Here is a 72089-nt window from a genome sequence, read left to right on the forward strand (position 1 = left end):
TGGAGACTCCAGAATTGCTCTGGAAAACTAGTTCTATTGTTTGACTGTCGTCATGATGAACATTGTTTTCCTAATATAGAATCGGAAATTCCCTCTTTGTAAATTGTACTCGTGCCTTTCATCTGTCACTGTGCACATCCTAGAAGAGTTTGGCTATATATTCTCCACATCCTCCCATAAAACTGTTGAAGGCAGCAGTAAGGTACCCTCTGTCTTCTAGAATAAACCTAGTCCTCACAGTTGCTATCTCTACATAATGTACTCCAGATGCCAATCATCTTCGCGACCTTCCATTAGATTTGCTCTGATACATCAATATTTTTGCTTTATGATACTGAAGACGGGTACACAGGATGAGACAAGGCACCTACAGGCACAGGCCCATGCCTAAGTGTGAAATCCTAGGTAGCAAAGGCTGATACATGGTATGTTTCAGTAAGTGAATTGCTATACAAAAGTCACATGTAATGAATTTCTGCACTAGCAACTGGTCCATGTGATCATTTCTTGGGCTTTTAATGGGATGTTTTTTTCCAGATTACATTCTGAGTTACATTTCATGAAGTAAGACACTGCAGTGTTTAACTTCTCAAAAATAAAAGTCGCTTTTTAACAACATAGTCAATGCTGTGGTCCGCAAATCTTCAGTATGAAAGTCAAGAACAAAATGTTTGCATGAACTACATTTAGTGTGTTCACATCATGAACCATTCTTCATTTAACATAGTCTAATAACCACTGATTCAGATATCCGAATTGTCTAGTTAAAGAAAGGATATGATTAGCAGGAAAACCAGAGCCCTTTTCCCATACAGGAGGTTACTGACCTTGTCTTAAAGCTAAGGTATTAAATAACTGTCCAGTAAAGTTCACTATCTTTTTATAACCTGAATTGTTTCAGTGATGATGAAGACTGCTTTCAACTAAACTAAACAACTAAAAAAACCAACGTAAAAAAGTAAGAAACAGAACAGGTGAAACATAATTCCAAGTAAAACTTGTACTATTTTGCTCGTATTTTAGTAAGTTTAAGGCTAAATATCCTTTTTTTTCACTCAAATAATACCACATCTGAGTATAAATTTAAATAATTATTTAGATCTCTTTTCAGTCCCCATACTATCTCTTTCTTTATTCACTGTGTTGGCACAAGTAGTTCCCCAAACAAATCCTTTGGATAGAAGACCTTGTGGTATGCAGCATATCCTTCATTAGTAAATGGGATTTTAAAGCAGCTGAATGGTTTATAAAGTATTTTTACATGCTATAATCATAAATCAGAAATGTGTTTTACCAATTACTCTTGCAATTTGTAATCAGCCTAGTTCTTAAGTTTTTTTTTTCCCAAGCCTACAGGCTATGCTGCATGATTTTCTCTCGGACAATTTACAGAAATTAAATAACTGTAATAATTTTCTTAATGTGTTTTAATATATTATTTCAGGTTCTTGAAGTATCTATCAGGACTCCTTGAAAAACAGTGCTGACATAGCTATTATGGTACTGAATACCCATGAGTCAAAGGTGACAGAGTCCAAATTAGTTCATCGTAATAAAACTCAGCATCTGGAGAGAATCTTATCTGTTTCCAAGGTACCTTCAAATATAACAAATTGGAGGAGAGAAGTATTACAGTACCGTAAATGCATTTCTGCAAAAATGTGCTGGGTATTGGCAATGAAATAGTCTATAACTATTTCTTTCTTTTAAAAGTTTCAATGATTTTTAAATTTTCCCCCTCTGTTGATCTGATTATCAGCAAAAACTGAGCTAGGGCTAAAGGTAAAATGTAATTAAATTAGGAAAATAAATGAATCTGCTGTCTTGGTTAAATTTCTTTGCCTGTTTGCAATTATTTAATCAAAATGTACTGTAAGCAGAATTGTATATCTGGGGATAGGATTAGCTGACATTAAAAGAATGACAGGATCTGAAGACTTTGTAAATTAAATTGTGTGATTCATGCCTTTTCTAAGGATCTGAATGACTTTCAATTGATGCAGCCACTTTATGCTTTCCAATCCTTTTTATGAAATAAATGCAGAAAATACACTGATGACACATTTTTAATAATGTTTCCTACAGCTACCTCTGAAATGCATGCGCCAATCACTTTATTTCTTTAACTGTGTTGCAAACTTCTGAATAGGTTTGGGGGTTGGTTTTTTTCACTCAGTCAGAAACTTGTAAAAGTACCTAAAATGACCTCTCCTCTTCCATGTGGTACTATGCTTTGATGATCTGGGACAATCCTCAGCTATTTGCACTAAAAAATTTTCAGACATAAAAATAAATGTTATTAATTTCATGTTTATTTGATAAGGATGCTTTTATAGGAACAGGAAGGAGGCACTGAAGTTAATCCATGTGTGTTTTTATTAATTGAAATGTAATTTACTTACAGTAGATGAATATATTTGCATTTGTCAGATTTTGTTCTTGTATGTGAGAAATGAACCTTAACTAAGAAAGAGTTCACAAATATGTTTAATCTATTTAATTGGATGTATACACTCACGCACATTTTTCAAAGATAAAGGAGACAGGGAGGTTGTCTGGTTGTGTGAGCAAAATACTGGCCTTTACTGTCAGTCTATGACTTCAAGTGCTGTGAGACCAACAGCCAGTCTCTAGAGCACTGGTGTTCAAGTCACACAAGCACATCAGTCAAATCTGCTCAGAACTAAGCTATTGTGGCAAGGATACTTTGCTATGTTTTTACCTATCTTCAAAATCTCCTTCCAGCAGGGTAAAGCACTGTCAGGATGATCTGAGATGAAGAAAAACAGAAGCAGAATTTGCATTCTGACTCTGATGAAAGTAAATTATTAGTAGCTACAGGGAATGGAATACTTTCTTTCCAAGGAACAGTATATATTTTCTGTTGTACAAACATTCAGTGGCAGGAGGGGAAGGAAAGATTGACACGATGTCTATTAGATAGAAAAGGGGAAAAAAGTTGATACATAATGGCACACCTTACCAAAGATCACAGTCGCACTGTAAGAGCTCAGAACTTCTTTCATGTTCTTTTCATTCCCAGATCTCCCACCCCAAACCCTCCCTACAGGTCAGGATCAGATCCTGTAAGCTCAGGATAAAAATCTTTCAGTTTTAGCATCAAATTCTGCACAGCTTCATGAGAGACAGGATTTTATTAATGATTTATATGGACAGAAAGATATTGAATGAACATATGACAATAATACATTGATTTTGATTTTGTTAAGGACTGTATTTTATATGCCTGATGAAATGTTATGATTAATGTTTGTTTTGTAGTATATTTTTCAGTCCAAATGCAAAGAGCACCTAGGAACAAACTCCCAATTGCTTTATTGTATTGGCTGAAGAAAGCGCAGTGTAATTGCTGAAACTCTAGAAATAAATTAATATGAAGTATATAAAAACAATTGTTGACCAGAAGGATTAATCTCCACTAAACCTGAAGCAAGTATTATTCCCTTTTACAGAAATAAATGTATTCCCTTTTACATAAATAAATGCCTGCAATATATTTCAGATCTGAGTGTGTCTGGCATGATTCATATACTACAATATGCTACCTCAGTTATGGACATGCTGGTTTTATTTTTCTTCTGTTGACCTTGGAATAAGATACTGACAAAAGAAAATAATATTTCCTTTTTACTCAGTTTTAGCTGAGAAATAAGCCCATTTAAGAAGGCAAGTTCCTGTGACTGTGATGCCTCATTGACTGACTGTAACCTTAGGCATATTGCTTCTATCCTCAAGCTCACCTTCCACAAACTGAGTGTACAGGGATAGAATAAGGGGTCTTAAGAGACTAGGGTCTCTTTGCAGAAAGGTAACTGCAAAGAATTAATGCTTTTAATTTCTTTAGACATTTGCACAGATCTGAAAATTTCACTCCTCTGCTCTTCATCTTTGAACAGGGGAACAGAGGTGGAAGTAGGAACTGTTTTCCTTGCTTGCTTATTTCAATCAAAACCACACTGTTCACAGGTTTTAATTTCTTTTAAGTTATAAGATATCAGACATTCCTGTTTTCCCAATGATTGTGAGCCAAAGATTGGTTTTCCCTAACTCTCAGGGTACTATTTCATTAAAGCTTTAAAGCTAAATTAGGTTTACATATAGACTTTACAATGAAGCAAAGTAAGTTAATAGTTTTGAGGATAAAATAATTTGTTTATTCTAGAAAAGCCATTTGGTGTCAGAAGAAAGAAAATTTACAGATGTTTTATCTAGTTTATCAAGTTTCACAGAAGTGGTTTCCTACATTTGCTGTAAAAATTTCATTTAAAAACTGCTGTTTTTTTCTCTTTTCTATTGCTATACAAGTAGCCCTAACAGAGAAACTTTTAACTACAGTGAGGTCAGTCTAAGAGTTAGTTACCTTTAAGGCAATAAACTAGGCCTGCTATATGCCTTGTTTGTTACAATGTATAGAGAAACGTAACAGGCAGCAGACAAGATCACGTCATCTTCCATGCAAACCGAAGCTGTTTAGAACAGCTTCTTTCTCTACAATTTTGACTTTCATATTTTTATCTGCTTCTGATAATTAACAGGTGGATTCTTCCACAAGCATTTGCCCAAGACATTTTATTTTCCAGAAATGGTGATAGAGACCTTGAAACAAAGATATGTTTTAGGTTTTTCTCTCAATCAAGATTTCACACGCTGCGAAAGTGTTACCATGTATAGCAAGACAGAAATGTAAGGAAATGGACATTTAGTCCCACTGACTTCCAGAAGATTCATGGAACATTTATTACACCCTTCTCATGCTGGTAGTTGTGGAAAGTTAGCATAAGACCTTTGGAGAATAACTGTGAGCCCATGACTTCAACACAAAATGATACAAATAAACCTTAGCATTACAGTAAAATTACAGTGGTTTTAGGAAACGGGAGAACAGACAGTATAGACAGCTGTTCTGGATATACTCACAAGATTTGTTTAATACAACTAATCTAGGAATTCTCTTTATGTTTGAGGACAATCACCATAAAGGCAGCTTATAACAAAGGAAGGAAATTAGGGATCTTCAGAGCATAAGATATTGCACCCTTCTTCCCCAATTCCAATTCTTCACCTAGGACGTTTCCAGACTAGATTTGGAAACCATTTGTACTCCCTTCTCGCTTTTGAAAAACGCAGCTTTTCAGCTTAGTCTCAGTCTGAGTTTTCTTTTTGAACTAGTTTCATAAACTACCATGATTAGTTTCTAAGAAAATTTTACTTGAGGTCTACCCTCAGCCATTGCAGCCAGTAAACCACATTAATCCTCTCTCAAGATCTTCTCAGTTTGCACAGTCTGAAATAAAAACACCTTAGATGTCTGTAGCAGTTAAGATTTGTACATGGCTGAGAACATACTGCATATATTTGTGTTTCTTTCCTCCTTTCAGGCAAAACCAGAACTAAGTAAGCATTTAATCAAATTGTATCTTCTCAGAAAAACAAAACAAAACAAAATAGTGTATCGTGAAGAGCTACACATAGCTTATCTATGTGGATCTTACAGTATCAAACGCCTTCCTGAAGTCCAGGTAGACAATACCCACTGCTCTCTTGTTTACTAGGACAGTCATTTCTTCACAGATATTTATCAAGTTGGTAAGCATGGCTTCCTCTTACGGAAGCCATGCTGACTACTTCTGATGACTTTCTGTCCCTAATGTGCTTGACTGGCCTGTAGTTACCTGAGCCCTGCTTCTTGTCCTTTTTGAGAATAGGAGTGATGTTTGCTTTCTGCTAGTCTTCTGGCACTTCTCCCACTTGCCATGATTGATTGAAGACTATTGAGAGTGGCCTATCAATTACATTTGCCAGCTCCCTCAGTACTCATGGGGGCATTCCATCAGGGCCAATGTTAGTTTAAGTGTTGCCTGATCTGATTCTCTTCTACCAGGAAGTATCTTCCAAGCATCATCTTTCTTGTTACACTTCCTCTTGTCTCTGGAACCTGGGACCTCTGAAGGCTGGTCTTGCTAGTAAAGCAGAGGCAGAAAAGATACTCAGTAACTCAGCTTTTTCCATGTTCTGCTTAATGACGTTCCTCATCTGATTGAGCAGTAAGCCCAGATTTTCCCTAGTTCTCCTTTTGTTACCTATGTACTTACCCTTCTTTTTGTCTTTGACATTCCTGGCTGGATACAGTTCCGTCTTCATCATTCCTAACTTAATCTTTGGATGCATGGACAATGTTTCTGTATTCCACTCATGTTATGAATCTTTGCCACTACCCCATGTATTCTTCCTTTTTGTGTCTGAGTTTGGCTAGGAGCTATTTTTTCACCCACACAGGCCTCCTGGCATTTTCGTCTGCCTTCTTATTCATTGGGAAGGAGCTCTCTTGAGCTTGGAGGAGGTGATCCTCGAATATTAAACACTTTTTTTGAGACTCTCTTTCCCTCCAGGGCCTTATCCCACAGTACTCTGCCAAGGTATGAAAGGCATGCTTTCAGAAAGATGCAGCCTTATTGTTGCTAGAGAAAGTAATTTCTATTCTTATTCTATTTCTGTGTGTTACTCATTCGCCTATGAGTAAATATTTGACCAAGGGAAAATTATCACAGAATTGTTCTTCTAGTTTATGTGAAAGAACAGGTTCTCTCTCTTCTTCCTGTGCTGCGCTCTTCCAAGACATCATCTTTGATTGAGTTCAAGTGCCACAGAGACTAGAATCCATTGTACTCAAGAGCATTGCCAAAACTGTGTATTTGACTACTGTAGCAGTCACCTGTGAAATAGAGCTGGGGAGCTGTCAAAAAACAGAACTGCTCATAAAAAAAATCCTTATGTCAGTGGGATAAATCTAATACTCTGAAGCAATATTGAGAATCACCAAAAAATTAAATTCTCTTACAAATATGTTATCAAATACTTTTTTCAGGCTCAGGTGAGGAACAGTGAAAATAAATTTAATCAGTGTAATTGATTACAAATTAAAAGAAAGGCTGCCAAAGTAGAGCAAGCAGCTGCAGTGAATCTGTGAGAAGGAAATGAAATTATGCCTACAGGTTACTATATGCTTCATAAAAGTTATTTATAACACCCATTTTTATTAAAGGCAAACAACAACAGAAAAAGATAGCCTGAATTACCTTCGTAATAAATTCAGATAAAGTTGACTGTGCCAAAAAAGCAGCTTTATTGAGCACATTTACTGCATTTTTGGAGGGTGTGGGGATGTAGGATTTTAATGATTGTGTTCTGTGCTTTGAGAACGTTAGCAAATAAGCTACATTTCCTATAGTTCAGTCATATTGACAGTTATGAGGCTGCAAACTGTACCTTGATGCTGTTAATAATATAAGGTGAATACCAATAGTAATATAAGAATTCATCTTTCAAAATTAGCTGGCAGAGGCAAGTAATTTAGCAAAATTTCCCAAACTTGAATATCTAAATTTCAGCAACTCAAAATTTCCTCTTACATGGAAAAGATGGTTTACCCAGCACCATAAATAATAATTAAAATTCCTTCAAGATACCCAGAAGCTCATTTATCTAAGCTGCCATGCTGACCCCTTGAACACAGGGGTAAATCATGTCCCATTGTAATCTAGTGCTAGTTACATATTATTCTTCAATATTTTAAATAAAAAACTATAAAAGGGAAATAAAAATACAAAAAAGTAAAAGGCATTATAAAAATTATGTTCTTTGAATTTTAAAATAAAATTACCAAGAAAACTAGCCACTCCTTGTGACACTTCAATTCCTAGAACTTATCATAGAATCATAGAATAGTCAGGGTTGAAAAGGAACTTAAGACCATCTAGTTCCAAACCCCCTGCCATGGGCACACACTAAATCATGTTGCCCGAGGCTCTTTACAACCTGCCCTTGAACACCACCAGGGATGGAGCATTCACAGCTTCCCTGGGCAACACATTCCAGAGCCTCACTACCCTCACAGTAAAGAATTTCTTCTTTATATCAAATCTAAACTTCCCCTGTTTAAGTTTCAACCCATTACCCCTTGTCCTGTAACTACAGTCCCTAATGAAGAGTCCCTCCCCGGCATCCTCACAGGACCCCTTCAAAATACTGGGAGGCTGCTGTAAGGTTTCCATGCAGCCTTCTCTTCTCCAGGATGGAGATGACCCAACTTTCTCAGCCTGCCTTCATACAGGAGGTGCTCCAGTCCCCTGATCGTCCTCGCGGCCCTCCTCTAGACTTGTTCCAACAGTTCCATACCCGTTTTATGTTGAGGACACCAGAACTGCACACAATACTTCAAGTGAGGTCTCACGAGAGCAGAGTAGAGGGGCAGGATCACCTCCTTCAACCTGCTGGTCACACTCCTTTTGATGCAGCCCAGGATACGGTTGGCTTTCTGGGTTGCGAGCACACACTGAAGCTGGCTCATGTTCATTTTCTCACTGACCAACACCCCCAAGTCCTTCTCCACAGGGCTGCTCTAAATCTCTTCTCTGCCCAATCTGCAGCTGTCCTGGGACTGTCCCAATTCAGGTGTAGTACCTTGCGCTTGGCTTGGTTGAGCTTCATGAAGTTGACATTGGCCACCTCTCAAAAACGTCAAGGCCTCTCTGGATGGCATCCTTCTCCCTCCAGCGTATCAACCGAAGACACAGCTTGTTGTTTTCAGCAAACTTGCTGAGGGTGCATCAATCTTACTGTCTGATCAGACTCAACATGAACTATAAATTATTTCTATTGGTGCTGTTGTTTTTTTGTTTTGTGTGTTTTTACGATGATCTTAGATCTTAAAAAGGAATTCCATATCTAAAATTTCACACAGTTCCTTAGGTGACTTTTGGGGCACTGTCCCTTTGAGAGGAATGTGGGAGCCGAGGCTCCTTAACCAGTCCCTGAAAAGAATTAAAGTCTCACTAGAGGTCAAAATATACCGGGACACTGTGATAAAGCTGAATCAAACTCAGTGAACCATTTGAATTTAACTAAGAGCTTCCCTATATGAAACACTGAGGACAAACCAGGGTCTGAAATCCTTCCTCTTGCTTACCATGGCCAAAGAGGCTGTGTGACTGCTATTGGACTGGGGCTGAGAAAGCACTATCCTTTTTTCCAAAGAATGCTCTCTCACTTGGCAGGTCTGCCAACATCATAGGGTTGATGTGATTATGCATCCTTGTGGTCAGTGTGCTCTTGTAACTAGCAAGGAACCCAAGATTAGTGTTTTCTGCAGATTATAGAATCTTGTTTTCTACTTGCCAGCAGAGCACCTAAATTGTCAACCTAAAGTACAGTGTGCACATGAACTCTCTCAACCCCTTATGCCACAACCTTGGCCATGGGCAGAAAGGAACTCAAGGCACTGTGGGCCACTAAGAGAGCAAAAGAAAGAATTAATCCACTAGTACCTCCTGAATGAGGAGGCTCCATCACCTCAAAGAGGAATTTCTGAGTGTATTCATTTCAGAAACCTCAGTATCACACACTAAATCAGTCTGAGATGCAGAGAAGAGAAAGGACCTGCATAATGGACTCCAAGACTCAGTTAAGGAGGTGTCTCTGCAGCATGCCCAGTACATCCTGACCAAAGCAAGGGGCTTGCTGTAGACTTGGAGCTGACAACTTTTACAGTACAGCAAACTGGTATGTTGGAATGCAAAGCTGCAACATCCCAGCATGGAGACTGTATGTGAAGCAAGTATTTTTTCTCTCTGGGGTTCCTCTTTCTTGTTCAAGGGGCACACAGTGTTCTACTGTGAGGACAGCATGAGCGGTAGTTTCAGCCTGTCCAGCAGTACCTTCCTTCTACAGTCTAGTAAACCCTTTCTCTTTCTGCGTACTTGTTCCCTGAGAGAAAAAGAAATGGATGTTTCTTTGCAACTCTGAGTTACAAGACTGATTTTCTGGATGACCTTTTTGTGTGATGCTTCTTGGACACTGTTTCAGTATCACCTGACCTAAATATCTTGATTCCTATGGTAAAAATAAAGTCATAATCATCCCTGATTATTTTTCATATTAAAATATATTCCAGTTAATGGTAATGCACCCAGACAGGGAAGGACACTTTATTGGGATTTCTCACAAGACACCAATTTAATTTAATGGTAATAACGATTGCTAAATTGAGGTAAGATTAGCATAAATTCCACCCAATAGGGGTACAGTTAGCTGACACCAAAGGATTGCATGGTGCTCAGTTAAGTATTTAATCAATGCAAATTTCCTAGCTTATGTCAATTGATAAAAATTAAGTATATTAATAACCAAGTATTAACGAGCAAAGTATAGCATTTACAATACAAAATATTCCAGAACACTAAATGAATACCATATTGTTCATAAGGTAGAACCAAATACCACCCCAAATTGTACCATCCCAAGTTATAGGAAGAGAAATACAGGTAAAATAAAAAATGGAGGTTATTACACTGCAGCGATGACAGCATGAGGGTGGAAATGCACAAGTGATTTGCTTATCAGATAACAGAATCACCTGGTTCTGAATGTTGAAGACCTCCACATCGTACAAGCTCTGCAAGGGAAGAAGTTTGAGAACAGTGATCATAGAACCACAACATGGTTTGGGTTGGAAGGGGCCTTTAAAGATCATCTTGTCCAATCCCCCTGCAATAAGCAAGGACATCTTCAACTAGATCAGGTTGCTCAGAGTCTGCTCAACCTAAGCTTGAGCATTTCTACCACCTCTCTGAGCAACCTTTTCCAGCATTTCATTACCCTCACTGTAGAAAATTTCTTCCTTATATCAAGTCTGAATCTACTCTCTTAGAGTTTAAAAACATTAGCTCTTGTATCACTATAGGCCCCTTTAAAAAGTTTCTCCCCATCTTTCTTAAAAGTCCTCTGTAAGGCCATAATAATGTCTCCTCAGAGCATTCTCTTCTCCAGGCTGAACAACCCAGGTGTCTCAGCCTGTCCTCATAGGAAAGGAACAACCAGAGACTTCACAGACTCACTGTGCACCCAAAGAGGTCAGCAGGAAGAGCAGGTTATAACCTAAGTATTCTTTTAGATTTATCCTTTAAGAGGCCTTCTTTTCTTTAGCCTTTAAGAGCTTGTTTTATTATACAAGAGCTACTCAAGAGCCAGCAGGGCCCACATTTAGGGGAATGAAACCAATGAAATAACTATAATGCCTCCTTTTCCTGGATCTGGGCACAGACCCAGACTGGAGCATCTTAGTAGAACACATAAAAAACAGGTTTGCTACTCCAGACAGAACAGTTCAGATCCTTCCGGCCACCAGAAGTTCAGAGGGGAGGGAAGAGATGAGAAAGACCAGAGGATGTTTAAGATTATCTTAGATCTTAAAAAGGAATTCCATATCTTAAATTTCACACAATTCCTTAGGTGACTTTTGGGGCACTGTCCCTCTGAGAGGAATGTGGGAGCCCAGGCTATGTAACCAGTCCCTGAAAAGATTTAAGGTCTCACTAGAGGTCAGAATATACTGGGACACTGTGAGAAAGCTGAATCAAACTCTCTTACAGAGCAAAGTAGTCATGAGAGTCTTGAAAGATCCTCAGCAGAGCTACTACTTCCAGCAGTAGCCACCATAATCAATTGCCTGTTTTGCCTGTGCCTGGAACTAGCATGAGTGTTCAGAAAAATGTGGCTTGCTATTTCTGATACTTCAGCCATTACCTACCTGACCTTCCAGGACTTCAGTATAAAAAAACACCGTCAGCTAAGCACAGCTCATAGATTACTTCACTATTCAGCTTTTCCAGACAACAATTTTATTTTTCCTATGCCTAAAGACAATTTAGTTTGACAGGTGACAAAACCAGAGATATTGAGAAATAGGTTTTATTCCTCTGCAGCGTCAGTTCAGGCTGGCCTGAGGTTGTCTTCAAAGATAGTATGCACATTTTCTATGTGTGATAATTTTGTTAGCTTTCACATAATGAGAATCACACTATACATTGCACCTTTCATAATACAGTTGTATGACAGAATATAATCAGTTATTTCTGTGATGAGGACCTCTGATACTAAATATTTGGCCCAAATATCAACATATAACAAGCACCTGCAAGGTATTCAAAACCAACATTTTATCAGAGGCATTTTTCTTCTTTTTCCTCTCAGACCACTATCAGTGCTGCTGCAGGTATAAATTCATTCTGCTCTACAGACGTTTATACTAAATTCTTCATTGCAGTGACTTTGCTCATCAAAATCTTTAACTTACCTCTTTCCTCTCCTTTCTCTGTTTCCTTTCCCTTGAAGAGACCTTGTGTCATCAAACTGATCTAAAGATCACTTGTCATCAAATTGTTCAAGAATCTGCACCCTTGAAGAAAAATAAAATAAAATCACACCAAGCCCATAATTTGTGGAATATAAAGAGAAAAAATTCAGACTTCTGAAAATTCACCAAAAATGATGCTACATTAGACATTCTGTAGGGATTGATTTTGCTGAGTTTTGTTTAATTTTTAGATTTAAACAATGAACTCCATTGCAGCTAGTACATAATGAATCAGTGTCATCTATAATGACATATGTAGGCTGGCAAAGAGGAATATAGCCAAGTAAGCCCTTTTATTCCTACCCTGTATTGTAAATGCCACTATGTAATTCCTTTGCAGCAGATAGGGAGATCTATCTTTTATTTTCACAGATTGCTAGCTCTTTATTTAAGTTAAGATTATTTTAACAAGATTTATTGATTGTAAGGAAATGAAAGCACTACTTTCTGGTGAAATCTTGTAAACCCCTTTCAGCGATGCAAAATCAGCTTGTGCTTTGTTATGTTAGTCAGGGTTTTGTTAGACATTTCTGTCAAATTGAATACCTTCTGCTATGGAGTAACAACGCCATTTACAGACTTAAATGCTTTCAATTTTCATTATTGCAGTGAATTTCACCACAAATTTAATGTAATACTGTTCTAAATGCATTTTTATAAATTGTTAGATTATGAAGCTGTTGGTTTGCAAAACAATTTAATGCTTGTTCTTCAGCCTTTTTCCAGGGGAAAAAAAAAAAAACTAACACCTCAACATCTTTTTGTCTTTGAAAAAAGACAGACTTGGAACTATAAAGAGATTATGACCCCATAGAAAAGGTTACATTTCATATTAAAATTCTATTCCAGTATCTTCAGTGTAGGTTGCTGTAGAGTGCTCATCACCTAGTTTCTGAGAAAAGTGTTAAGTAAGGTGACAAGTATCTTCAGTGTATTTATTTGTTCTCTTATACTCTTCTTGTGAAGAAGAATTATAAACAGTTTATAAACTTGTTTCTTGGAGAGTTTAAATGTTGTAAACAGCCTTACCTTGCTAGTTGCCTGTTGTAGACAGAGAGGCTAGAAATGCGTTTAAAGTAGGAAGCACGTAACAGTGACCCAGAGCTTCTGGAGCTGTTCTGGCCATCGCCCTGAGATGGACACTGAAAGCACTCTCAGGACAGAAAAGCTGTATATTATTTTTCCATGGAAAACTGTTTTGCATTAGAAAATAACAGCTGCCATGGGTCTTTTGAGCAGAGCATTTCTTAATCCTTTAGTTACTTCTGTCCCCTGCTTTTTGTTCCTAGTAAGCCTCCTAATAAGGAAGAAGACTTGGATTTAATAAGATAATAAACACACACACATAGAGAGAGAAAGGATCAGAAGACTTGTCTGATATCATAGCCATTGTTGTTCAGGAGCTATACTGTTGAGCTCTGTACACACTGGGGTTTCCAACATGCTACTGGCTTCATGACAAGATATACTATACTGCTGCAGTCAGGTTGAAAGGTGACAAAAGCATGAATAACTGAGGCCAGGCCATTGCTAGCTGTATTAAGACAGACTCTTTTAGATAGCCAGGGATGACAAGAAGCATTACTCACATGATGTCAGTGAAGACTCCAGTTTTGCTTCTATGTTAGAAAACTAGATTATTTGAAAATGTGCACCTTCAGCCAAAGAATACTGCACCAGAGGTAAAAACTTAAATTGTTTTCCTTTCCCTACCAATGGAACATTTGTCTTGGTCAGATGTAAGTTCTAAAAATCTGTGCTGTATCTTTGAACTGCCTACTACCTGTCTGCACTGTTATAAATGAATGCCGTGCAGAGTAGGAAGAAATTGTGTAGTACTTGTGAGTCTAGATGCTAGTTGCAGGCACAGGCAAAACAAGCAATTGATTATGGTGGCTACCGGAAGTAGTAGCTCTGCTGAGGATCTTTCAAGGCTCTCATGACTACTTTGCCTCTGTCAGAGATAATCGAAGCTGAAGGAGTGGTGCTGAATATATAGCTCTATGCTGTAACTTTACAGACTGACTTTTGGTGCTGCTGCCTCTAAAAGAAAAGGCAACACGTGAAACTGTAACTACTACCTTGGAAAGGTGGTGTGGATGCTAAATATGATTAGGAACAGAACTGAACTTGATGGGATATAATCCTGCCCCTCTACTCTGCTCTCCTGAGACCTCACTTGGAGTATTGTGCGCAGTTCTGGTGTCCTCAACATAAAAAGGACATGGAACTGTTGGAACAAGTCCAGAGGAGGGCCACGAGGATGATCAGGGGACTGAAGCACCTCCCGTATGAAGACAGGCTGAGGAAGTTGGGTCATCTCCATCCTGGAGAAGAGAAGGCTGGGTGGAGACCTCACAGCAGCCTTCCAGTATCTGAAGGGGGGCTATAGGGATGCTGGGGAGGGACTTTTCATTAGGGACTACAGTGACAGGACAAGGGGTAACGGGTTAAAACCTGAGCAGGGCAAGTTTAGATTGAATATAAGGAAGAAGTTCTTTACTGTAAGGGTGGTGAGGCACTGGAATGGGTTGTCCAGGGAAGCTGTGAATGCTCCATCCCTGGCAGTGTTCAAGGGCAGGTTGTAAAGAGCCTTGGGTGACATGGTTTAGTGTGAGGTGTCCCTGCCCATTGCAGGGGGGGGGTTGTAACTAGATGATTTTAAGGGCCTTTCCAACCCTAAATATTCTATGATTCTGTTCTATGGTTGAGTGGAGGTTTCCTGCTCTTTCTCCCTCTAGAGAATATTTGAATCATTTTAGGTTATTCCTCTGGACCTCCATCATCTCTCTCACATGCAATAGTATTATACAATAAGCAGCAGTTATCTGCTACTAGAATGATGTTCCAGAGGATGAGAGCCTTCAACTGACTACCTACTTAGTGGATGTTACTTAGCAGAGTCATTACAGTGGTGTCTACCATCTAGTATGCTGCATCTAAGACATTTGTTTCAGTTAGACAAGATCAGAATTCAACACTGGTTATGTGCTCTTTTAGCTCATTTGGCATAGTCAGTACCAGCTTACCTATAAAGTATCCCAAGCAAGCTTTTTAAATGTTGGCCAGAACAATGCAAGGGTCATGTCCTTGACAGTCTACTAAAATTTAAGGAGCAATATGTGATGGAATAAACAAACCTATATGTCACCTGTTGTCATTGATCACCAAACTTCCAAATAAACTCATCTCTTCTGGCTATATATTTTTCATCTCTCATGTGACCAAAGTCTCACTATCATTTTCTCATTCTCATCCTTATATTTTTCTGTAAAAAGAAGCACAAGGCTTTTGTGACACAGCTTCTTGATCTTACTTACGTTTGTACCCAGTCAGCTGAATGTAGTGAATACATCTGAACAAACTAAGACTGTATACTTAAGAAGCCTCCACTGAATTTTTAGTTTACATATTGTGATGGTAAATTAAGAGCTTATCTTTAGTCTGTCAATATCCACAATAAGGTTAGTTAAATGTTTGGATTGTGCTGCAGTTACCTCAAACCATTTGTTTTTCACTTCTTTAACTTTGAAATGTTTATGGAATGAAATAGCCTCACTTGTTTTTTGGGTTGGTTTTGTTCAGGGTTGTTTTTTGTTTGTTTGTTTGTTTGTTTTCCCCAAGACAAAATAGTTCTTTTTTTCTCTTTTCCCCTTTCTCTTTGTATCTGAATATGTTGAACAGTTTATGGGTCCATGCTGCCTCTATACCAGGGAAGCACAACTCCGTTACTTGCCAACATCAGTGCCCTCAGCAAATCAGGAAAGGCGCATCACCTAGGGCCTGCCCTAGGCTAATTCTCTTCCTCTTGCCAGCAGAATACATGAAGTAGGCAATAAAGAAAGTCTGTTGTTGGGGCTTTTCTTCACAACCTCTACAGCTGCAACCTATTCTAGCTTATGTTTAGTTCAGCACAAATTTTGGAGCAAAAAAGTTCTCCCAAAATTCTTCCTAGGAATCTGAGTATCACACTCTGAAATCAATCACTAATTGCTAAATAGTCTTCATTATGGTGAGAGCTGCCATGGAGGCACAGCAGATTCACAGCATTGAAGAACAGTTGAGCTTGGAGGGCACCTCTGGAGATCGTCTTTTCCCACCTGTCTGCTCAAAGAATGGTTATCTAGAGGAACTGGCTCAGAGCTTTGCCCAGGTGGATTTAGAGTATCTTCAAGGATGGAGACTGCACATCCTTCAGTATTCAATCACCTCCACAGTAAAAAAAATAAAATACATAAAATGGAGGATTTTTTCTTTCTTTTCTTTGTTTTGTTTTGGTTTTGTGTTTAAATGGAATTTCCTGGGTTTAATTTCATGCTAATTACCTTCTGTGCTTTCACTGGGCACTAGTGAAAAAAGCCTGGCTTCACCTTCTTTACTGCACTTCTCAGCAAGTATTTATGCACATTGATATGACCCCTCTGAGCTTTCTCCAGGTTGAACAATCCCAGCTGTCTCTTAGCCTCTCCTCATACAACAGATGCTCCCAAACCTGGCTCTACAATGGAGCCATACTCTAGTAAATATGTCTGTCTTGTACTGGTGAGCCCTGAACTGAACCCAGCACTCCAGATTCAATTCACCAGTACTGAACAGAGAGGGAAGATGCCCATCTGAATGTGGTGTAACACTCATCTTACTTCAGCCAGGAAGCTGTTATACTTACTTGCCACAGGGTCATATTGCCAGCTCATGGGCAACATTTTTTGTCCAACAAGGCCTCCAGTTCCATTTCTGCCAAGAGGAGAAGAAGGAGCTAAAACTTTAATTCGTCAAGGTAATAAGTAATATTTTCAGAAGGTGCTTTCTTTTGCATCTTTTGGTTTTGAGTAGTAACATATTATATCAAACACTTTATTACCTTCAATAACATAGCCTACAGTGCCTGAATACATTCCCTCTGCTTACTCCAAAACTTTGCCCAGATCATTTTAAGACCTCTTTTAGCAGCAGAGTTACTTCCTTCCCATCCTTACAAGGAAAAGCTCAGGGTCTCTTTCACTGTGAAGTGGCTGCAGGCCTCCAAAGGCACTGTCAAGTCACTTTACATAGATGCAGGCCTGCTTTGCTGAGCCTCCAAAGCACAGTCCCTTTTTAGATACTATATGTCTGGTGGAGACCTCATTTCTGAGAGCTTGAAACCTCAGAGGCTAAGGAACTGTTGCCTACAGTTCATAGCTGCAGCCTCAGGGCCAATAAAGTACAAAAATATCCCAGAAATCTGTGCAAAATATATCATTCCAGATCATACCCTGGAGTCTGCAGAAGCAACCTCACTGTGCTCCTGCAGAGCCCCAAGCCTCCTTGTAGACGTCCTCCATGTGCAGCACAGCTGCAGGCAAAAAAGAATATGAATCTGCTTGGAGACCGAGAATGCTCTGCGCAGTTGGCCAATATTGATGTCCTCCTCAAACTAAAGATAAATTTCTAGTTTCTTATGGGGGTGCTTACACTGGATTAATCTCTTTGCAAACTCAAATTTTGTCCCAGGATGACTGTGTGGAAAATAGCTTTGGGCAGAAAAACATCTATTGGCACAAAAGTTACTCCAAGTACAAGAGCAATAACAAGACTCTAAGGTCATCTGAAGTATTGGCAGTAAATTGTAGGCTAGAATCAGCAGAAAGGAAGGGGAAGGAAAGTGAGAAAGGAAGGTCAATAACTTTTAAGTCATCTAGCTAAATACTGACTACCAGTAACTGTAGCTTCATGTTTGAACACTTTAGGAGACAGTTAAGAAAGATGTTTAAACTTAAGTACAGCATCTTTTTTTCTCTTGTTTCGTGATTTGGAATGAAAAACTCACCCAGGCTTTGCTAAGGGATATTACAAGCAGCTGCCTCCTCCAGCAATATCAGCCCAGCACACTCCCGCCTATGTGATGGAGCCCAGCCCAGTGCTTGGAGACTCAGCCTCAGGCTGAAAGGCACAATTGCTGCTTTCCCATTTTCAGGTTCAACCAACAGTGAGGCCAACCATACATCCCAGATGCACACATGGAAGGGGGACATACACAGACACTGACACAGTCGGTCACACAGATGGCCACAGACAAGGCTCTGCACATGTTGGACAGGTTTGTCTCTGTCTGACTTTGTTTATGATTTCTGTGATCAGACACTGTTAAAGGCAGGGGCATTCTCATTCCACATACCTTTACAGGCTTCCATCTACAGTTGACGGATGAAGAGCTGATAGATGAAGAAAGCATCTGTAGGAGACGATTCATCTGTTCCTCAGGTAAAAGCCTCAGGGACTAATTGCTAGTCTTTTGGGGTGTATATCCTGTTTGTATTGCTTTTTGAAGGGATGGAGATGAGTGGATCACATGCAACATCTAAAGTGAATCCCTCTCCCAGTAAAGGAAGTTTAATTCAGAAAAGCTGTTGAAAGTGGCAAATTATAAGGAAAGTGAGTAAATGGACAGTAGTTATAGTCTTCTATTTATTGGTGCAGAATTTGTTTGTTTGTTGTAGAAACTAAAAGTTGTTCGGGGATTTTCATTCTTGTGTTTATCCTACATACCTATGTTCTTAGGGATGACTAATGAAATAAAAACATACAGTGTCCTTCAATGTCAGTATATCGCAAATTATATTAAAGCACTTAAAAAAACAACAACAAAAAAAATCCAACCCCCCCCAACACACATACACAAAACAACAAACCACACACCCCCAAAGTACATGGAATCAAGTTGCAATTAAAATATATTACAAATAAAAATGTCAGCTCCTCACAAAAATACTTTCAGTAAATATGCTAGGAATGCACACAATCCTGTTATTAATTTTGATGGATAAGCTGTTATAGTTCTGTCAAATATGCATTAAAAATTATGTAAAACCATTCAGTGATATTCTATGACCTGTTTTGTATTCAGAAAGTTCAAGCAAATTATAATGGTACCTTTTGGACTTAAAGACATGGGAGGCACCCAACATATAGTGAGCTTGAAATCTCCTAACAGCTATCCTCCAGAGATTTCATTATTTATCTCATCACGTTTCTTGACAGAACATTTTTCATGTGGGTTTTAAGTCTTCAATCTGCATCTGAGTTTTACTGCATTTTTATTGCTAAGAAGCAAAGGAGAGACTTAATACTGAAACAGAACTTCATTTCAGGTCCAGTGGCATAGCTCTATTGACTTTCTGGAGTCATGTTGCAGTGTGCCTTTAATAAATTCCCACCAGTTTTTGCTGGGTTTATCTCTGACTTTCTTCTGTTACACAGCCTGCCTTTCTTTCCCTACTTTTATCCAAGTCATTGATATAGGTACGGTTATGTCACAAATGATAATGTGATTCAATTTCTCACTCCTTGGATGCCATTAGATAGATCCTGTGTAGCTGCAGACTAAATACAACAAAAATGCTAGTCGTCTAAAACAGCAAATTGTGGCTATTAGACCTGTAGCTGTTCAATGAGGAGCTCCTAAAAAACAAAATTTTCTTCTGTCCTTTCCTTGTTTTATTTTATAGATATCATTTGGATGATGAAGAAGTTCAGCCTATGTGACTGTACAGCTCAGTGTGTATCAGTGTTTTATCTCACTTGCCTTTCACACTCTTTCGGTCTCCGCTTGAGAAAAGAAAAATCATAATAGAATTACTATACAGCTTTAAACAATAACATTCATTTTACAATGAATTTTGTGGATTTTTTTGTTTTGTTTTTTTGTTTGTTTCTGAGTTGGTTTTTTGTTTGCTTTTTTTTTTTTTTTTTTTAAATTAGCACCAGTCTCCTGTATGCAAAAACCTGGACAGGTGTACAACCATGTGCTCTTCAACAATACAGCAACAGTCAAAGCAGGAAATCTCACCTTTTCCAATGAATGAGAAAGAAATTATGTTTAAGGTCATAGATTTGTTCTACTGCACTGAGGGAGTCTGTTAATGATACAATCTTCACATCTTTTCCGTAATGGACTACTGTAAAACACGAAAATTTAGAAGAAAAAACAAAAAGAAAAACAAAAAAACAACAGAAAAAGAGACCAAAAGGAAGGAAAAAAAAAAGAAAAAAAGAAAGAAAAATTAAAAAAAAAATAATCAATCCACTTTGGGTTGGGGGGTTGTTTTATTATTTTCAGTGATGTATGCCACTAATGACACTTACAGAAAAAAAAATCAATTCATTTTATTTGCGGCTTAAAAGAAGTAGTTAAGATGGCACTAGCAGCAATCAGGAGCATATTTTGATCTCAAATGGCTTAATGTGCAAGCAGCTAGATGTATTATAGATTTCATCATGCCTCTCCAAAATATTACAGTTTACAGAAGATATTCCAGTCTAAGCCACTATTTTTCCCTGACAGTCTCCTTACAGCCAACAGGCAAAGCTTAGTCCACCCTGAAGTGTAAATCAGGAATGGCTGATTACCTGTCATAATGAAATCCATTTCTGCTCAAAATCAATTTGCAGCAATACAGAAAAAAAGTAATTTTTGGATAGAATGAAGACCTGGTTCAGTCATTTATCGTTTAGATCAAGACTAACATTTCTAAAGTTGCCGTGTATTTTATTACTAATTCTTATAAAAAAAAACTTTCATTTCTTTATTAAAAATATACATGATATATACATAGGTATATATATACTAAAATGCACACAGATACAATCAGGACTGGCACAATACTTCATAATATATAGGGCTTTGCATATCTATGACTGGAGTGTTGGAATGGAAGGTTACAGGCTCTTTAGAAAAGACAGGCCTGGCAGGCGGAGAGGGGGAGTTGCCCTTTATGTTAGCAATAGGCTGGAGAGTATGGAACTCTGTCTGGGGACAGGTGAGCAGTTTACAGAGAGTTTGTGGGTCAGGGTTAAAGGGAAAACAGCTGTGGGAGACATTACTGTGGGAATCTGTTACAGGCCGCCTGATCAAGGAGAACCTGTGGATGAAGCACGCTACAGACAGATAGGAAAAGGCTCACGCTCGCAGGCCCTTGTTCTCATGGGGGATTTCAACCACCCTGACATCTGTTGGAACGATGGCACTGCACGGCACAAGCAATCCAGGAGGTTCCTCGATTGTGTGGAAGACAACTTCCTTCTCCAAGTAACAGAGGAGCCGACAAGGAGAGGTGCCATGCTTGACCTTGTGCTCACCAACACGGAAGGGCTGGTTGGAAATGTGACGCTTCAGGGCAGCCTTGGATGCAGTGATCACGAGATGGTTGAATTTGAGATCCCCAGGACAGTGAGAAGAGCGTGTAGCAAGCTCACTGCCCTGGACTTCAAAAGAGCAGACTTTGGCCTCTTCAGGAGCCTGCTTAGTAAGGTTCCATGGGATATAGCCCTGGAGGGCAGGGGGGCCCAAGACTGTCGGTTGATATTCAAGGATCACCTGCTGCAAGCTCAGGAGTGCTGCATCCCAACTAGAAGGAAGTGCAGCAGGAGGGCCAGGAGACCGCCTTGGATGGATAAGGAGCTGCTGAGGAAAATTCAAAGGAAAAAAGAGGCATATAGAAAATGGAAACAAGGACAGGCGGCCAGGGTAGAGTACAGGGATGTTGTCTGGGAAGCTAGGGACCAGGTTAGGAAGGCTAAGGCCCAGTTAGAATTAAACCTAGCCAGGGATGTTAAGGATAATAGGAAGGGATTCTACAGGTACACAGCAAACAAAAATCAAACTAGGGAAAACATAGGCCCCCTGAGGAAGCCTTCGGGAGAACTGGCTACACAGGATTTGGAGAAAGCTGAGGTTCTGAATGACTTCTTTGCCTTGGTCTTCACTGGCAAAGGCTCTGACTGCACCACCCAGGTCTTAGAAGGTAGACGCAGGGACTGTGAAAATGAAGACCTTGGGCCCACTGTAGGAGAGGATCTGGTTTGAGACCATCTTAAAAATCTGAAAGCGCATGAGTCCGTGGGACCTGATGGAATACATCCGCGGGTTCTGAAGGACCTGGCGAATGAAGTTGCTAAGCCACTGGCCATCATATTTGAAAAATCATGGCAGTCAGGTGAAGTTCCCGACGACTGGAAAAAGGGAAATATAACCCCCATTTTCAAGAAGGGGAAAATGGAAGACCCGGGGAATTACAGACCAGTCAGTCTCACCTCTGTGCCTGGCAAAATCTTGGAGCAGATTCTCCTGGATGGCATGCTAAGGCACATGAAAAACAACAAGGTGCTTGGTGACAGCCAGCATGGCTTCACTAAGGGGAAATCCTGCCTGACCAATTTGGTGGCCTTCTATGATGGGGCTACAGAATTGATGGACAAGGGTAAAGCAGTTGATGTCATCTACTTGGACTTGTGCAAAGCATTTGACACTGTCCCACACGACATCCTTGTCTCTAAATTGGAGAGATATCAATTTGATGGATGGACCACTCGGTGGATAAAGAACTGGCTGGATGGCCACACACAAAGAGTTGTGGTCAATGGCTTGATGTCCGGCTGGAGACCAGTAACGAGTGGTGTCCCTCAGGGATCAGTGTTGGGACCAGTCTTGTTCAACATCTTCATCGCTGACATGGACAGTGGGATTGAGTGCGCCCTCAGCAAGTTTGCCAATGACACCAAGCTGTGCGGTTCGGTTGATACGCTGGAGGGAAGGGATGCCATCCAGAGGGACCTCAACACGCTTGTGAGGTGGGCTGATGCCAACCTTATGAAGTTCAACCACGATAAGTGCAAGGTCCTACACCTGGGTGGGAGCAATCCCAGGCACAGCTACAGGTTGGGCAGAGAAGAGATTCAGAGCAGCCCTGCGGAGAAGGACCTGGGGGTGCTGGTCGATGAGAAAATGGACATGGGCCAGCAGTGTTTGCTTGCAGCCCAGAAAGCCAACCGTATCCTGGGCTGCATCAAAAGGAGCATGACCGACAGGTCGAAGGAGGTGATCCTGCCCCTCTACTCTGCTCTTGTGAGACCTCACCTGGAATATTGTGTGCAGTTCTGGTGTCCTCAACATAAAAAGGACATGGAACTGTTGGAACAAGTCCAGAGGAGGGCCACGAGGATGATCAGGGGACTGAAGCACCTCCCATATGAAGACAGGCTGAAGAAGTTGGGGCTGTTCAGCGTGGAGAAGAGAAGGCTGCGTGGGGACCTAATAGCAGCCTTCCAGTATCTGAAGGGGGCCTATAAGGATGCTGGGGAGAGACTCTTCGTCAGGGACTGTAGTGACATAACAAGGGGTAATGGGTTAAAACTTAAACAGGGGAAGTTTAGATTGGATATAATGAGGAAATTCTTTCCTGTTAGGGTGGTGCGACACTGGAATGGGTTGCCCAGGGAGGTTGTGAGTGCTCCATCCCTGGCAGTGTTCAAGGCCAGGTTGGATGAAGCCTTGTGTGGGATGGTTTAGTGTGAGGTGTCCCTGCCCATGGGAGGGGGGTTGGAACTAGATGATCTTGAGGTCCTTTCCAACTCTAAATATTCTGTGATTCTATGATTCTATGATTTCTATGAACTACGTATACAGGACTTGCACCAAACCAGATAGCCTTTTGGCCATAGACAAAAGTGCTTTTTCATAGTGTTAACATCAAGATGGAATATTTTAAACCAGGAGCTGTAGCCATCTAAATTAACAAGGGCATCTGCCATCTGCTTCACTGTATGCAAATAGTGAACAGAATTTTGAATTTCTGGCAAGGTACCGGTTTTGAAAGCTTGGGCTACCTGCTGAAAACAGCAGTGAACACCTGGGAATAAGAGCAACTATTCACATATTTCCTCCAGAGCACATGGGTAAAACTGAGTGTACGTGGGTTGCCAGTCTCATCATATAGGTAAGTCACATCCAAATCAAAGCCAAAATATCAGACAGCCTGCCTTGCAAGACACCATGGAACAATTAGTATTCCACTAGCCTTCCACCCAAGACATCAACTTTTCAGACAGCAAAGGTTAAACGCAAACACTTATCTCAGTCTTCCAGGCTCATGTATCCTCTACAAACTGATTTGCCTAGTGATAGCTGTAATTAAATAACTGAAATTCCCATATCCCAAATGCTCTACATAACGTGGTTAAAATATTGTTGAGCCTTTCAATTCTTAGCTGCTCAGAATAACACAATTACGTTTCCAGTGTTCAGCTCATCATATTCTGCTCATTTTCAATGCTGTGAAATGAGGAATTACCAAGACTGGACATGTGACTGTTTCTGTAGAAGAATCTCTAAGATTTAATACCTCCATAGCTTTTACATTTCCATCATGTGACTTACAATATTGGAAAAGCTATGAACCTGAATCTATAATTTATCTAATTTTTATTTTTATTTTTTTGAAGACTGCTTCCAAATCATAGCATAACTTTTCAGAAAACACTTCAAAATAGCCTGATGTGTGTCCTAAACCATATTTTTTTTTTGACATATGTAAGTTTGGCTTTATTAAGATTCACCTTTTTCTAGTCCTTGGTCTAGGAATACAGCTGTAAGGTCATGTTTAATACTCTTATTAAAAGAGCAACTGTCAAGGAAAAATGAAAGATATATTATATTATGCTTCAGCCTATTGTGTTGGTTTTGGTTTTTTTTTTTTTTTCCCTTTCCATCAGATTTCATTAATGTTGAAAAGAAGTCACAATGCAGAGATGAAAAAAAAATAAAATAAGGTCAAAATACTAAGTCATCCCTGTGCAATGTATTTCTCTTTGTCAGCTGAAGGAAATTCAATTTAAAACCAAAAATATGGAGATGAAGGCATATTTCAGAAAACAGTATCCAAAACTTTGCACAAAAGGGGCCTCAACTGCAACAGAAGAAACACCCCATCAATCTTGCATTACCCTTCTGACACAGAGGTAACGTGAGGCTACTAAATGGGCACAGTTCTTATTAATATGCTTAGAAAAGTTTGCAGCACAGGAAGAAAAAAAAAAAAGAATCTGTCAGGATTTTTCTTTTAATCAAGCAAAACTGGTGAGCTATAGTTAAGTATAATTCAACTTCAGCAAACCACAGTTGCTAAACACACAAAGAGCTTGTGGTTCGCAAAGCTATAGCCAGTGGGTGAACCTAACTGATTTAAATATTAGACTTTAATATTTACTGTTGCTACATGTCCTCATGACTTAATTCACGTGAAATTTCAGGTGAAACTTCGGTGACAACTTTCCTTAAATTCATTTAGATAAGTGGATGTATTTCTACTAATATGTTTTGGCTTTGGTTGGCTTTGTACCTGCCTGCAAACAATGCAGACCATTCATCAGCCAGAACTAGTGCTAATATATCTGAAGACTTTGTCAAGCCATCCTCACCTTTAAATTTAAATTCTAGTCCTGTTGCTTTTGAAGTTAACGCATACCAGATACTTTATTTTTTTTTTTTTTTTAAGGAAAAGAAAATCGCTATTAATTTTCTTCTGTTAGTCTAAAACTAAAGATAGCCACAGGAGTTCAAAAAACTATTTCTCAAAACATGTTACTAACTGGGCAAGAAGAGAATACAGAAAAAGGCAATGCTAGCTTATCTTCAAAACATAAGCTACTTAGCTTTAATTCTGCCTACACAGTTTCCTTACCTATAATGGATGCTTTTAGGGAAAATTATATGCTGTGTGTTACGCTTAAGAGCTGTCTCTAAACTGTTACTTCACTTGCTTTTTCAGCATCATTAAAAACACGTCAAAATATCCTCAAATTGATAGTGATAGCACTGCTTAACTAACATCTACAGTTGTTACTTTCTTCTGTCATTTATTGATTTAATGAGTTTCCATGAATTTTTGCACATTTATTGGGTGCAGGAGCTCCATCTTCATGGTATTTTATTACTGTCTTCTAAAGCAACAGCAATATGAAAAATGAGAACTGTTAGTCAAATTTCTTGGGAAACAATCACAAAAAAAATCAAGTTATCCAGTTAAAAAAAAAAAAATCTAGGTCTTCAATCAGCAAATCACAGCAAATTATTATGAAAAACTGTATTTGTTCCATGCTTCAGAAGAGACAGGCTGAACTGTACATGCTGTTTAGAAGTTGGTTTGTGCACACATATATATAGAGAGACACCAAAGGTAAACTAGGATTTTCCCCAAGAATGTTTCTTTATTTATTTATTCTGAGCTCATTGGGATCTCTGTTTTCTGCAGTATTTTTTCCTCACATCTCTTTTGCTTTTTTTTTCTCTTCTATCCCTTCCCTCAGAGCTCAAATTTCTAGGAATCAAAACCCAAAGATACTATCTTCAGAAAGCAGTAAAAAAAGAAGTGTGAGTGATCATAACAAAACTAGCTGTGTACACAAGCGAAAAGACATTAGGTACGTAAGTGGATCTCAAAAGGAATGAGTTGTTAGATTATTTATTGTTTTATAGGGTATGTGCATTCAAACTTGAATGCCCTAGGAATGTTTTAGCAAATAACCCTTAACAAAGTGAAAATAAATCCCCTGCTTAATATTTAGCCATTGCATGTTAAAAAATCCAACAGGTAAAAAAAAATAGAAAAGAAAGAAAAGTCTACTCTGCTCAGTTGGGTGTCTACTCAGTGGAGTACTTCAAGAAATGCTGTTTCCTCTTGCAATGTCAAGTACTGCTCTGCAGATATGGATAATATTAAAAAAGCTGGCTTATTAATTACATTAAATTTCAGATTTGAAGCAAACTTATGTGGTGATGGAGCTATCTTTAGTTCCAGTCTTCTTACTTAGGTTTGAGATTGCTGTTGCTTGCTGTTCATGGGACAGAAGGAGGTTGACATTGTTTTCTGAGGACAATGTTCAGATTAAATTCTCAAAAAACTGAAATGAGGCTATGTAAATGCATTTCTTAATAAGATTTGGATCCATATTATAAATATTTGTACTGCTTAATAACATCTTTAGTGTAGCTGGTGTTTGACACCTCTTGATCAATTGAAAATATCTAGAATGCTTATTTCAAATTGACCAAGTGCACTTACATCAGCAGTTTGATCCTTATTGCATAGATACATATGGTACATATTTAAGAATATGAGTAATAAACGGCTTCATGATAATAACTTAAATGTGATGACTGAAAAGAAAAAAGTGCAACATCAAAAAGTTCCCTGTCTGGAGAGCTGTCTCTTTTTCTTAAGACAACCATCAGTATGACTTCAAGAATATAAGTAAATAGTAGAAATAACATCCCATGCAGGATGAATGCTGAGCTTTAAAAGAAACTCACTAAAGAATACAAATCAAACCATCTTTTTACATTCTCCTAAAGGAGGCAAAAAAACCCCAAACGCAAACCACAAAACAGCATCAGTATTTCCTTCTACCAGTAATACTTCAGGAACTACCCAAGGTGTGACTGAAAGCTACGTACCAGTTTCTTAGACTTCGCAAATTTTGATTGAAAGCAAGCAAGCAAGCATGCGTGAAAGCAAGCAAGAAAAGAACTGTCAGTTACCCGCCTCCCTGCCTATTTCAGAAGACAGTAATATAATAGCATAGAAATAAATCAAACATCCCAACAATGAGTTTCAAGAATTATTGACACATCTTTATTCATTACTGCAAAGCATACCAAGAAAGGACAATTAGATTGTATCAGCTTCAAATGTTTTGAACACAGATATACCTCCCTACCAGCAGAGGTGATAATATCAGGACCTGATCGCAGTATCTGGTAGTGTTTAGCTGTTTACCAAATTGTCTTAATGTATGAATCCTGTTTAATTACTTTCTGTAGTAACAGTCAACAATAGTGGGAAATCTCCAAGACAGCAGATTTTGATGCTGACCATTCATCATTGATTTATGCATTTAATTTTGATCAAATTTATACTGCCTGTATTTCCTCTGGGATTAAAAGTTACATACATGCACTTCTGTAAAGCCCAATTACACACTCAGAATCTCCGTGAATCCCATTGGAAGCAACTCAACACCACATGACATATCCACAAAATTAACGTGGCTACTGTCCTACGTGTCCATTGTTTATGACTGCAGCTTAGAAAATACCATCTTGGAAGGTAGTTATCTAAATTTAGTTGTCTAAAACAGTGAAATGAATCCAATCCTTTGGTTTCATGTTAGTTGCCTAAACATATGTGCCCAGTGCCATTGGTTCATCTCTGATGCACCAAGCCATGGGAAATATTCTCATATTAATGACACACAGGACGCAGAGCTACTGGAATGGCAGATGGGTGGAAATGCCTCACATCTAGAGTGGCACTGCACACCTACATTTACAGAACTGAATCCGGTTTCTCTACATCAAGGAAGATCAAAGGAATTGAACAGCTTCTGCACACAGAAATGTTAGTGAGGTTCAAATACCTTCAAGTTACACATTCAACAGTGATAGAATAAAGGTGAAGAAGCAGCTAATACTTACTGGTTTTCATCATATGAAGAGCAGAGCATATGCTGCTGAAATTCCAGGCAGAAACCTTAAGACCAACAAAATGTAATGCTTCCTACATGATATAAAGTGAAATTGTGGAACTCTTGCTACAAAATCTGTGGATACTAGAATTTTAAGTGAAGCTTTAAAGTATTTAGAATAATTCTGAAGGAAAAAATTGGGTGTAAATTCCAGCTGAGGAAGTGCCTGAACAACAGATTGCCAGAAGCTATAAAATTGCCTTATTATTGTACTCTTTTCCTAAATAACAATCAGTCATTGTCAGACATATGCTTTACGGCTAGGTGAACCCAACAGAACAATTGTTATAAACTTGTATAAATACAGTAGAAGTTGGCAAAAGGAAAAATGTTGCAAAGCACTGAATAACAACAACAAAACCTCATTATTTTTATGTAATTTCAGCTCTTATTTTTCTGAAAAGAAAGAAAATCAAAAGGTATCTTTAGTAAGCAATCAGGTGTGTCCCTTAAGTCCAAACAAATGAAATTTATAAGCCTTACTGAGAAAATAATAGAAGCTATTATGTGTGTATGTGTGTGCACATACCTGTGTGTGACAAAAATGTGGGTACAAAGAAAAAGCTTTATGCAACTTTTATACCTTTTATTTCAGTTTTCAGTAATACGTTTTTGAAGAATATGGTTCGGATGGTTTTAGTACATTATTTCTGGAAAATCCCATTTGCCGTTGTTCAGTTTTTCCTTTAATATTTTACCAGGTATTGACTAAGCATGGCAATATTAAATGGGTTTGCTCCTTCATCAAAAGACCAGTGCTTCTTAGAATTACTCAGTTTATGAAACCGAACAGCAAAGATTTGTGCTACTGAAATGTTAAGTTCTTTCAGAGCAGAGCTTGCAGGTACTTCACTAAAAATTAAATCATTTTACAAGCTTTTATGTATCAGGATAGAGATAAATATATCCATAACGCTATGAGAAAAAAACAAAAAAAAAAGGAATATTCTTTAACCTTTACAAGATGGAAGAAACGACAATAGACTTTTCAGCTATTCAGGTACAGAATTTAGTTCAGAGTGGGGCACCATTGTCCAGTTCCTTGCTCCCAGGATTATTTCTACCTTTTAAACAAGGGCTATTTAATATAGTGAATTTGCAAGGTTCAAAGCTCAGGATGATCTTTTCTGTGGCAAATAATATGTTCACTCAATTGCTGCCTTTTCTGGTGTCTTTTAAACTCCACATATTTTGCACTCTTTCTTGAAAAATAATCTATCTTCAACAACAGGAGTTTACAACTACTCCCAACAAGAGACACATGCAGATAGACTCACTTCAGTGCCATATCCTCCCCGTCTAAGCAGACACTAAATTAAGACTGCTGAATCTTAGGTGTTCCCATAGTACTCATAAACGATCAAGTTCGTTTTCCTGTGTCTAATATATAAAACAGTTTATTTGTTTGGATCTCACATGGGTTTAGGGGAGATTATCCTTTAACAAATTTATCTTCATAGAAGAAAATGTTTTACTTTACTCACTATCTGCAGAAGGCTTGGAAGTAATGGTGAGTACAACCTCTCCACTCTATTTTTAGCCCTTTCAGGAACCAAATTACATTTTTCTTTTTCTTTGGATTAATTACAAAATTCAAGTTATTATTCTTTTAAGGTCCTTTCCAACCCTTGGGATTCTATTACCTGGGTAAACCTCTGCCAGGGCAAATGATGTGAGGTAGTTTATCAGCAAACCTGTTGTGCCCCAACATTACATTAAAAAACACTGCAAATTTCTACTGATTTATTTGAAAATCTGTCTCCTGGTGGTTTATTTTTCAGTAACCTAAGATCTGCCTGTTTATGTAAAATTCTATTTGGTTTAATACACAAAATCCGTAAATCCATTTTGAACTGAAATGCCCATATTGTAATGTCTAAGTACCTGTTCTACATTCATAAACAAATTAACATCTGACTTCTGCTAATTACACAGGTCCAAGAAGATCTAACAAATTCAGTATGTATTGAGATATCTTCCCTAAACAACTGCCATCAACACAGCTAATGATTACAAATTAAGTACTTTCAAAGAATACAAAGAATAAATTAAAAAAATCCCCAACCAAACAAAAAACAAACACACCCCCCACCCCAACAAAATCCCAAAACAAACCCTAGCAGATAAACAAGTTTTACAATACATGCATATGTGATTTATTTAAAGACATTTGATTTGGAGGGAACGTCTTTTTGTGTGCCATTGAACTGCCTTTCTGTCTTTGGAAAACCTTGAAAACCTTGCCACATTTTAATGCCATTTAAAAAGTACACTTCTTACATTTTGTAAAAATTATTCTGCTATTTTTTCCTAAAATGTGACATAATTTTATGTCAGTGAGATGCCAAAGGAAGGCATTCTTACAGTGTTTTAACTCATGCGTGCTCCTTTACATTTCTTAAAGTAAATTAAATACTGTTTAAGATCAGAAGGAAATAATTTTCTTTTGTTGTCACGTGCTGTAAACTTGTAAATGAAACTCAGGCAGTCTGGATGAAATTTTAGGCTTTTCTCCAATGTATTTGCAAATCCATAAGAAAGATACATTTCCATTCTGCATACTCTCGTGGTAATTATGTATGCCACTGAATACAGACAGATGCCATGGTTGCTTACTAAACAGGCACTGCAGTGTTGACAGACCTCACTCTGCTGGTTTCAAAGTCAATATACCTTCTAAAACTCAGATAAATGAAATGGAATATGTCTCTACTGCAGAACATGGGAGCAATTTCCAGAGTTGCAACTGCGTAGGAAGGAAAGACTGAAGTGCACACACATCATCCGTCTCCTCACTCTTTACACCAGTGAAATGACACATGAGGTTATCAGTTCAGAGTTACTCGAGTGTAGATAGCTAGTCTTCCACATGAAGAAACCTAGTGGAAACCCTCCGTTTACCACAAAGGAAAGTTAGAGTCCTCAGGCCATCATTAGACTTTCTAAGAATCTCAGCAGTTTTGTGCACCTCAGTTACATGTCTATAGATATGAAACTGACATTGCAATATGGCTGAGCAAAGTCATACTCATCTTGTACTCCAAAATGATCTTGGTAAACAAATAAGAGGGATCTCCATTAGTTGTTTATCTGCCATATCCGGTATTCATCCTCTTAATCAGCCTACAGAGGATAACTAGGTGCAGAATGGAGTTGTATCTGGCCATGGCTTTTAAGAAGAAGAGGTAGAACTAAAATTCAAAAATTTACAGTGCAGAAGCTTAAACCAAGGCCAAAAGGGTACACACACAAAGCAATTTATCTTAGATATTTTAAACACCTTTCAATATATGTTTGAAGTTTTAATTGACTCAAGTTCTACTGTATGATAGGACTGCCAAGGATATGAGTTCACCTACTTTCTACAAGTAATGAGTAAGAAACACTCTTATTTTAAAGGAAATACGGAGAAAAAAGTGCACAACTCTATAATCTCACAATCACTAATGTGTTTCTCTGTGTATCAGAAGACCTGAATATTTCATTTTGGATCAGCAGAAAATGTTTTGCTTGAAACAACCCAAAGGATTGCATTTCATTTTCCTGTTATATAACTCTTTAAATGTTGGTTTCCCATTTAGTAAATAGAAAGCTATTTAAAATATCAAAAGCTAAAAAAATTTAATCTTGGATCTATTTTTCCCTTTTAGTTTTGATGTTGTTTTTTTTCTGTCTTCACTTACATTCACAAATGCTTTTGTTTTGGTTTTTGGTGTTTTGTAGGTTTTTTTAAATTCCTTTATATTGGATGTATTGTTTCTTATAAAAGTGCTCAGCTATAATTCAGATCCATATCACTCTATATTATTTTAAATATTTTAATCAGACAGAAACTATTAAAAGACAGTGTTTCTTATTAAAAATGGTCCATTTTGTTTATAAAAAATAATGGATATTAAACCGCCAAATACATTGAACAAGGAAGTTCTGATTCTCAGTCTGGTAGTTAAGCCCGTGGGAGAGAGAGCTCATTTCCACAGAGCTATTTACATGTTTTATTTGAAAGAGTTAGTTAAAATTGCTAAGAAGTTCTTGGCACTGTGGCAACATTTACACTACAAAAAACATGTACTGCAGGGAATCATCCTTGGCCCCCAGCTGAAGGAACAAGAAGTTGGCTCCCTGTGTAGAGGACTAGGCACATTCTATTACATACCTGGCTGTTCTGTCTAGTCCCTATGTCATCTTGGCCAAAGTTATTGTTGCATTATGTGTTTTGCCATTCAAAATGCTTGATAATTGGAGAGCTGTGTTGAAGCTCACTAGAGAGGTTGTTTTGCAGGAGGAAAATTGCTGATATACAGAATGAGATGTGGCATGCAACTTAGAACAGTGTTTAAAACTGTTTTCTGAGCAGTCTGGTGGACAGTATATGGAAGATAGATATCAGAGGGCACCATGCCTGGTACCTTTCATTTGTATTACCTATAAGAAGCGATCTTGGAGTAAGCTGTCTCAAAACAATCACATCTTGGTTTGTTCAAATCTAAAGAGAGCTTGGAAACTCACATTCACAAAATTTGGGGGAGCAAGGACTTGGGGAATTAAGGCTAAGTTATTTGGAAGGAGAAAGGAGATGCCCAGAAAATTAATAGATCTAGCCCTGCCTTTTTCCTGAGAGTTTCAAACAAAATAGTGAAAACACCAACCCTTGTATTTGCTATCTAACCCTACACATTAAGACAGCCTTGTTTTCCAGGTCAGAATCAAGAATTAGTTCTTGCAACAGTGAGCATAACTCTGCAATTTTTGGTGGGTTCATTTGAATGGTACAAAGCAGCACTTGCATAGTAGCAGCATATGAAGGTCTGCTGATAAACAGCAAGACAGGGACTCCATACGCTGTAGACGCCAAAAATTCAAGCATAACAGAAACTGAGCAGAATCATCTTCTTTCCAGAAGGAGCACTTAGCCCTGCCTTTAGAGTACTGAAACTACCTTTGTGATTGAGACACAGAGAATTCTGCTGTGTCCCCAGAAAGACATTAAGGCTTGGTTCTCAAAACTGTTTAAGTGCCTCCCTTAATTCAAAGGGCATTAGACACCTAAGACAAATTTTACAATGTGATGCAAATACTTAAGCTGTGTATTCGGCAGCGTGGGCTCCTCTAGCAATGTGTATACTTACTATCATCTGTTGAGTCCTTGGGACTGCTAGCACTGACTTCATTAGGAAGTCTATCAACATTAAGTATGTTCTATATACTCATACTGCATATAAATAAAATATTTGATGTACATACCCCAAAAGAAAATGTCGTAACTGTTGCTCAGCATTGCCTAACTTTTGGCAACACTTTCAGCCAAAAGATATATCTCTACAGGCTGAAATCTTCTGAAGTAGGGGAAAAAAAAAAGTAATTACTGTAGAATGAAAAGAGGATTTCCGACTGCCAGCTTGCCAATAGGAACAAAATATGCATCAGCATCCAAGCTCTCCTCAGTGATTTATTTAATCAACTGATTGAAAAAGCATAAAGCTGACAAAGACAGATAATTGATCCTATAGTTCACAGTTCATAATTCCATGCTCTCCCCCTGGCCTCCCTTGTACAATAGCTCATGAGTATAGTTCTGCAAGGTATTGCTCAGGGTATTATAAGTCCAGGCTTTTGGCATGAGTTTAAATTTGCTTCTGTAGTTGTCCTGAATCAAAGTAAGTAACTGCACTTAAATGTACTAACGCAGGTAATGTACTACCTAATTTGTTTTCTGAAAATCTCATCAGTCTATTAAAATGAACAAGTCACCTTGTAATTGGGATGAAATGACAGCACTAAGAATATCAACATGGAGCCTAAGGCTTGTGTGTCATTTGCAACTGTGGTTTTATGTACTTCTTTATTAAAATGTATCTGGTATTCTATACCCCAGGCTCCCCTTAAAGTGTATGGTTAGTTCTAGGGCTTGTATCTTCTCATTGTAATTCCCAAAGTAAGTTAGACAATGCAAACCAGAAGAAATGCAGGATAATTATCTAGCATGCTTCAAGAGGAGTTCCAGTATTCAGTTGCAGAAACTGCTTCTAATTGCTTAAATTTCCTTTACTATTGTCATGATCAGTTAGCATGCATCTCATAGAAAACAATTTGTGAAGGCTGAGATGAACAAAGATTTAGGATCAATGCTGAAATTTCTATTTAAGACAAACTAGAAAACTTAAAAAAGAAATCGTTTAAAAACATGACCTAACTCTCCTCAAAGGTTGCTTCTTATTTTGGCTATGGCTTGGCTTGTTTTGGATACTGTTGCCTCTGAACTATGTATTTTATAGCTTGGTTGTTGGTTTGCTTGTTAGTTTGGTTTGTTTGTTTTTTACATCAGCTTTTGAAACAACATGAGTTTGTAGTTAGATGAAGTGTTTTGGTGGTATAGATGTCAAAACCCAAAATAACATGAGAGAACGTCAGTCAAAGGGGAAAGCAGTTGTTAGGTATAACTAGAAATATTTAGAATGGAGTAAAGAAGTTCTCATGGCCTGTCCTCTTAAACTGTCATTTTCAGCTCTGCAAAAATCTGTGGAGACTTACACGCTTAGCCAATCTAAAAAGCAACTGAAATCTAGCCAATGGAAAATACAGTTCTTTCTCTCTCTTCTCCAAGAATGATTCTAAAGTGAGTATTAGCTGGGGAAAGCAGTTATCATCATAAAGGAAACTCAGGTGCTGTTGACTCAGCATTAGTGACTGAGTTTTTATATATGTCGTATTGCCAAGTCATGTTTCAACAATGGGAAATTGGTTTGGATGCGATCCAGAACATTCAGGAAAATGTCAGAAGGGAAGGAGCCTGATAGTTTGGAAGCACTTGATTAGAAATGACACAAGACTTTTGCACTGTCATCTAAAGCTTACTAAAAGGCAGATGAATGAGCCCATGATGAGATGGTATTAGAAAGATGAAGATGAGATGATGTTAGAAAGAGGAAGAAAAATGACATTTGGGGGTTTTAGGACAACTTAAAATACCTCCACAACAACAACAAAAAAACATACCTGGTGCAGTTATTTTTATTTTCCTGAGAGAAAAATACAGCGTCAGCACAATACAGACAGAACCCAGGATGAAGAAAAGGATTCTTCATTTGGGGTATAAAAAGAAAACTATAAACAATGCTTTACATTGTGTCCCTGGGACATAGAGCTTTTCTTCATCATTAGCCACTTAAGAAGACTAAAGCAGATCAAACGACTTACTTGCTTTTCTTTTTATAACTTTTTTGTTGCTCTGCCTAATGAATCCCCAATCAGCCCTACAAGATGTTCCCTGAGCCTTTCCAAATGACTTTATTGCCAAGGTGACAAAACAATTCTTCTCCATGGAGCTGACTTATTGTCAGAGCAATCACATTTGAGTGATAAATTTTAAGCCAGTAATACTACTGTTAGCCCTGGATCAGACCTCCTTACAAATTTTAATTAAGGTTCAGGCTAAACTACTGCAGTGATTGTTTTTGCAGTGAAAACAGAGCTCGCAATTTTCAGGCAGAAACAGAACACATACTCTCAAAAATGAAATCCACACACTGTGCAGACAATGTCCTTAAAGTGTTACACTGAGTAAAAGCACAGTATTAAGGTGAGAGGTTTATTTTCTGTCACTGTTTCAGTGCAAGTTCTTGGGCAAATGCTATGTTGGAGAAGAAACACATGAGAAGATTATGGCTACCAGCTGAGAATGGAGCAATATAAAAAACACAGGATTGATATTTTCTAATGGAAACTGAGTTTCCATTCCAATAGACACTGCATTATTTGTGCTAATGCACTGATGATTCTTCAGCAACTTCAGAATGAAGATAGAGTGAAATGCTGAGCACACAGTCCTGCTAATAAGCTTAGGGACAAGACATGAATATAAGTATCATTAATGTTCACTATTCATTTTGGTCAAGTAATAGGGGATAATGACTGAGCAACTAGGCTCCCAGGGGGTCTCTTCCTCTCTCCACTGCCAGAAAGCATAGGGAGCACTTTGGGAAGATGCCTAGGGTAGTTGAGGAGCAGGAAAAAATTCCACAGCATCTTTTTATATGAAAGCATAGGCTACATTTGCTAATGTATTTCAGTCTAAAATGTCCTGGAAGGCATGGCTTGAATTTGGGTCATGTTTCTTGTGAAAAAGCTATACTCCCTGATTTTTCCACTATTTTTGCAATGAATCTTCCACTTCACTTCTCTTATAAAGATCCAATAGTTCTACTATCCCTTTCCCAAAACAAACATCCTTTGGCTTCGGTTCTACCCTTCTGTCATGGTTTAATCTCAGCCAGCAACTAAGCCCCATGCAGCCACTCAGTCTCTTCTCCCCGGCAAAATGGGGGAGAGAAGCAGAAGAGTAAAAGTGAGAAAACTCATGGGTTGAGATAAAGACAGCTTAATAGGTAAAACAAAAGCATTGCACACAAACAAAACAAACCAAGGAATTCATTCACCACTTCCCATCAGCAGGCAGGTGTTCAGCCATCTCCAGGAGAGCAGGGATCTGTCATATGTAATGGTTACTTGGGAAGACAAACGTCCATCATCACTCTGAATGTCACCCCTTCCTTCTTCTTTCACCAGCTTTATATGCAGAGCAGGACATCACATGGTATGGGATATCTCTTTGGTCAGTTCGAGTCAGCTGTCCCAGCTGTGTCCCCAGCTTCTTGTGCACCCCCAGCCTACTCGCTGATGGTGTGGTATGAGAGGTAGAAAAGACCTTGGCTCTGTGTAAGCACAGATCATCACTAGTTAAAACATCTATTATCACCACTCTTTTCAGCAGAAATCCAAAACATGACTCCAAACCAGCTACTATGAAGAAAATTAACTCTATCCCAGCCAAAACCAGCACACCTTTGAACCCTTAGTTGTATAACATCCCTTGTCACAAAATCATTTGCATCTTGCCCCATGAGACAGTCATTTCAAATTTTAATGAGCTTTAAATGTGTCTGATGCCCTCAAGCTCTGATCTGCGTTTGTTAATAGACTGTGCTTTGTTTCCCCCTGCACCTCCCAGTATCTGGCTGCAGAATCCATCAATGCCTTCCTATTGTGCAACTTTTTGAGATAAAGGCCTCTTCTGTATTTACACAGTATCTGACAAGATCTTATTCATGGCTGAGCCCATTGGTACTTCTGTAGTTCAAATAAACATTACAGTACGTGTAGAGGATGAAGAGAAATTTAGATAATCTTTCTTGAACTCAAAAATTTTGAGGCAAGTAAAGCCTCAAAGGTGCTTCCACCCTTCTTCCCCCATTGTGAAGGTTCATTAGGTCATGTCCTAAAGACATAAATTGCCATAAATGGGAAATACTATATCTATGGGATTATATTAGACTATCTGCTCAACTAAATCCTGCCTTGCTTCTGAGAGTGCCAAAACAGATGTAAAAACTGTGTTGGTGATCATGCTGCTTCTGAGACCTCTGTTATGGCTGCTTTTCAATTCTATTTCTTATCTTAACAACAGTTCCTGAAGGAGTGAATACTGAACACAATTTTGAGAGATGGAAAAAAGGAAGGGAAAAAAAAACATGTGAGATTGAAGCTGTAACTTTGTAGGAACTAGAAATCTATTGTCCATTTAATTGAAGATTATTTCGCAGATCATCTAATGAATACAAAGTCAGTTCATTTTTGTGTGTTGAGTGATATATATTCACTTTTGAATGCAACTTGAGCCATTTTAACTTTCCATTTCAAGGACATTTTAGACATTTGTAAGAGTCAACCCTTTATTATAATTTCATACTGGGAAAGTACAAAGGATTGTCTGAGTTAATAAAAGGCTATTCAGGGGAATAGACAAAATTTTAGTAAGTCAGTGATGATATATCTTATTTTAAAAGACAGGTATTATTTGGCCTGAGTGTGCTAACCCTTTAGCATGCTGTGTGATTAACTCTTCAGCTAGTATGCTCCATGGGAGCTAGTGATCTCCTCCCCATGCAGTAATCTTAAACCTTCAGCAAGGTATTCTTGAGAGAACTGCAAATTTAGCAGGACTCTGTAATGGCTTTCAGAAAAGAATCACACTGTCTGCCTGCTCAACTACCACTGAAATAGAAGATACCTAAAATGGAGGAGCATTGCCCTATAAATTGAACAGTGCAGTGGCAGAATCCACAAAAGCTTACCAGCCTGATTTCCATCTCAAAAATACATAGTAGATATCAAATCCCACAGATTAGACACTAATAGTGCAAAGTACTTTTCCTTGCAGAAAAAAATATTCCATAGTTGTCACTAAGTGTGATTTTATACCTTCATCTGAATCAGTGAGGTGGTGCTACCCTCAAAGCCAGGATATTTTTCTAGAAGAATCACTCATCTCATCAGGACAGTCTTTCATATCTTAAAAAGTCACATATATTTTCTGCATAGTCAAGAGTCTATTAATAATAGATAAGAGTCCATTAATTTACAAGAGTAATAAAGAGCTCAGTCACATAAAGCAGTACATGATGAGAGAACACAAGTGCACACCATCATCACGTATGTGCTAAGCTTGTGATTTATAATAATGCAGAAAAGAGAGTAAATTTACTACCATTTCGTATTTTGGCTGCTTTTGCATCTGAACAGGGCTGCAAAAGCTGACATCGGTCTGAAAAGCAGTTAAAAACTTAATTCTGAATAGCTCTATGCCCACAGAGGAAGTGCTGATTTAGAGGAGAACACAAATGAAATACCTATTTGTTTCAACTGCATAAACTTCACCTTGCTCCTAAAAGCCAGAGACAACCAGGTATTGTTCAAAGCTTCCAAAGGACGTAGTTAGGGGTGCTGTGGGGTTTTATTTTATTTCCCTTGGAAGCAACAAATTATTTCCAAGCACAGCAAAACATTTGCTATAAATAAGTTATTATGAACCCTAGAGATGTGGCTCCATTCTATTAGATGATAAAGAGAAAAATAAAAGATTTTTAAAAGTTGCAACATCTGTATGATCTATTATTTTATATAATACAACCGAAAACTTATGTAGTATTAAGAAATTAATCAAAAGAGATGAATGGAAATGCAATGTATATGAAAATCAGATGGCAAAGCCTACAGAGTTCTGCAGGAAAATGAAAATCACTGCCTAGAAATACAGCAGAAAAAATTTCATCAATGATTAATGAAGGTCAATCACCCAAGTCACCTTGTAATGCTTTCTCTTTGTGATTTTAATGTTTAAGTAGCAAATCAAATGCTTTCGAGGGATACTGCTGTCGCACTGAGTAAAACTAATTGACTGTAAATACTGAGCATATCCTCAACTTTTCTACTTTAATTGCCTTTACCCTTTATACATTATTATGATGATTCATATATTAAGGACTTAAACACATTTAGTGTAGCCAGTTTCTGTAGATCCAAAATTCTGCTTTTGTTACCTTCCTGCCTGTTTTTCACATATTCACCTCCAACAGAACTATTTACTGGTCATCTCAGGGATTACCTGGGATTTTCAGCTGGTCTACATATATTTTTAACATGCAATAGTAACTTCTAAAAGCACACACAGGGTTAAAATTTCACAAGCAGGAGTGATACCAGAAAAAAAGAGGACCCAACTTATTTACAGAAGAACTTAGCAGGACTTCCACAGAATAGTGATAACCTTCTCACAGGGTTCCGGGAAGGCCTTGTGTTCCTTACAGTGAAGGCAGGAGAGCTACCTAGGGCACTTGAGCTTTCACTACATAGAAAACAGTGTGAGCACATTAACTTCCTCCTCAAAAATCCCACAGAGGACAATTTGATCAAATAATTTTAATTTGTGAAGCAGGCTGGACTGAAGCACCCCGTACCCCAGGATCAATAAGACTGTACCTTTATGACCTCACAAGGTCATTGCAAATCAACTTGTTAAACATGAAATATTTATTTAAAATAAACAAACAAAAAACTAAAACAAAACAAAACAAAGCAACGGTCCAAAACTTTTAACATCTTTAAAAATTCAGCAGTATTTCAGATAATACGTTTAGGATGATTTTTAGTGTCTTTCAGGGTGACCACATTCTGCCCTAACAAAGTCAAGTACATAGATACATGTATCTGCTTTATCAGGTTTTCTCCCTTTTGAAAGGGTTTTTCAATGTCAATTTTGAGGAATACTTCATATTATTAACTAATAAATATCCTCCTCTTTTAATTATTTTGTTAAACTATGAAAAGCTATTTAATGGTGTGGTTTTTTAAACAATGGAAGATTTTAATAGGAGTTCCATTATAGGCATGAATTCTACTTTCCATTCAATAGCATAGCCTTGGGCAATAGATTTCAACTGAAAAGAAAAGATTATCTGAATGCTGCATGAAAAAGAATTATTAGCCAGCTACTAACTTATAAATCAGATTTCCTTAATATGCCCATGCTAAGTATCTATGCCTTTGCCATTTTGCCACAGGTTGTACTATACTTAATTATCTCTGTGAAGAAGACAGATGGTCTGTGTTTTACAAAGCCTCAGCTTTCTTTCCCTTTGATTGACCATGCAAGCTAATATTCACAAATTACAAAACTTATACCCTCATTTTCTTTAACAAGCCTGAAGCAAAAAAAAAAAAAAAACCATGGCTTTCAATTTGTTTCTCATAGAGCATCAAATCACTTTGAAACATTTAGAATTCTCAAACAGACTTCCATATTTATAAGAAATCCCTGCAAATTCTATCAGTCTGTTATGTCTATAGTACGAAGTATATTAGGTACTGCTTTTGTTCCTAATACCTTTCATGTACTGCGCTTCTACATTAATTACTGCTTATTGTACTCAATGAAAAAGTCAGTGCTCAAGGAACTTATGTTACTTCCCTTTATAAAACACTCCTTTATACATATAGTTTAGTCTGTTTCTGTGACTATCAAAAAAGATTTTCCATTGGCCACGCTCCATCACACTGCAATGAATGCAAGGACTTAGGTCATGCAAACACAGGTGATTGTAAGCATCTCTAACATCAATAGGACTGAAATAGATGCTTGTAGTTACACAGATTAAAAAATTCCAGTGTAACAAGCTCTAAAATAGATTGCTGCTGCCCAGTCTAATGCTATGTGAGTTGTTCCCTTAAATCTAAAACTTCTGTATCCACACTTTTAATATTATATGTCTCATGCTTTGTTTTTCTATAAAAAGCCTAACTGTTTGGTATGTGGGTCAACAGAGTGGACGGTAAAGAGCAAAGATAGCAAATGTAAATGTTTGGGGTTTTTTACTATATAATGTATAATAGCCGACATGTTCATTCTGTGGCTATGCTTACTAGTAAACACAAACAAAAATGTAATGATTGTTATGATTTGCTGTAGGATGTACATCTGATTGTAAGTGAAGGACCTTTAGGATTTGAAATTTGTCAGTGTAACTTCCACATAAAATAATTAAGTGGAAGACACTCTATATTTTGACATAGATTAAACCAGATTCTATTTCCAATAGACCATTCATGATCATCAGTTTCACTGGTATACAGTATTATCACTTCTTTCTGTACGTAAAAATGGCTTTTTCTTCAGTGAGTGAAAGTTTGATCTATCCTCTTGCCTCTGTGCCTATTCTTCCTTGTGTACTGTGGAGGCTGTGTCTACCCATGGCTCTTTCTAAAGCTTCTGCTGCTGTTGGCCTTCGTTTCTGCTATGTGTTCATGTTGGGGAAGTGCCTAGGGTATTTACGTTATAAAAATGAGAAGCAAAGCCTTTAACAGGTGAAGAGGACTCTTTCTCCTCATGCTAACTAAATAATGCCTCTGAATGTTCTTTTTTCCCACTGGTCTGAACTACTTACTGTTTGGTAATGTAGGCAAAGAAATTCCAACACACCTGACATGCTTTCTCATTCTCTCCAGTGTTTTTATACCTGCAGTAGCTAGACTGAATGTGATTTTGACCTGACTAATATTCTATGTCACCTCAATACTTTCACCCAAGCTGAGATACTCTTTACACTACTCTAATATTCCATGTCACCTCAATACTTTCACCCAAGCTGAGATACTCTTTACGCTACCTTCAATTTATTTTGCTATGTTTTTTTTTTAATAAACAGAAAATAAAAACCATCATTGAGAATACTTCAGCAATACCAAACGCATTATATTTGCTCCACTGCCACTGTAAGTATTCCAAGTGATCTTTAATCTACCGGTCTAGTCTGGTTCCATAGAAGTAATTTGCACTGTTTTATGAATATGTACTTGGGGAGCCTTTAATCCACGGATCATTGATACAGTAAACTGTAACACTTTTTATACTTAGAGCTATCATTAACCATTTGGTCAATAGCTCTGTATTAAAAAAAAAATACAGAACATGTAATCCTCTTAATTTACATATGAGTATATGCACAGTAGGCATGTATATTCAAAATTTCTTTCAAAAGCCAGCTAGCATATATCTGTAATTTTTATTTTCTTTAAGTCAAATGGACAATTTCATTTTATTCAAACAATTCAGCGCTAATATAAATTACAGACTAATATTTCTATCTGCAGGTAGTTTTTGAGATTTATTAATCTAAAAAGTGCTTAAAACAACCAAAGTAGTATTTTAACTAGAGCAATTCTAATTGGCATTGATACATACAAATGACTAAAAGAATAAGAACATGTTTCGCAATGTCAGGTATGCAAGTGAAAATGTCTTCTGCCAGTCTAACTTGGAGGTCTAAAGGAGAGCAAATACCCAGTGATGCTCACTTTTCTAATATTGCAAAAATACTACTTTGCCTTAGGTAAATCTTTTTATAAGGTTTTTTTCCCAATAAGTATAAATATAAGCAGAAATTTGGGTTCTATTGCCACCTGGATCATGTGTGCTCCCTTGTAAAAGCACACTTTTATTATAACCCAGAATCAATGTAGTTAAAAAGTAACAAGAATCACTTTTTTTTTTTTCAACTATCTTTGTTTCTAACAAATAGATTTATTAATCACATAGCTCTTTTGGTCAACTTTTCCCAGCCTTTTCAAGGTTATCCTACAAAAGATAGTTCCTAGAACCTGGTGAGCTAATTTCCATTATTAAATATAGGTTATGACCATGAACTTCAGTCACTCAGTGATTATGTATAATCTTCTCAAGAAAGAGTTACAGTCCTCTTCCATGAGATGCAGTGAAATATATAGACAAAATGCTTATTGAGAACCATTGTTAGACCTGGTCCTGTAGATGGGAAGCTGCATCGAAGTGAATTAGGACCATATCTGAAGGACGAGTTTCTTCTCTACAGAATATAAAACACACTAGAAGCATTTGCTTGCAGGTGACTTTAGGCATAACCAGGAGAAAAGCTTTAGGGACACAAATGAAATCACTGGGTTTGACCTGAAATATTACTGTACCTTTTTCCTTCGAAAATAAGGGATTTGAAGATTATATCAGGCAGATCATGTGCAGATCAGATTAGAAAGATAAAGCTTCTTTTCAACTCATTTACTATAGTACAGCTTTATTCTGTTGTCTAACAATTTAAATCCTTGGGTTAGAGGTCCAGTGTTGCTAGGTATTTCGCAATTAGCAGTGAATTTTCTTTAGAATTAAAAACAAACAAACAAACAGGTGATTTTAATGTTTCCTGTGTATTTTAACTGTAAAACATTTGTAATAAAACAGAGTGGTGTCCTTTTGTGTCTGCTTTCCCAACTAAAATGTCTCAAGGTGTTTTCGTGTCAAGTGTGCTCTTTTGCAATGCATGAACTTTCCCAGACTAACCTCATATCACTTTCTTTGTAGCTACTAAAAATACAATTTGCCTTTTTCTTCAGGCAAGATTAAACCTAAATTTTAGCCCTAAACACAGGAGTTAAATCTATTTTCTAAGGACATTACTTAATTTTTCATTAGACAATCACTGATTAAGTTCCAGTGTCTTCTGATTAAAAGCTTGAAAATTAAAACAAGATTTTTTTTTCCCCCAGACTAAACAGAATTATTTTTGACTGGATAATTAACTACAGCTATTGTATCTAAAACAGAAAAAGCTGCCTGCAGCTGAAAACATTGTCTCTAAAATAGATTGATTCCAGAGTTAATTGTCTTTGGTTCCAAACAAAACTAAATTAAATCTGGGCCTGCAGAGGTTTTAAATATATGAAATACTATTTTATAAATTTTTCAAGTAACGATTCCCTGCATCGATGAGTTCAACAGAGAAAGGTGCCATGCCCCCTTGAACAAGTGTCAGGGTGAACATTTTAAGTGCCATAATGACACAGAAGTTTATGGTTGCTGTTCAATAGGTCAGACAAAATAGCAATTATAAGAGCTTCTTTCTCCACCAGAGGCAGTTATTTATATATACTGTTTTAAGCCACGTGCACTTCAGCAGCTGAAGATTAATCTAAATTGATTCCACCTACCTTATCTCCAAACCCAAGGGAATATGGATTAGGACTATGGAGCTAGACTCTGCCATTAATGTAACCATGTGCTTAAATTACATTAGAAATTGAAAAATGAGGCTGTGGCCACATCACTGAAGAGCATACCCAGCACCATTAAGGTAACACAGAGGAGAAGCACTCCAGTGGGCAAAACCGAACTGCTTCAGATCCAATTACATATGTGTGTATGTAAATTCACACTGCACCCAAATCTCAAGACATAGTCTTCACACCACTGTGCTGTGGCTTTCCAGTCATTGTCAGAGTTGGTATCTGTGAACCACATTCCATTTCATGATGTGGTAGATTGTAGATGCTGTACTAGTGTCACTCTCACCAAAAATGTTACTCAGACAGCTGCATTGTGTAGAAAGGATTTGCTATTATGAATTGTAGCAAAGCTCAGAAGGACTGTCCTAGGGAAAAAAAGAGCATTTCAAAAAAGGTCGGCATTACTGGTTATGTGCTACACTACCAAAGAGGGCCATAAACTAACCCTTGGCTCCAAACCAACTGATACCAACTGGCATATTTACACTACTCAGGGCTACTTTCCTTTCAATATAATTTAATTTGGAGAAGGCTAGTTGAAGCAGACCAAAACTGATCCGTGGAGGGTGCTAACACACACAGACCAAATCTGGGTCTTGTGTCAGAGCCTCCCTTTGGACATCATAGTTCACCAGTATAGAAAAATGTCTACCACATCTGGCCTGCCTGTGGACAAAAGAGGAAAAAACATAAAGTCTGACCAAATGTAAACAAAGGATAGTTGAGGAATGCCAAGCTTACCCAAAATTATGATGTCTGAGGACATGCCATAAGAAACAATGCATGACTGCTGCTTCCTTCAACTTTACTCCTTACAGAGAGCATCATAAGGACAGCCACAATTCCCTTGGGGTGAACTAGACCAGCAGAATGTACAGACTCCTAGGAAACATAATGAATAGGCTGAAGGGAGCCAGAGACACTTACTATGTATTAATTTAGAGTTAACTTTCAGATACAGCCAAAATTCATTTCAAAGGATGAGAGATCTTGGCTTTATTTCGCAGACAAAGACATTAAAAGTAATGCTATAGTAAAAAATACTTCAGTACAGAAAAATCTATAGAAATGGTTGAACTTCAGATGTCTAAAGTCACCTTCTACTACCTGCAATACCTGGCAGTGAACTACATAGACAGGAATGGCACATACAGATATTTGCATGTGGACAACCACATCTAGGTGCCTCACGCTATACACCCTATCCCTTCTGTATGATAATTAATACTATTTCATATTTTGCATCACAATATTAATGCATCTGAATTACAAGAAAATGTTTGCATTTTCTATTAAAGAAATTTTATTATAACAATAATGGTTCCAGCTCTAGATCAAATTTTAAATTACTTTTTTGTAAGACTATTTTTTGTTTGTTTCTTTGTTTCCTGTACACATCTGCACTTCATGATTGCAATCAATTACAGGCTTTCTAAATTCAGTTTTAAATCACTACTGGATGGATTTCAAAAGTCAGGCTTGCAATGGTACACGGTGTGAATGAACAGGAATTCAAGTGCAACTGAGCTGAAAAGAGTAAGACTTTTCAAATATGTATGCAAAATAGTAAAACTAGTAAAAACAAAGTGGAAGTATTAATTCAGTTCTGGACTGAGGTTTATGATATGCTGGTATGTGCAGGATATTGTGACAACAAAAATGCTAGATAGTAAAATTAATATTGAAATCTCTGTAATTTCAAAAATTATTTATACATCACAGAGATTCACAGAGTTTACCTTTTTATCATTCAGTGTGTAAGAGTATAAAACTTGAATTTGTTATCTGAGCAAAAATAGACTTTAGGAAAAAAACATACTTTTCACTTCAGTAGTAGCATAATATATGAACAATAAAAAAAAAAATAAGAATTTTAGCAAGGAATTCTTTTATATGGCTGAATAGATGCCAACATAAATAAATGAATTTATGAGTTTCTTCTGATATTTCAACAAAAAAAGCATTTGTAATGTTAATACATCTTTATCACATTAGATTACCAAAGAGACACCAGTGAGGATGAGCATTTAGTACAAATCTCTGTACGCATGAACTAATACTAAAGAACCTTAATAGGCAGACACTTTTACTGAAAACCAGCGCGGTTTTAGTAATACACATCACTTGCATGAACTTGGATGAGTATATTTGAGTCATGTGAGTTGTATTCCTACCACTCATTTTGAAGACTAAACATAAAATTCATTTTCATTCTGACAATTTTTTTAAAGTCATAGAAACATAGAATAGTTAGGGTTGGAAGGGACCTTAAGATCATCTAGTTCCAAATGCCCTGCCATGGGCAGGGGCAACTCACCTAAACCATGCTACCCAAGGCTGCTTCCAACCTGCCCTTGAACACTGCCAGGGATGGAGCATTCACAACTTCCCTGGGCAGCACATTCCAGTGCCTCACCACCCTTACAGTAAAGAATTTCTTCCTTATAGCCAATTTAAACTTCCCCTGTTTAAGTTTTAACGCGTTACCCCTTGTCCTGTCACTACAGTCCCTCATGAAGAGTCCCTCCCCAGCATCCCTATAGGCCCCCTTCAGATACTGGAAGGCTGCTATGAGGTCCTCACGCAGCCTTCTCTTCTCCACGATGAACAGCCCCAACTTCCTCAGCCTGTCTTCATACAGGAGTATCAGTCCCCTGATCATCCTCGTGGCCCTCCTCTGGACTTGTTCCAACAGTTCCATGGCCTTTTTATGTTGAGGACACCAGAACTGCACACAATACTCCAGGTGAGGTCTCACAAGAGCAGAGTAGAGGGGCAGGATCACCTCCTTCAACCTGCTGGTCACGCTCCTTTTGATGCAGCCCAGGATATGGTTGGCTTTCTGGGTTGTTCATTTCCTCATCAACCAATACCCCCAAGTCCTTCTCCACAAGGCTGCTCTGAATCTCTTCTCTGCCCAACCTGTAGATGTGCCTGGGATTGCTCCCACCCAGGTGTAGGACCTTGCACATGTCACTGTTAAACTTCATAAGGTTGGCATCAGCCCACCTCACAAGCATGTCAAGGTCCCTCCAGAAGGCATTCCTTCCCTCCAGCATACCAACCGAACCACACAGCTTGGTGTCATCAGCAAACTTGCTGAAGGCGCACTCAATCCCACTGTCCGTGTCAGCGACAAAGATGTTGAACAAGACCCAACACGAATCCCTGAGGGACACCATTCGTTACTGGCCTCCAGCTCGACATTGACCCATTGACCATAACTCTTTGTGTGTGGCCATCCAGCCAGTTCTTTATCCACTAAGTGGTCCATCTATCAAATTGATGTCTCTCCAATTTAGAGAGAAACATGTTGTTTGGGACAGAGTTGAATGCTTTGCACAAGTCCAAGTAGATGACATCAACTCCTCTACCCCTGTCCATCAGTCCCATAGCCCCATAACAGAAGGCCACCAAATTGGTCAGGCAGGATTTCCCCTTAGTGAAGCCATGCTGGCTGTCACCAAGCACCTTGTTGTTTTTCATGTGCCTTAGCATGCCTTCCAGGAGAATCTGCTCCAAGATTTTACCAGGCACAGAGGTGAGACTGACTGGTCTATAATTCCCCGGGTCTTCCATTTTCCCCTTCTTGAAAATGGGGGTTATATTTCCCTTTTTCCAGTCATCGGGAACTTCACCTGACTGCCATGATTTTTCAAATACGAGGGGCAGTGGCTTAGCAACTTCATTTGCCAGCTCCTTCAGGACCCGTGGATGGATTTCATCAGGTCCCACGGACATGTGTATGTTCAAGTTCTTAAGATGGTCTCGAACCAGATCCTCTTCTACAGTGGGCCCAAGGTCTCCATTCTCACAGTCCCTGCGTCTACCTTCCAAGACGTGGGTGGTGTGGTCAGAGCATTTGCCAGAGAAGACTGAGGCAAAGAAGTCATTCAGAACCTCAGCCTTCTCCAAATCCAGGGTAGCCGGTTCTCCCGAGAGCTTCCGGTGTGGGCCTATTTTGTCCCTAGTCTGTCTTTTATTCGCTACATACCTATAGAATCCCTTCCTGTTATCCTTAACATCCCTAGCCAGGTTTAACTCTAACTGGGCCTTAGGCTCCCTAACCTGGTCCCTAGATTCCCTGACAACATCCCTGCATTCTTCCCAGGCTGCCTGTCTTTGCTTCCACTATTTATACGCATTGTTTTTCTTTCGAAGTTTCCTCATCAGCTCCTTATCCATCCAAGGAGGTCTCCCGGCCCTCCTGCTGCAATTCCTTACAGCTGGGACGCAGCACTCCTGAACTTGTAGCAGATGATCCTTGAATATCAACCAACAGTCTTGGGCCCCCCTGCCCTCCAGGGCTATATCTCATGGATCCTTACTAAGCATGCTCCTGAAGAGGCCAAAGTCTTCTCTCTTGCAGTCCAGGGCAGTGAGCTCTCTGCATGCTCTTCTCACTGTCCTGGGGATCTCAAAATCGACCATCTCATGATCACTGCATCCAAGGCTGCCCTGAAGTGTCACATTTCCAACCAGGCCTTCCCTGTTGGTGAGCACAAGGTCAAGCATGGCACCTCTCTTTGTTGGCTCCTCTATTACTTGGAGAAGGAAGTTGTCTTCCACGCAATCAAGGAACCTCCTGGATTGCTTGTGCCAGGCAGTACCGTCCCTCCAGCAGATATCAGGATGGTTGAAGTCCCACATGAGAACAAGGGCCTGGGAGCGTGAGGCTTTTCCTATTTATCCTGTCCTTGCTATCAAAGCTGCTAAAGAAATAAAAACCATGAATTTTCAACAACAAACATGTAATTCAAGTTTCTGCAAATATTTTAGTACATACGGAGAGGGAAAGAAAACTTCTGAATGTTCCTTTACTGTTCATAGCAATCTTCTTCAGAATGGGAGTTGCAAAGTAACTTTGCTTCTTTCAAGACTTTGCAAGCAGTGCTTTCACTGTGTTTTAGAATTATTTACTCTTGCTTCATTGACCAGAGTATCTCCATAGGTCCAAAACATAGCATAATATGATTAAGGCGATGCATATGATACAACATGATTCTTCTGACATGGTAAATTTGACCGAAGAGTCAGATATGGATTACATATTTCAGTGCTGACCTGAGTTCAGGTATTTAGGGATTTTTCCTAGGAATATTTTACTCATCGTCACTTTTTCAAGGAGAATATCAAAGTGCTCCAGTCAAATTCAGAAGCCTCATTTTCATAAACCCACATGTTTCTTAGATTTTTGTCATATCCAGTAAAGATCTAATTATCATTTTCCTTAGATTCCATTCCCTGGCATCATTATATTAGCAGTATTTTCAACAGGAAGATATAGAGTATATGCCATTTTTTCCATTTATAATAAGGCTTCTTTACACCATCACTTTAATGTAAAGCAATTGTAAAGAGGAATGTAAATTCACAGAACTCTTAATGGAAATAAGAAGCCAAAATAATGTGTTTAACATTTTCCAAGTTTCTGTCTGACCTTTTACTGATCATTCTCTATCATTTGTTAGATTTCATTAGACCCTGCAAAATGTTTTATTAATGACATATCTAGGTGCTGTTCTTGATTTGGGATATTCAAGCAATTTTTTACAGGTTGTTTGAATATTCAACAAATGCAGTGCACAAGAGCTTTGAATTCACAAGGAAGTTACTGAAATTAATAGGCTGAGCATCACACTATTCTTTCTAAATCAGGTGGAAAATCATTTATTTTCCCATCCTGGTCCCATAAAATTCTCAGTATTTGGTACTGTGTTTGTCCTTGTATCCATCACTGAGTTTCCAAGGAAAGGACTCCTCACCATCCAGCATCCTCTGCCAGCATCTCAGCTATGTTTGCAGTCTGTCACCTTTCCCTCCCTAGCCAGCAACTATTTCTTGGTGTGAAATAACAGTGCTACTCGGGGAGTTGAAATGGAACAGGAATGCCAGATGAGGAATGGCTAATGAATATGGCTCAGAAAGTGTCTTAGAAACAAAATTAATATTCTGGGAGGCAGAAAAATTAGTCTACCCATGGCTGGTTTTTAGTTTCTTTGCATGGCTTCTAACAAAGATCATTCTCTGTTTCTGATTCATGATGCCCTGCTTTCACTGGAACATCTCTGTGGCAGAATTAGAATAGTGTGAAAGATTCTTGTAAATTAGAAGCCTTGAGTTCAACATACTGATAAATACTGCAATAAAGGTTATGTTTGTTCCATTTCTGGTTCTACTGTAGAGAAGTATCACTGCCTGTGTTGGCCTTAGCATTTCTGGTTTTCATCATTCAGCTTATTTTGTTTACAACAAACAACAGAACTAAAATAATTGCCACAAAAACAGCTTGAAAGCATTTGCATTTGAATAGATAATAGTTTGGTCTTTCAGCATCAAAACCTGAAGATTATAAAATAACCTATCAACAAAATGATTCTGTGAAATTACTGACCCTTAAAGGCATTCAACACCTTGATAATTCAACACGAAACTGTCAGTAAAGGCAGACATTTCACACCTCTCAGGGTGATTGTTTCGAGATCACATTAGTCTAATGCACTTTGTATTTTTATTAGTATGAAAAATATGATGAAAAAGATGGCCACTCCATTTCCAAATGAGCCTTCCTGATGTACCACTTCCCTCAAAAAAAAGAGAGTTAAAAGTGGCATATGAAAGGTAGGAGGGCGTGACTTGGAAGATCACTTAGGTAGGACTTGATGATCCGAGTAGAAAATGAGAGAATGAAAGACATGACAGGGAGCAAATATCTAGAAGAAAACCTGGTAAGATCAAAGATGGCAGTCAGTACCAGCTCCAGAGCCATGGAGAAGTCTTCAGTTTAACATCTAATTACAGTAAACCTAAACAGCACAATACATGCTGTGCCACGAAGATACACCTGAGCTGACAAATTAGTTTGTTTAATGGAAGTAATACCACTGAGTTACCTCGGCTTAGGCTAATAAATCTTATTACTCCATAGAAGTTATTTGCCTTTGTGGAAACACACAAAAATCCAGTTAGCTATAAGCCACTGCAAACACTTCTGTCAAAACAGCGAGAAGGACTGGGCAAGAGGAAAAGCATGAGTGAGTGAGGCAATCTAGAAGCCAAGGCAGGGCTGAGTGATTTCTTTTGCTAGAATTAACAATTTAAGTTGGTTTTGGAATTATAGTCCCAGTATCAATCAGTGCAGATGATAAGAGGTATTTTAGTACTGCAGGCACACTAGAGAGTATACTATTTTATTGGGTGGCAAAAGTCATCTTTAAAAATTTGTTTCCTTAGCTGTTCTTTTACAGTGAGTTCACAGTTTTGTGGGATTTTTTTTCCAGCATTCCTAATTGACCTAACTATTTCTCTTGTTAAAGGCAGCTTTGGCACAAAATCTCTTTATCTCAGCCATTTCAAAGTCATTAGTAATTTAATTCTCCATCTAATTTATTAATGGACCTACTTTATAGAGGTACTGATTTTCCCCTGATACATTTACACAAGCCTATCTCATTCTCCTGCCATAACCTCATTAAGGGTGAGATGGTGCAGTATGATTACAGACAATAATAAGTGGTACTTTAAAGCTTCCAGCCATTCTGTAAGTTAAGTTTATACTGTCAGTCAAGCCCAGGTCTGTTCAAATTCAGACATGTCATTGTTCATGATCAAGAACAAGCTCAGTCTCAGTTTTAACCATATTCAGGAACACTCCCAAAGGTAAAATTTCAGTCTCATGCTTTTTCTTCAATTTTCTGGACACAGTGAAAATGGAGGAGCTCAGTTTGGTAATTGCTACTTCCTGAGAATAGTGCTACTTATTGATTTAATCTAGTTAGCATCCACTATTCACCTGTACAGGTAACTTGTTCTTCATAGGTCAGTGAATTTCAGAAAGCTTGAATTTGCAAGAAGGGAAGCATATGACCCTCATTTCCTTGAGATACAAGGGCTGGAATCTTGCCTAGCATTTAAACAAACTGCCCAGGTCTACGAAAATCTCCTTCTCTCTGCTGCTGTTCAAATACATAGACCTCTATCTTGACATCTTTTCCTTTGTGACCATCTTTATTACCGCAAGAATGATCCAAACTGTAAAGCTTTTAACAACTCCTTTACTGGTCCACCTGAGTTTAGGCACCATCCTGCTGATCCTTAAAACACGAGTCTGTCTTTAAGATTCTTCTTTTTAATTTTTCCTCACAGGTCTTAAATTCTTCTTCTTACCACATCATATTTAACATATTTATTAAGTCTTTCCTATTTCCTTTCCTAGAAATGCGGTTTTGGTGTTCTTACTACTGCTTCAGAAAAATCAGAAAAACCCACTAGGGGCCCTGTAAAAAAACATAATAGAGTGGAAGAAAAGTTGAATTGGAATGGACTTCTGAGAATCTTGTTGCTTAATCTCCCACTCACAACAGAACTATTGCCAAAACTAGACATCTGCGGTTTTGCCTAGTCCAGAAAACCTCTATATATTTTGGATTTTTTATGGTTATTCTGGTATTGTTTCCCAGTTCAATAATCCTTTCTTGTCTCATAGGCATAGGAACCACCGACCACTTAAACTCTGGTTTTCTGCTGGCGTACAAATAACTATCGCAGTAATACTTTATATTCTTACAGCACTTCTAGGGATACAGTACAAAACTTTTAGAAAAAACGCCTAACAAGGTCAGTATAAAAAGTAGGACAGTTCCCATAAAAGTTTAGTTATTTAGAAGTTATGTATCAAAGTATTGTAGGTTATATATCTGTAACTTATAGGCAATTCATTCTTCCAGTGGAATTTCCTTTGGCTCTCTACAGAAGAGAGGTAGACACCACAGAAAAAGATCTAAAGGAGTCAGTAGCCTCTGAAGTAAGCTAACGACAATCAGCATGCTCAGCATGCAGTACCCTGAAGTCAGAAATGACTCAAGGCTTAATCAGAATAGAAAGGTGCCTACGGCAGCTGTCTGCTTGGGGTGCAAGGGAAAAAGATATGCAAGTACAGCCTAACTAACTGCTGCATGCTTGGTCCCACTATGTCTGCATGCCTGCTTTACTCCTGTAAAACCACCAGTGGGGCTGGTGATGGCTGCAACCAGCTTACTCCGGACTTTGGGGAATGGGTGGCAACATGGTAGCCAAGCACCTTCTGGAATGGTGACCTAGACATCCTGCTGGCATACAAACATGACTACTAGTCAATCATCTTCATTAACAGTGGACAGTCCAGGCTCTGTTGAGCTCTCTTGCATGGCATCAGGCTGCACAACAGGATGTTCCTCTGAGCAGGGACTCCTCTTAAGATTACTCCTCGAGGTGGAGCGATTCCTTGCAGCAACAGATTCTCAGTAAGTGATTAACAGCATGCCAAACTTTCAAATCTTACCTAAGATAGGGATATATAGGTGGTATAAAGGATCGATTGTGCACATAATCCTTCAGATATAAACTGCTGACCAAGTCTGATGCTAGAAGTGGATACAGCCGCACCTAGTCTCCTCTCCAGTCAAGGAGTTTAGAAAGCATGGAGGTCCTTTCTAAACCTCATGACAAAAGACAAGGATCTTCCTGGCAGTTTTTCTGACCGTGACCTCTGGAAGTCATCCAGTGTACCTTGACACTGAATCTTGTTAAAACACTGTCATAATTAGCACTGAACTTTGTTAGCTCACTGTTCTGTATCAGGAAAGTATGTTGTTGCTTCTCTCTCACAAGTAACGTGTATGACTCCACCTGTTACAACAGTACAAAAGTAAATACCTCAGTGCTCATCAACATGTACATTTCTACAGCCAACCAGGACTGAACTCTAGCTTTTTCATGCAGAGAAAATTATACAAAGAGAATAAAAGCCGCTTATCCTAATGAACAAAATCTTGTCACTACATGAATCCCTGCTAAGTTCTTCCAATGAACACAAAATTTACCCTTACCTGCGGACCCCTAATTACACCCAGCTACTCATGCCTCCAAAATAGCTACAATAACCACATCTACAATCAGCTTGTAATTCAAGACCTGCATGGATCACACAGCTGACAACAGTTAATTCTGATTGAAAACACTGCAGAAAAACTGGCAGGTTCCACTGTGAACCCTGATTTCCAAATCTCTGTGACTCATCCAGTTTACTTTTAGATCAAACTAATTTACACGAGGATGAAAACTGGAATCAAACTTGTAGATTTTTTTTATGAGGTGCAATATTTTTTATAAACAACATGGATTTTCATTTTATTTTAATTTCATAGGGATAGTCATAAGTCAGGGAATGAGGATGTGGCTCTTGTCAAGGGAATTCACTATCTCTCCCCAGATTTACTTTGCTTTTAATAACTCTGAGGGAAGTCATTATACATTGAAAGGTAAGTGTTGAAAAGTCAAACCTGAAAAAGCACCCTCTTAGTGCTAGTATTAAAAAGTGACTTAAGTATGCACAAAATAACTGTTGTCATGGTTCATATGAAGGAAGGCTCTGGCTCCCAGATTCATTTGCCAATTCACTTATCCTTTATCTATACAGCTGTGGAACAGAGAGTCATATGAAAGAGTAACCCAGAAAAAGACAGCCAAAAGCCAGAAGAGTTTCTGAACAAAGGCATGTCTTTAACCAGGACTTGGCCAAAGCTGAGACAGAATGCAGGTGATTGGGAGGCCAGCAGAAGCCTGTGTCAGCCAAGGATTTGGAGGGGCATCTTCTATTGAGAATGCCTTAGCTTTCCTTGTAGAAAAACTTAGCAAAGCATACTCTTTTTGCTTTAAAAGGTGTCCAAAGGAGCTAAGCCCACATGTTTTGCAATATAGTGCTCCAGTACTTAGATATCTTTTTCAGTGAATGTAAGACCAGGCTAGTTCAGAGAGTTCAAACCACATAAGGTGTTTTCTTTTCAGTATCTGCAGGAGCCAAGCTGATAGCAGAGAATTGGCACGAAATGATCTCTCCTTCTATTTATATGTGCTTTCACGCAGGGCTGGCTGGGATCACTGACTGTGAGAGTGAGTAGGAGGAGAGGTGCATCTGGAAAGCTCTTCTTGTGAGCACTCCCAACTCAAACATCAGTAACAGCCCCAAGGGGTGAGATAAGGACTGAAACACTAGATCCAGGACTCAGCCTTAATGTCATCACTGAACATAATCAGTCTGAGTCTCTCCCTATGTAGAAACAAGTATACCTTGCCATCCAAGAGCATTTTCTAATTTTAGGAGACTCTAACCCATCAGGAAACCATGCCACCAAGCAAGAAATTGTGCCACATACTCAAGATCTGTGAAAGCGAAGAGTTCTTTTGTTTGAACTATCACCCAGGTGTTTCAGAGAAAGAATCTGAGACACAGCCATGGCCACACCATATAAACAGCCTTACGAGCTAGGAAGTGACCTGCGGTTTAGATGTGTATATATTTCAGGAAGGCTACTTAACTAGATTCATAAAAATCTAACATAGAATCATAGAATGGTTTGGGTTGGAAAGGACCTTAAGATCATCTAGTTCCAACCCCCCTGCCATGGGCAGGGACACCTCACACTAAACCATGCCACCCAAGGCTCTGTCCAACCTGCCCTTGAACACTGCCAGGGATGGAGCATTCACAACTTTCTTGGGCAAGCCATTCCAGTGCCTCACCACCCTCACAGTAAAGAATTTCTTCCTTATATCTAACCTAAACAGATTATTTATAAAAACAGAGGACTGTATTTTCCCAAACAATATTTCACACTGTACCATCAGTGGAAGGAGTAAAATGCAGTTCAAGTTGTGGGTTTCAGAGTTGCTGTTCAGACTGCAATACTATGTATTCAGACAACGTCACTTGATGATCAGTATGCACAAATTGATATTTGGGGACAACCATAAAACATGAAAGAATGTGAACATGTTTTGCAAGCAGGACTTTCAGAATATAAGCTAAACAGAATCTAACTTTACAAAAGTGGAAATGTTACAGTTGTTCAGAGGTAAATTATCTTCTGAGATGAGTTATTTCTTCACAGAGGACAGCTAATTCACTGTGATATGACCTCCTGCCCCTTTACTGACATGTACTGAATGCAAGCTTAGCCCAAGGGTAATGAATGGTGTTTGAATGAGAGTTGTTTTACACCAAATTGTGACAAGGGTAATAGCATGTCACTGAGACTACAACAAATGTCAGCAAAAGGTAGAAATCATAATGACTTTGGAGCAATCATTATTTGCTAGTGGAAAGCTGTACAGATTAATTTACTGCGCATCTAGTATGAATATGGTACAGCTGAATGTGACTACAGGTTTTGTGTCATTGCTCACTAGTCTTACTACATAAAATCCCAACTGATGTAGCAAGTTACATTTCAACTAGTACAACATTATTTGCTTTGAAGAACTGTATTAAAATTCATTTTGCATTAAGTCCTTCAGTCGTGATATGAATAAAAACCCCATGACACTGATTATGTATAGAATTCTTATACAAAATCCTGGCATATAAAATGAACACTGAATGAGACCCAGGAATTCAGATCATATGAAGACACAGAGAATTTGTTTTATATGCTTAAAAAAGAAAAGAAAAAGGAAGGGATGCAGGAAAGAAAATAATTTCTAATTAAATGTGATTGTTACTTTAAAATAAAATAAAATAATAAAATAAAATAAAATAAAATAAAATAAAATAAAATAAAATAAAATAAAATAAAATAAAATAAAATAAAATAAAATAAAATAAGATTACATTTCTGGTGGTTCTGCTATCCTTTTCTCCAGTCATTGTGACTAGATAATGAAAGAGAAAAGAATAAACATATTTAATGGTTTTTAAGATATATTTAAAAAAATATAAATTCTTAAACTGAGCTCAGTAAGAAGGGGAGAAAGAGAATTCATGAGAATGAATAAAACAGGCTACCAAAACATAGGAAGAACTGAAGTATATATCACAAAATGGATACTTCCTAGAGCTGAAATGACCAAGGACTTATGATGCAAACTCTTCACAAAGCATTCATGCATCTAAAGTGATTGTATGCCCACACTGTTGTGATTTTTATTTTCCACTAGAAAAATAAAATAATTAGTATTTTAATGAAGCTTGCAAGCACTGGCTCAACCCAGGCTGCTTCCGACAGACATTTCACTGAAGCTGATATATCTCTTGACAGATCCTCACGTTGTTCCTCTGTCCTGGCACCCACATTTCAGTCCTAACCGGATTGGATCTTTCCCAGGCATTTTCCCTTGATGCACAATATGGAATCATAATGATAAGCCTCAGAACATAGAAAACCCATATCTATATGCTAATCCTCTATCAACCTGTTTACCCTTAAAGGCCTTAAAACCCTGGAGTAGCTCATTTGGGAGAGTTTGTAGGATCAAAGACTAACAGCCTGCATTTTTTTTCAAAGGACAAAAAATGGCGGTCCATGACAAATGAGAAACATTAAGTGCTACACTTTTACTCTCTGCAGCAGCAGAGGCTATTCCATACTAGCAAAGGCAGTAACTGTAGCTAGAACTACAGCAAACCCTCATTTCTAACACGACACACAAAGGTATGGTGAGTTATCAAAAATGTCCTTTACTGAACTGGAGGCAATCTGTAATCAAGATTTCTAGGTCTAAAGATCATTATCATCATCAGTATGTCAGCAGGTGAGTTAGAAATTGCCGTAAGAGGAAGGGAGAGCATTACACACAGCAAGCACAAGCCACAGCTAGTTGGCATTTAATTTTTCAGCCATATCGAACCTTTCATAAACCTGGAACTGACTTTTTTAAAAGAGGAAATTCCAAGGCATAATTAGACCTGGGTTTTTGAGTTAGACTGCACAGTCATTTAAAATAATTATAAAAATCACAGTCAGAATTAATCCTGAGATGTGAAACCATTAGGGAAAAAAAGTGTGTTATAAAGATTAAAATAGAAAAACAGTGGGCAAAGCCAAGATTTATGTCCAGCAGCCTGGCTTTATGTTTAAATTAGCTAGTTCATAATGAGATGGCCCAGGTTATAGTGAGCATAAAGGTAAGAACTGCAATGGTGCTGAGGTATCTAAATCAATCTGGCATTAGAATATTGGACAACTCAAAAATCTTGTGTAGGAAGTGCCTACATCTTAGTACAATCACTGCTCACCTGATAATGAGAAAGCATCCTTTTTTCTGTTCCTTTCTGCATGTTATAATGCCTGTACATTGTGGATTTTAAAGACACAAATTTGATTTACCAGTGTTTTTTAAGAGAACCTTTTCTGGGCTCAAAGATGATGATAATTATCAAGCAAGCATCTAAAGTAATACAGAACCCTGTAAGCAGGAAATGAACATTAAAACAAGAAAGAGGGTCTAGAAAAATGGTATTAGAATGAAAATAAATAAGCTGCCTTTTCTTTGTTTCAGAATGCATTTTCTAGCTAAACATTAATATTCCATTTCTACTAAATCATAGCTTTCGTCATCTAACTGCAAACTTCAGCTCTGCAAACTCTAGAATAGAGGTGGGTAAAACTCAGGATGAGTCTTGAATATCCAAGAAAGAGGACCTCATCACCGAGTCATGCTTCCGAACCTTCTGAATAGTTTCTGTAGGATATGGATCTAAGCACCTTTGATACTGTTGTTATGTAGCTTGTTTAGACTGCTTATGACACAAAACCAGAGAAACTTGATTCGTAATGACTGCATAAATCAAGTAGTGTATAGTCAGTGTATCTGGTACAAAATCTGAAGTAGTGAGCCTCAAGTAGCTGTGTTAAAATAGTAATGCAACCACAAAATAAAATAGAGACAATGGGTTTTGTTGTTTTTAAAATCACCCTTCCATCTAAAAGGCAAAGAAAGCAAAAGGTAGAAGCTCCTAATATTGACAGGTCTCAGCAGCCAGAGCTTCACAGACCTCTCTTTGTGTCCATGAATTTATGCTGACTTACACAAAGCCAAAATTAATCTTTTCTTAAAAGGTAATATGTGTCATGGAAGTGCTTTAATTTTCTTTCAAATAGACATCTTCAACTCTGTTAACTCTATTCCCCTCTCTATTATCCAGGTCATATCTCATTTCCCAGTTCCAAACATCCATCAAAGACTGTAAAAGGTTCTGGCTTATTTTACACATTTTTAATGATATTACAAAGACTGACATGACACAAAATTCAGTTTGTAAAAATCTAACAAGAAAATATTTTAATGTCAATGCCAAGCATGGTCACATAAATGTACTCATCACAAAACCATTAAATCAGATTAGTAATGATTTTAAAAGAAATGAATGGCATTATCTCCCAGCCAGAAAGAAAATCTGAAAAAAAAAAAAAAACAAACCCCAACCCAAAAACCCCACGGACATAAGGGATAAGCTGTTCTCCGTTTTAGTAAGAGGTTTTCTGGAGCAGCTGTGCAAGTTCCCTGGTTGTTGTGCCTTTTCCTTGTTGCTTTACTTTTTTCTTTTTTAATTTTACTGTTTTGTTATGCCAATGGATAACACAATGTGGGGCAGAGCATTTGCTCACTCTTAAAACTATATTAATTTGATTTCACAGTGCACTTAGATCATACACAAATGTCAGAAGTTTCTCTGAACTAAGGCAAAGAAAACTTTAAAATTGAAAAAAGAGAATGTCAAAGGACAAGTTAGCATATTGCCTAGGAAGAAAATTTATACCAAGACCTAGAGTATATTAATCAAATAAATAGCCTCAGTGCAATAAAAACTTTATTAAAAGATTGATGACAGTATGCAGGCAACATATTCTGAATCTCCGCTTTCTCTGATACTGAGCGGTTCTTAATAACTCCCAGCAAGAACCTCACAAAACAAATTCTATGGCTAATAGCAGAAAATTATGCTACAGTATAATTACAAAAACATGCAGCACAGTAGGCGGATAATAGAAATACTTATTATCACATACTTACTATAAATTTCATATACACATATAAATTTTAGAATTTGAATATTTTGTATAAGTAACAGTGAATTGGTTAAACCTGTAATGTTTGGATAGGAGTCAATGACCATGAATCTTAACTCCCTGTTTTCTCAGATCTTTAATAAACCTTGATTGGAAACTGTTAAGAATTTCCATTTCCTTTGCTGTATAGTAGCGTTTGAAAAAAACTTAGATTTTTGCACAGAAACTAGTGTTCTTGCATCATCTCATAAGTGTTACTGATCTCCTGGCAATGTTCATTTTTATCCTGGAGGACATGTTGGAAACTTCTAAACCTGCCCGAACATCTTCGTAAGTAAATCTTGAACTTGCTTTGTGAGTTATAAGGCTAGTACACATCATACTGCATTTTGTTTTAAGTATCCAATCTACCTTAGGAAAGGCGCATACTCCATCGCAACATGTGAGAAATAGAATTGGTTTTCCAGCTCAAAAAGCTGGTTTACTTTTTCTCAGTTTACTAAGACGGTAGAAAATGTAAAGTTCTTTATGATGGGACTTTGTATCAGAAAGATGACACATCCTATGGGAATGAACAACTAAAATGCAACATATAGCCTGTAATTTCAATTACACTTAATCTCCAATATTTGCACTGCTTTTAACAGTGTTCACATTCTTACTTTACTTTCCTGAGCAGCCTGTTTACCAGATTTGAATGAGGATACCTTTTAGGACTGTTATTAGTTCATTCTTTTTCCTTTTGTCATAGCAAGTAAGTTACCGTATTTATTTACACAGTATAAAACAAAGGAAGATGGGGGGATTAACAGGAGATTAAAAGTGTTTGTTATTGGGGTTTGGTTTAGAAACAACTATGTTTGTATGTCCTGCATTATCTCATTTTTGTGATTATCAATGCATCTGTAAATAGATTGAGCCATTAGACAGAAATTAGGAGATGAAAGCATTCAGGAAACTTCTGTATCTGCTTGTAAAAATGAGAAGGTTTAGTGGAGGGGAAAAGAATATGATTTCTTCAGTGTACTACATGCAGTATTCTGAGCACATATGAGAAGAATTCTGTTTCTTTTCTCTAATGACACCCTAATTATGAAGTTATATATAGACAGATAAAAATGTTCTTTACACAAAAAACAGTGTAAAGGAAAAAAGGCTGTAAGCAACACTAATTAAGACGCCTCAAAATTTTGGTGTATTCAGATAGCATTGATGATGCATGGCAAATAAACCCACACATGGACAATATCCAGACCCTTAATCCACAAAGCTGCACTCCTCAGAAGGAGTCTTTGTGTTGTAAGGAAACATCTCATGTTAAAGAACACTCTCAGTTTTCCTATTTTAAATGAACAAGGCAACCTTTTCGCTCTTTGCTATGTAAGATCTTTCTCAAAGACAATTAAATAAACAAGCAATGATCTTGACATTAAAAATGTAACTAACACATTGGGGATAAAAATAACTTGTAGATCATGCAGAGTCTAGTAGGTTTGACTCAGATTATTGTTTTTGAAGACAAAAAGATGTATTTCTCCCAAGTTTTAGCTTAAGCTGCAAACTTGAACATCTCAAAAGACAACTCTATTGAAAAACACTGAAGCTGGACTAATTTAAAACTGTGCCTAATTTCAGTTAAAATACTTCCTTGTTTTTTAAGGAATTCAGGTTTACCTTTAGGTGTTTCTCTTCATTTAACGTATTATATCAGTGCTGGGAAAACAAAATAAAAAAAGATGTGATAAATCACTATAGATTATTGATTTCATTAAATCAAGGGCAATTTATACTATCTGAGGTTTCAACTAGTGACTCATATGCAACATGAGTTGCATATGTTGTATGCAACTGTGCAAACACGTTGCATAGTTTTAAGAAAGGGGTAGGTTTAGTTCAGAATCACAGACCATTTCTTTATAATGCCAGCAACAACTACATTGATGACATCCCACTCTCTGAGACTGAAAATTAAAAAATACAGCACCCTACTCACACCACTCATTTTGCAAGCATACCATTTGCTTCAGATTCTGCTATATACAGACCCAGTGATCCACGGTGGTAGCAGATGTAACAGCAGATATCGCTGAAACTTTATCAAGCAGGAAGACTTCAACCATGCACAATTTTGCTTAAGTACTTTGAGGAAGTCCTAATCCTGTTCTGTCATTGTCCTGATGTGCCACAGAATTCTGGCTTTCAAGTTAGAGCTGTGCGAATCCATTTTCCTTATAATTATTTAGATAGTACCTGCATACTTCAAAGCATACATGTGGTACAGCTCTCCTAACAATTATTCTGATGGGTTACCAAAGTTGATTGAATGCAATGATTTTAATATACTTCTGTATCTACTTAAAAATTTCATAGCTCCATGAAATCTACATTAGTCCCTTGGCCTTTCAAGTGCTCCAGACCCTTTAGCAGCCTTCCACTGAACGCTTCCTAGTTTGTCGGTATCTCACTTGTTCTATGAGCCCTAATCTGGACACAGTACTCCAACAGGCCTCCTCTCAAGTGCTGAAGAGAAATGAATAATAACTTGCTGGAGATTTTGCCTATACCAGTGCAGCCCAGTATGTATCCAGAATTCCTCTCTCCACAAACTCAACATACTTGTTTTTGTCAAGTTACTGGAGAAATGCCCTGGTCATCATCACAACTTCTGAAAGATGATAATGGCCTCACAATGACAGCAGCCAGCTCACTCAACACCTTTGAATGCATCATTCGTGTATGTCCAGTTTACTGAATTAATCTCCAACTCGAATATTTTCCCATGGGTATGTTTCTCATAGAATCATAGAATATTTAGGGTTGGAAAGGACCTCAAGATCATCCAGTTCCAAATGCCCTGCCATGGGCAGGGATACCTCACACTAAACCATCCCACACAAGGCTTCATCCAACCTGGCCTTGAACACTGCCAGGGATGGAGCACTCAGCCTCCCTGGGCAACCAATTCCAGTGTCTCACCACCCTAACAGGAAAGAATTTCCTCCTTATATCCAATCTAAACTTCCCCTGTTTAAGTTTTAACCCGTTACTCCTTGTCCTGTCACTACAGTCCCTGATGAAGAGTCCCTCCCCAGCATCCCTGTAGGCCTCCTTCAGATACTGGAAGGCTGCTATGAGGTCCCCACGCAGCCTTCTCTTCTCCAGGCTGAGCAGCCCCAACTTCCTCAGCCTGTCTTCATACGGGAGGTGCTCCAGTCCCCTGATCATCCTCGTGGCCCTCCTCTGGACTTGTTCCAACAGTTCCATGTCCTTTTTATGTTGAGGACACCAGAACTGCTCATAATACTCCAGGTGAGGTCTCAGGAGAGCACAGTAGAAGGGCAGGATCACCTCCTTCGACCTGCTGGTCATGCTCCTTTTGATGCAGCCCAGGATACGGTTGGCTTTCTGGGCTGCGAGCGCACATTGAAGCTGGCTCATGTTCATTTCCTCATTGACCAGCACCCCCAAGTCCTTCTCTGCAGGGCTGCTCTGAATCTCTTCTTTGCCCATTCTGTAGCTGTGCCTTGGATTGCTCCAACCCAGGTGCAGGACCTTGCACTTGTCATGGTTGAACTTCATAAGGCTGGCATCAGCCCACCTCACAAGCGTGTCAAGGTCCCTCTGGATGGCATCCCTTCCCTCCAGCATATCAACGGGACCACACAGCTTGGTGTCATCGGCAAACTTGCTGAGGGCACACTCAATCCCACTGTCCATGTCAGCGACGAAGATGTTAAACAAGACCGGTCCCAACACCGATCCCTGAGGGACACCACTTTCTCCTTTGGACTTTGCTGACAAAATCATGTATATAATGGATATCAGCAGGAATTTGTGAGCTGACAGCATCTCCTCACTCTCTAGAGCGATACACAGGCTGCATTAGTAGTGTCTGTCAGTTGTCCCAGAAGAGATTATTAGATAGCCAGGGAAAAAATGCTGGGCAGGGCTCTTCCTTTGGCAATTGTCACAGAAAGTACCAATGCTTTATTTTACAGGAAAACTGGAAAAAAAAAATCCTTTTTATCTTGTTTAGGCCAGTAAGAAATAAATCTAACATTCCATCTTACTGTTTTATTTCAAAACAGGAAATAATTGGTTTGTTTGTATGAGTTGGTAGTGCTGTTGCCCTTTTATTTGACAGCCTTGCTTGTAGTGCACTACTGCAAATTCCAAGACATCAGAGTTTGTTTTCTTCTCCTGTTTGAGAGTTTCTTTTGTCTTACCTATGAACATGACCTCTCACAACATACTATGAAGAGCAAAGAAAGTGTTTTCTTAAACAGAAAATAGGCATTCCAGAAGATTCCAAGTAAATTCAAGCTAGGATCTGAAGATGCAAGTATAAAACACTAAACTAAATGAGACATACCAAGACAGAATTTTTTCAGTCCTTGATGTTTAAGTTGCTCTTTCTGAATTAGCTAAATATTTATTGACAAATATAGAAGTGTTCCTGCGCCTGCTAGTTGGACCTTTATACCTTCTGTGGCAGGCAGGATTTGGAGGTCTTGGTTCCAGTGGGTATGTCCTATTTTCTGCAAAGATTACTGAGAAAGAAAGAATGAGGTCATCACTACTGCATTGTGTTTGAGCCAGTTTTCTGCAAAGCTGAAAAACAAACTGAGTCAGGACAGGCATGTAAAGACAGTTTAGGTCTTGGTGTTGAGTCATTAAAGTGACAGTAGAACATTATTTTCCTATGAGGATTCTAACACCTTTTCCTCTAATCTTCCTTCCTCCCCCCAACTTTAGGGGTACTTGGATAGTGAATTTTGCTTTAGTCTAATTTTGAAGTAGTAGCAGTACTACTACTTATAAAAAGAAAATAATAATTAATACTGTATCATTTACCTTTGAAGATTTTATAACTACAGAAATAAAAAGTTAATTAACATCTCCAGCTGTAGTCATCCCTTCTAATCTACTGTTCAAAAATAAATGGCTCATTAATCATGGAGAAAGCCCAGAACATTTGTATTACCCTATCCACTTGCTTTGAGGGAAGTTCTGTGTTCTGTTTTCTGCTAAACCTCAATACTGGAGAAACCTTATATGTCTCAGAACTAGTGAGGATGAATGATCAAACTCCTCAGCTCCATTTACTATTGTGTACTATGATGATGCAAGGACCTAGTAACCTGCATAGTTAAATAAGATGTAAAATAGACTTCTGTGTCAATGCTAGTATAAAGGAGCTGATAAATAGATTATTGAATCTGAACTAAAATGTAATGAATTTATGATTATTCTTATACATGCACTATAGATTTTGTTTCTGTAAAACCTGATTCTTGATGATTATTCTTTCTGGTTCCTTAGGATACCATTCATAAGAGGTTCAAACTGAAAAAAGCCCCAAAGTTTTACTTCTTCCTGTCTATAGAGACTCAGATAATTTCAGTTGCTCAGCAGAAATCACATTAATGCAAAGAATAACAACAATTATAGGTTAAAGAACAGGCTATTATAAAAAAAGAGAGAGAGATCAAATACAGTGTTAAATAATGCTATAAATTCTTTGCAAAGCATACATAGTTATAACAAATTACGGCAACAAACACTAAGAAGCAGGTGTATGTTAACAATTGGCAACCAACATCATTTCAACTGTTATGTTTAGATCTTTTAGCCGCGAATCTCCTTTCCATACATCTTGCAAATTATTAAAATAGGCAATCAGAAATCCAACAGTCTCATGTCGGAAAAGCAGCTTTTCCAAAATATTTCTACTTTGCAGTCCCAACAATTTTTACCCAGTGAGATATCAGCCTTTACTACTGTTATTTATGTAAAGACTGTGTTAAAAAGCCTGTAGAATCATAGAATCATAGAATAGGTAGGGCTGGAAAGGACCTTAGGATCATCTAGTTCCAACCCCCCTGCCATGGACAGGGACACTTCCTTCTAAACCATGTCACCCAAGGTTCTGTCCAACCTGCCCTTGAACACTGCCAGGGATGGAGCACTCACAGCCTCCCTGGGCAACCAATTCCAGTGCCTCACTACCTTTACTGTAAAGAACTTCTCCTTATATCCAATCTAAATTTCCCCTGTTTAAGTTTTAACCCATTACCCCTTGTCCTGTCACTACAGTCCCTAACGAAGAGTCCCTCTCCAGCATCCTTATAGGCACCCCTTCAGATACTAGAAGGCTGCCTTCTCTTCTCCAGGACGAACAGCCCCAACTTCCTCAGCCTGTCTTCATACAGGAGGTGCTCCAGTCCCCTGATCATCCTCGTGGCCCTCCTCTGGACTTGTTCCAGCAGTTCCATGTCCTTTTTATGTTGAGGACACCGGAACTGCACACAATACTCCAGGTGAGGTCTCACGAGAGCAGAGTAGAGGGGCAGGATCACCTCCTTTAACCTGCTGGTCACGCTCCTTTTGATGCAGCCCAGGATACGGTTGGCTTTCTGGGCTGCGAGCGCACATTGAAGCTGGCTCATGTTCATTTTCTCATCAGCCAATACTCTGAAGATGAAAGAAACTAGCTAACTATAGAGGCATTTGTATTCTTCTATGAGGATAGGCTGAGAGAGCTGGTGTTGTTCAGCCTGGATAGCAAGCTCCACGGAGACCTTAGAGCAGCCTTCATGTCTCTAAAGGGGCCTACAAAAATGCTAGAGGGGGACTTTTTACACGGGCGTGTAGTGATAGGACAAGGGGAATGGCTTGAAACTGAAAGAGGGGAGGTTTAGATTAGATATAAGGAAGAAAATCTTCCCTGTGAGGGTGGTGAGGCACTGAAAAGAGGCTGCACAGAGAAGCTGAGGATGGCTCCTCCTAGAAGTGATTCAGCCCAGGTTAACCGGGCTTTAAGGAGCCTGGTCTAGGGGAAGGTGTCCCTGTCTATGGTAGGAGGGTTGAGACTAAATGATTTTTAGGGTCCTCCATTCCAACCCCAGCCTTTCTATATTTCTATGACAGAATATTCTTTCCTACTTTATGGCTGAAAGTGCCACAAATTGTAAGTTAATAAACAAGGCTGTGTGTGTTTCAGATAAAACGCCTAAGTTTAAGGCGTGCAAGCTGAAAAAAGTGGAATGCGGAAGCAGAACTGTTCAATCAGTTTAATTTCATTATGAAGAATGAAATTATTAGAGCCCACAATGCAGGAGTTAAAATACACAGAGATAAAGGTATTAGCTAATCACAGAAAATATAATTTCTACTAAACTGTTTCAGATAATAACACCATTCTGCAACAAAATCCTGTTTTCATCTAAGAGTGTCACAGAAATAAAATAGATTAAAAAAAAAACCAAAAACACATACAAAAAAAAAAAAAAGGCAAAAACAAAAAGAGAGTTAAAGTAAGATAGTTTCAATAACTTCCTGTACCTGATAGCTGTGTCAACTGATAGTAGTCACCATTATGGCTCTAAAACTGGAAGTTATTTCTACTGGTAAAATGGAATAAAGGTAAAAGGTTATGTTCTACTGATTAACTTTATTCACCAATGTTGCAAGAGCATATTACATAGAATAACACATTTAAAGATGCAGTTAAGGTAATTACCAGCAGTAAAAGATCTGTGACCAGAACCCGAGTTCAGTATCTCTGCTTTTGAACTTTCCATTTTCTTTGCAGAAATCATCTTTCTGCAGGTCAGCTAATGGCCTGAATAGAATGTTCAGCTAGGAATAGGGCCATATACATTTTGGATAAACAGGTTTAGAAAAAGAAGGTAGGGAGCTGTTGTGTCAACTTGTCTTTCAATCAATTCTGTCTTGTAAACCTGCCTGGAAAGACTGACAAACCTGAAGCAAAAGGCAAAACTGTCTTGTAAAGACAGAAACTATATTATGTCCGTCTGCAGAGGTCAAAAGCACCCTGAGACTTAGTTCTACAACCCAGTTACATGGGATGTAGTTCATTTAATCACACCAGAATCTTATCAATGTAATAAAAATATGCACATCCACAAGCTAGTTAATTTAATCTATTTCATCTCTATTGGCTATGGAAAGGATAGATGGCAATTTGCTCATTGTGTTGTAACATTTAAAAAATCTCACTTAGGCAAATTTCCTAAACACAGTCATAGAAAACTTAGAAAATTACTTTAAACTTAACCAGATAAAGAGGCATGGTATTCACCAAGCTAGGATTCAGCCAGATTTGATTTAAGGAGCATCTGTCACACATATTTATATCATAAATAGTTCATATATATTTTTATGTACATCATAGTTTCTATTATAAGAAAGAATCTATGTGGCATATAATGCATATATAGAACAAATACTTATGCACAGATATGCACAATATGGATGTGTATACAAAAATAAAGCAGCTTTCTGGGAAGACCAAACAAAAGGAACATATTTTTTTCTTGTTAAATATTTTCCATCTAAATCTTCTGTTAACATTTACAACTGTTAGACAGACAAGAAACAACAGAGATGATACAGAATGCAGATATCCAAAGTTCTCTTCTGATTTATGTGACATGCTAATAAAGTATTCATCCAGTACACTGCTATGCAGACATTTAGAAATAAAGCAGAGTTACTTGTGCCAAATAGAAAGCTATCAAAACACGAGAACATAAAGCTGAATTTTACATAGACAGTCAAGTTAAAGCTATTAAGTCAACACTGGACTCAGAAGGAGATGAACTCATTTTCCAAAGAAACTTTGCAGATCTAAACACAAAACTCCCAAATTTAAATTAGAATAGAAAATGTCTTTGTTCCATGCCTAACTTCTTTTTACCATTACTTAATTTAAATTTTGTGCAATACATAAGACTTACATAATAGCTCAAGGGATTTGTGTTTAAAGTTTCATTGCTTTGAACTCCTTTTAGTAGTAAAGGATTTTAGCATGGTTTTTAAAGCATACAGATAATGAAATTCTGAATACCTCTTCTAAGTTAGAGATGCAAGCTCAAGAAACGAACCCAGGCCTGCAAAATAAACTATGCTGAATGTGTAGGGGACTCTGACATGCAAATGAGTTTAGTCACTGCTCCTAGCTCCAAGTAGAAACTTGGAATAAATCAGTATGCCTCATTTTTAACATGTTCATGTTATCAAATAAACCAGAGATACTTGAGTCATTAAAGTAAACTAGATATGAGCTGGAAGGCAGTTTCTCACATGGATATTTCCAAAACAGGTTTTCAGCTTTATTTCGCATGTGACATTATAGCAAAGCATATTGTATGACAATAGTTTAGGAAAAATGAATATAAAAGAAGCAAGAAAGGCAAAACTAGGGTATGAAAGCTAAGACTATCAAGTCAAAATGTGACTGCAGTAATAATGCTAAGGTAAGTTATTGTTTCTAATTCAGCGAGTTATAACTACCATATGAGATTTCCAGAACCCTTTATCACAAGAATGTGAATAAGAAGGTGGACCTATATATTCTTATAGATTAGGAAGGGGTCCTCAAGTGCTTATGAGAAGTGTTGAAAGTATTCCCTTGGTTCTGTTGCACTGGTATCTTGTCTTCATTGACTCTGCTTCTAAATCGATTTTTATTTGGTCGAGCTGAGCAAATGGCGAAGTAAGCTCATGTCACAATGGACTGTATCCATTGTACGACACTCTGTAATGCTAGATGATGGACTTCATCTCACCTAACAGTAACAGCTTAAAAAATCAAAACTAGATATTGAAGCTACTATGAAGACAATAGAGCAACAAGCACATCTGAAAGCTGATAGAGCCCAAATGAAGATACGCGTAAGAGATTCTTATCTCTCCTCATTGTTTAACATAACTAACTTAAGACACCTATGTTATGCATGGCAAATGTATACACAAATGGATGAGATTAATTGCCCTCTTAAGGAGAAGTACCTTTTAGAGAACATCTGCAAGGACAGCTTCCTTCTCGGCTTCTATTATGTGGATGATTTTTCCTGTTAACAGTGAGATAGCATGCCAGTGCCCAAGTGAGCAAGTTGATATTATGAAAGTGCTGAATGCATTTAGCCATCTTTGAGGGCAGTTTAGTAGGATTTAGAAATAGGTAAAGACAGCATAAAATAAGAATAAATGGATATGAAACGTGAATGTCCTTAAGACCAGTAATTATTCTAGGACAGCAGTATGAAAACCTCTGTTCCAGGCAGTTTCAGAGAAATACTTAGTTTTCCCACTGCTAAAAGCAGGACCTTCCTTTTGCCAGTTATACCAGTTTATTCCAACATTTCAGCTCTAAAACTCTGCTGCAAAACCCACTATTTTGCCAATTTACATTTGTACACTGCAAATTGCACAAAACATACAAGAACTTACAGGGCGCACTAACAAGAGTCCTCAGGATAATCAGAAATGCACTGATGCAAGAGAAAGTCATGCTGCATTAGCAATAATTCATGCTTGCGTAATGTATATAAAATGCTACATTGGAGATGATTGCACTCTGCTGGACTGTATAACAGTTATGCAACAACTAAGGCAAGTCAGTATAATGACTTCTGATACACTGACTGTCACATGAGACTTGTCTTACTGGGGTTGCCACTTAGTACATTATATTCATATTTTGGCTGTTCCACATCAATATCAATTCTTACTCTTTCATTGTTGAGTCTGATGATTTTAGAGCTGAAAAGTCTAAATGGATGAAAAAAATTTGGCAAACTATATTTTAAAAGAAGACAAGTTTTAAAAACGCTTTCAGTTGGCTGCATTTCCAATCTGTTTACATTTCAGTCATCTTCATGACTGAAAGCCCTTACTATATTTTTCTAATATTTTAGATTTGCAGTTTTGATATCAGGACATGTTTTAGGTTGCTTTGTTTGTTTTTCCAGGATCCTGACCTAATCTGGACTGGTAAATCCTAGACTTTATGCTATAGTATCACAAAGCAAATGTTAAAGTGAGATATTATTGCCCATCTGAATAAATGAGCTGGCCACTAAAGAGCAGCTTTCTTCATTTATTTAAAAGAAAACCAATCTAATAGGCAAAAGAAAAAAAGATATATCAAGGTAAGACAACACGTGTTCACACTGGTTATTGCCTGTTTGAGACCAATACCATACTGTGAACAGACCAAAATAAAAGACAGAATCATTTGTAGCTTGGCTCAGTGTTTCCCAAAGGAGGACTGCGGCTTCTCTAAACAATGGGAAATGTCATCTGAGGAGAGCACAGTTTTCAAATGGTTAAGAAAGGTACTGGATTTATGCATCTGCATCCCTACATGCCCAAACAGAAAGACCACTGCTGCAAGCCCTATGTGTGTCGACCACAGCTCCTCTTCTTAAACTACAATGAGTTAATCTCCAGGTAAGCAGAAAAGACAAAGTGAGTGTCTTGTGTGTCTA

The 72089-nt window shown here is 38.1% G+C and overlaps 1 long non-coding RNA gene across 1 annotated transcript; it reads right to left on the reverse strand.

The window, feature by feature from the left end:
• Positions 1-10026: 10026 nt before the first annotated feature.
• Positions 10027-20130, reverse strand: LOC136013771 (uncharacterized). The gene is made up of 4 exons (XR_010612365.1): positions 20037-20130; positions 18366-18594; positions 16878-16945; positions 10027-10471 (listed from the first exon to the last, which is right to left on the reverse strand). It is a non-coding gene; the product is annotated as an uncharacterized LOC136013771 (long non-coding RNA).
• Between the last annotated feature and the right edge of the window lie 51959 nt (positions 20131-72089).

Source organism: Lathamus discolor, chromosome 4, assembly GCF_037157495.1.
Source record: "Lathamus discolor isolate bLatDis1 chromosome 4, bLatDis1.hap1, whole genome shotgun sequence".
Taxonomy (NCBI): Eukaryota; Metazoa; Chordata; class Aves; order Psittaciformes; family Psittacidae; genus Lathamus; species Lathamus discolor.